At 39.2% G+C, this 72,089-nt stretch overlaps 1 protein-coding gene across 1 annotated transcript; it reads left to right on the top strand.

The window, feature by feature from the left end:
• The first annotated feature begins 44,869 nt into the window (after positions 1 to 44,869).
• LOC128746265 (uncharacterized) lies at positions 44,870 to 46,517 on the top strand. Its single transcript, XM_053843314.1, has 2 exons — positions 44,870 to 45,059; positions 45,120 to 46,517. Exons 1-2 carry the CDS (start codon positions 44,870 to 44,872, stop codon positions 46,226 to 46,228), a joined length of 1,299 nt encoding a protein of 432 aa, XP_053699289.1. The 3' UTR covers positions 46,229 to 46,517.
• Positions 46,518 to 72,089: the final 25,572 nt, after the last annotated feature.

Consider the following 72,089-nt stretch of genomic DNA (forward strand, 5'->3'; position numbering starts at 1 on the left):
TCACCCTTATTGGACTGTTCCAAGCAAGGCTTTGAGAAAACAAAAGTTAAAAACCTAATAATTTTGTGTAAAAAAGTCCGCAGAATCGAATAGGGCTTATCTCATTTAGTTTAGAGCACATTATTTTTCTTGGTTGAGCTCCCGTTATCAAACCGACATACCAAAGGGGAATTCAACCAAAAAATGAATGTGCTTTAAAATAAATGAGATAATCCTTATTCGATTCTGCAGACTTTTTGACACAAAATTAGTAGATTTTTGCGGTTTTTTCTCAAAACCTTGCTTGGAATAATCCAACAAGGGTGAAAAAAGTTAAATATAGGGGAAAATGGGGCACTTTCCGATGAGAAACAGGAAAGGGGTGGGGACCACACGATTCTCCGGAAAATTTTACATAAGATCACCTATATTTTATAAGCCGGCAGGCCGTATCTTAATTGCGTCCGTTTTTTCTCTCGTTTTTGCCCATAGTGCATCGTCTTGAGAATATCATAAAAATGAAGGAGCCTTCGAATAAATTTGTTTGAAAGAACCTAATAAAGGTAGTGTAACTCGAAAATGTTGATATTTTTCCTTAAGGTAGTCAGAAATGCTGATCATTGCTACTTGCAATTTATCAAGCGTACTCTGGAAAAAACTAAAAAATCTTGGGATTGGGAAGCAGAAACAACAAGATTGCCATTTTGATCCTAATGAAATCAATGTCACATTTGCCAAAAATTTCACATCAACCGAAGTTCCTTTTGTTACACAAGGACGTGAATCAGAAGACTTTTTTGCTTTCCACGAAGTACAGCCATTTGAAGTTGTCAACGCTATTTTTGAAGTGAAATCAAACGCTGCTGGTGCCGATGGAATATCAATGAAATTAGTAAAGCTAATCGCTCCACTTGTTCTTGATCACATTTCATTCTTGTTTAACAAGGCTATTTCTTCGTCGATTTTTCCAACTCTTTGGAAGGATGCCAAAATAATACCATTGCAAAAGAAAAAGAACGTCAATTCCATAGACAACCTCCGATTACCGATTAGTTTGTTGTGTGGGTTATCGAAAGCATTCGAAAAACTTTTGAGGGATCAAATATGTGTTTACCTAAAACGACGTAATCTACTAACAGATCGACAAGCAGGTTTTAGAGAGGGTCAAGAAGTTAGCACTGCTCTATTAAGAGTGTATGATGTGTGTCGATAGAAAGCAGAATGCGCTTCTTCCATTACTGGATTTTTCCAAAGCGTTCGACACGATTTCGCATCGGCGGTTGTGTATCAAATTGTCATCCCGTCTACAATTCCATTATTCAGCTACAGAACTCATTCGATCCTATCTCACAGGAAGGACTCAATCTGTGATTTGCGGTAATAGGCACTCGAGTAAACTGGCTGTGACATCAGGGGTGCCACAGGGGTCCGTTCTTGGTCCTCTACTTTTCTCTATTTACATTAACGATTTACCTAATGTCCTTCGGCACTGTAGTGTGCAAATGTTTGCAGGTGATGTCCAGCTGATTTGTATCAATCCCAACGTCACAATAGAAGAGTTGATCGGGCTTATCAATCATGATATTCAACATGTAGATGATTGGGCGAGAAACAACTCTTTGAAGCTGAATCCTGCTAAAACCAAAGTAATGCTGTTTGGACCAAGGCGCGTACCCATATCGACACTTCCAGGAGTTACAATTGAAGGTTACCAAATTGAGCTAAGTAGTGAGTCCAATAAGCTTAGGCTTGTATTTCAAGACAACCTTCAGTTGGATAAGCGGTTTCTGTACAATGTGGCAAAATTTATGCCTGTCTCCGTACACTGAGGGCAACATCGTACTATCTACCTCAAGGGACTAAGATGCAGCTGTTCAAGTCCTTGATTTTACCACATACGTTTTGTGACATTGTACACCTAAACATGAGTGCTGCCATGACTTCGAAATTGGAAATAGCTTTGAATGACTGCGCTAGATTCATCTTCAACATAGATCGGAGAACCTCAGTACGTCATCTGTAGAAACAGCTTTTGGGATGTCCTTTCCGGTGTTTTTATGCCTTAAGAAGCCTTGTTTCTGCGCAAGGTTTTAAAACAACGAGCTCCAAACTACATCTTCACTAAGCTGACGGCATCGTTTAGTCATAGAACTAACAACTTGGTGGTTCCCGTGCATTCTACATCGAAATATGGCGAAATTTTCTTCGTGAGGAGTGTGGTATACTGGAACATGTTACCTCCTGAATTGAAGCTACTTTATTCGGAAGTGCTGTTCAAGAAAGGCTGCTTGACATTTTTCAATCAGAGAGATTAAAGAAGAAGAGTTTGTGTAATGTTTATAGAAGGATTTGTGTTGTTAGTTTAGTTTAAATCATAATGCTCACGTAAATGACTTTCTAAAAGACTTTGTCTTATGTCGTGTATTTAAAGTAAATAAATAAATAAATAAATAAATAAATAAATAAATAAAATGGAATTTGAAAGAAATTTCATAAATTTTCGCACTTATTTTCTGCCGCACCATGTATAGGGCTCCATTAAGTGCACAACATAGCACAATGTAATTTTTTGTTAATAATTTATTTGTCTTAGTGAATAATTATTTAAATTTTCAACTGGATCGAAAAATTTGCGAGAAACGTGTCAAAATTGGATAGAATAAAATTAATTTTAGGCTTCAAACGACTCTAAAAATAACTTAGATTTGGACAATAACTACTATTAAAATTTAATAGAATTAAATACGAATTTTAAACAACCATATCTCTTAAATCAAATTATGTATTCTGCCAACCCAGTCGGAGTGAGAGCGATATGGAGCTTCACTAAACAACTGAAACCAATCTGTCAGAACAGCTGACCGGCCAACCCCAACACAAACGCACATCGTTGTTGTTGTTGTTGGAAAACGTGTTGGCCTCCCCCTTAGGTCCAGAAACTAAGCCACACGATGGATGGTCTACTGATGAGCCGAGCCGAGGCAAAGGCATCGCATCGGCAATTTCCACCGATCCACCGAGGTGCGGGCTGTAAAAGGGACAAAAGGCAACTGCCGTTAGCAGCAGCTCAGTTTAGCTAGCAGCTTGGCTCGTGTGCGAATGTTTTTAGTGTGTGCGAAATTCGCACCGAACACGTGGATCGCAAGGGACGCATGGTTCTGGCTTGTGGTAGGCCCGTTGGATCCGATCCACACCGTCGCGTCGCCGCGCCGATCGCCGGCCCGGCCGTCGACAGATAAATAATCAACCTCCGCCAGCTCCACTCCCGCTCCGACGCGGCGCTGTGCTGTGGTGTGCTGATTGCCACGTTCGTTAAAGACTGCGAAACACACACACACTTACACGCTTACGGAACGGAATGGAGACGATTTGCTTATCTTGTTCAGTCAGAGAGTTGGGTTAGAATTGGCGAACTCTGATGTAAAGCTACTACAGGTTAGGTAGTAGGCTGGTGCGTTTGTTTGAGATGTAATGAGAGAATTCGTAAGTCAGAGTAAAAGAGAGCCAAACACGTCTACGAAAGCACACGTGCGAAAAAGAAATATTCGGATAGCAACGAGAAGGAGGTTGGGTGGGGGCGATTGCCAAAAAAACAGATGGTCAGATGAGGAGGTAGGGGTAGGCCTGATAGGAGACCGGCAAAGAGTGCGTTACGCACATTGGAGTGGAGACTTTGAACGGAGTGTAGAGTAGAGGAATAAAAATGAAGGGAAAAAAGTAAGCTTACGATGAATGGTTACGGAGCTTCAGTGTGGACTAGAGGAATTGAAAGCTTTGCTGTTGAGCGTTACTAGGAGACCTGAATGCTGATCGATACAAAAATATTGTTGAAAAGTGTTTTAGGTTCACTAGGCCTAATTCCTTAAGAAGTTATAAAATTGATTACGTACATTACATAATAGTCAAAGAAAAGCGACGATCAATAGCTGCTGTTTTAAAACAAACATGTTGCTCTCGTCGTGCATCCAGAAAGGCTGTCTTAAATATCTATCTTAACCTTTTCATTCCGGCAGTTTTCATCACCTTAGCACAATTCTTTCGGCACGATTGCAACACCTTCAAAGTGAACCTTATTTATCTTCTCATCCGTTGGCACTCTCTCTCCCATCGTCTCAAGTGCCATCGTCGTGACACAAGTCCCGGTAGAGGACGAAGACGACGACGACGAGGACGATACAAACGTTAGTGTCCTGGGCGAGCAAAGTGCATCGGAAGAATCCGTGGCCAAACGACCGACATAACAACAACCAAAGTACGGTCGAAGGTACATAGTAAGGAGCAAGGAAAGCGGAACCGGTCCGTGTCTGGCACGGTAACTTTCTAACCTTGCCCTCGGCGACCGGCTCGCAGCTGAAGCGATTTTTTTCTGTCTTATTCTGGAGCCTTACAGCCATGCTAGTGCTGCAATTTTCATCGATGCACCACAGAGATATTGTTGCCAGAGACACACCATGGAAACCTATCCGTTCTGTTCTGTGCAATGCACATGTGGCAGAGTCGAAGGGGCGCACACTTCACACGTGTCTGCCTTCAATCATGAACGGGACTGGCTGGGCGCAAAATGCAGGCAGGCAGCAAACGGATCCACCACAATCAGACTACTGTAGTCAGGTGAGTGAAATTGAATGCCACTTTCAAGATTCAGCTGTAATTTGCCTATGCTGACGAGGGGGAGACCTCATAAACGTTTGCAATGTGCAACAGAAGTTGAGTGTGTCCGGCTGGCTGGCTGGTTTAATATATTTGAAACAAACTTCAAACGGTTTTTTGGTCCGCTGCACACATAAGACACCTTTCTTTGGCAGGATTTGGTCACACAGCCAGTAGGATGCTAATTTTGCTAATGCTACTTCCGGGGACACGAAAAATGCTGCTTATTCATTTGATGAGTAAAAATTTTCTACATTTCAACAAATTACGATAAGAGTATATACAAGCCTAGTAGGCGTTTGTTTTCAGGATGAGTTCATTTGTTTACATCATGGAGTCATCGGAAACGGAAGATGTTCCGGAAGTGGCAGAAATGAAAAGTGAGAAAAAGCTAACTTACTCTTCATCCTAAGTCGCTTGCATAAGTTGGTATGCAGTCACATTGATCATGATCCGGCTAATGTCTGTGTGAGCAAAACACCCTGCTTTTTGCAGCAAATCCATTTAAAATAAATAAAAATCAGACATGGCGCTACATTTGGGAATTTATCAATAGTGCGTACTCTCGAAAACCAGGTCCAAGCTCCCAAACATGTTCCATGTTGGTTTTAAGCAACACAAGATATTTAACTTCAAAAAAATATGCTTAACAATAAATTAGTTTACTCATACATGTTGTAAATTATGAACAGGAATACCCTCAGTATGCACTTGAAAAAAAGTTTGCAGTTATAGAATATTAGCTGACCCGACAAACTTCGTATTGCCACAAATTAAACTGTGTTGTACATAAATCCTGAATCTCGGATGACTTTTACCACAATCTCGAGTTTTGCAAGTTTTTGAGGAGTTCATGGATGGTTTAATATACAAATTTTCCTCACAGTAAAGTAGAAAACAAAACCCCCCCCCCCCCCATTGCTTAGCCTGATAAAATAAAGCGGATAGCATTTAAATATTCGCCATCATTACATACCATTTCGCCGAATACCATTTTGCGGAACACCACTTCTCGATTGACCATAACGCGGAATATAGAGTTTCGCGGAAAACCATTTTGCGAAAAACCTTACGCGGGATGTACCATTTCACGGAAAATCTTTTCGTAGAAAGTACCATTTCGCAGGGGTGACCCAACTGAAGGAAAGTAATAGAGGTCAGTAGATCTAAGAAAATAAGTAAACCTAGATAGTGATCTCTACGGGGGGCTGGCCCCCGCAGTGGAAGGTGCTTGCAACGGCAGGTCGGCTTTCACAATAACACAAAGTGTTTTTACATGGCTAAGAGAGTCAATGCTTCAAGAAAATGTAATTTTGTTAATGGTTATTTATGAAAAATCGCTGGTTTCTTTCTTCAAATGGCTATAACTCTGGATCGGCAAAGAACACCTCGTGGTTTCGAGCGATTCTTATGTAAAAAAAATCTGAGGAATACGATGGAATTAGAATTTTTGAAATCAAATTGTACTCATTGACAGAAAAATGCAAATTTAGTTACTAAATCAAATTTAAAAATATTTGACAGCACTGCTGCTAAAAACTAATATTTTTTTCGGATTCCCTGGACATTTTCCTTTGGAAACATGATAAAATAGTCTTTTTAAATCTAGCATTTCCAGAAATATAAGCAAAAGAAAATAAGAGGATTTGACAAAAATGGGTCTTTTCAATAAACATGGAGGTACTCCCAGTAATCGAGGGAACGTCCAATTGGCACCTAACTTAGGATTTTTTCTTGCTGACCTGAAACGAACAATCTTGCAAAATTTGGTTCAAATCCGAGAAGGTCGATTACATGGCACTCGGATACTTGACGTGGAATGACCCATGTAGAAAGAGAGAATCATAAGAACATAAAAGTGACGACAAATGGAGAATCGAGAGAGAATGATAGGAAGAGTTGAAGAATGAGTTAGAAAGATAGAAAAAAATCGAGTGAAAATCAGAAGAAAATCGAGAAAAATTCTGAAGAATATAATTTAGCGAATATCGAGAAAAAATCGAAAGCAAGTTGGTAAAATCGAGGAATAACCGGAAGAAAAACGAAAGAAAAAATAAATAAAAATTGAGACAAAATCGAGCGATAATTGAAGAAGAATTCGAAGAAATTGAGAGCAAATAGAGAAAAATCAAGAGAAAACAACGAAAAGTTGAACAAAGATTGAAGAAAATTATGAAAAAATCGAGAGAAAATTGAGCGAAACTCAAAAGATAATCAAGAAAAAGTTGCGACAAAATGTTGAAAGATTTGTAAGAAAAGCTAAACGAAGCTTAACTAATCGGAAAAAAATTTGGAAAATATCGGAAGAACATTTGGCGAAAATTGAGAAGAAATCGAAAGCAAATTGAGAAGAAAAAATTGCAAAATGATCGATAAGAACAGATTTTTGGAAAGAAAATAGTGAAAAATCTGGAAGAAAATTTTCCTGAATTTTCTTAAAAGAAAATCGAAAGAAAATTACGCAGAAAATGGAATAAAATCGAGAAAAACCTGGAGAATACCACGAATAAAGTAGTCGAAAGAAAAAGGAAAAAGGTCTAGAGGAAATTCATAAAAAAATGAGAGAAAATTGAGAAAAAATCGAGAAAAACGAGCGAGCTGGAGAATATCGCGAAAACACACACACACACACACACACACACACACACACACACACGCACACACACACACACATACACACACACACACACACACACACACACACACGCACACACACACACACATACACACACACACGCACACACACACACACACACACACACACACACACACACACACACACACACACACACACACACACACACACACACACACACACACACACACACACACAGAAAGAGACGAGAGAAAATCGAAAGAAAATTAAAATAAAACCAAGAGAGAATAGAGAATAATAAAGAAAGAATCGAGAAAAAATCTACAGAAAAACAAGATAAAATTGAAAACCAGAGAAATTCTAGAGAAAAAAGAGAATTTAAGGAGAATAGAAACAGAATTGATATAGAAATTAAATAGAGTCGAAAGAAAATCGAAAATGATTCAAATTTATAAATAATTGAAAGAAAATCGAAAGTAAATGCGAAGAGTCAAAAGACCGTTGAAATTCGAAACAAAATCGAGAGAAAGTCGAAAGAGAATCTGAGAGAAAATCGAGCGACAATTGAAGAAAAAAAAATGACTTTCGATTCCGAAAAAAAGTCGATCGAGAATCGAAAGACAGCCGATAGAAAATGGAACGAGAATCGTTAGACAATCGAAACAAAATTCAAACAGAATCGAAAGCAAATGAAAAGAGAATCGAAATAGAATTGAGAGAGAGAGAGAGAAAGAGAGAGAAAGAAAGAAAGAAAGAGAGAGAGAGAGAGAGAGAGAGAGAGAGAGAGAGAGAGAGAGAGAGAGAGAGAGAGAGAGAGAGAGAGAGAGAGAGAGACTATGAGCAGGTCCGAGATAGAACCGAAAGAGGTTCGAAACAGAGCCGGAAAAGATTCGAAATACAATCCAAAGATAATCTAATGAAAATCGAGAGAGAGTCGAAAGAGAATTGAGAGCGAATTGAAACAGAATCGATAGAATATTGAAAAAAAGAATCGAAAGAGAATCGAGGGAAAATCAAAACAGAACTGAAAGAGGCTCGAAAAAATCGAGGGAGAATGGAAAGACCATTGAACGAAAATCGAAATAGAATGCGTATAGAGAGAGTCGAATAGTCGGTAATAGAGAACCAGAAACAAAAGAGAATTGAGAAACATTCGAAAGACTCAAAAAAAAGAAAATCAAAAAGCGTAAAAAGACTAGCAGAACCGAAGTAGAATCAAAGAAAAATTTAAAGAATATTGAGAGAGTATCGAAACAGAACTGGATGAACATTGAAAGAGTCTCATAAGAGAACCGAAAGAGAATAAATCAATAGAGAATCGATCAATCTTCGATAGAATCGATAGTGAATCGCAACGGAAGGGAACGTATATCTAAAATCTAAAGATAACTGAAAGAGAAACGATAGATAATCGAATACGAATCAAAAGAGAGTTGAAAAAGAACCGAAAGAGAGTCGAAATAAAATCGAGAGAAAAATGACAGAAAATCTGAAAAAAATCGAGAGGGAATCGAAAAAAATAAAAAATTAACCAAAGATTCGAAAGAGAATCAAAAGAGCCGATAGAAAATCGAAAGGCAATTGAGAGAGAATCGAAACAGAACCGTTAGGGAGTCGAAACATAATCTAACGACAGTCGAAACAGAAACAAAAGCGAAAGAAAACGGGTAAAGGCAAAAAGCGAAAAAGATAGAAAGAATCAAAGCATAATCGAAGGAGAATTGAAGAAGAATCAAAAGAGATTTGAGAGAGAATCGAAACAGAACCGAAAGAGTGTCGAAAGAGTCGAATCGAATCGAGAGTCGAAAGATTTTCTTTTTAATTGAAGGGCAGTCAAAATAAAATCGATAGCTGATCAAAAAAGAAACAAAACAGAATCGAAAGAGTCGCAAACGAGCTGAAATTGAGTCAAAAGAGAGAGATTCGAAAGAACTTTTGCTTGTCTACATCTAACTGGAATATAAATAAATTAAAGGAGCTTAGAAAGAGAATTGAAAAAATACCAAAAGAGAGTCGAAACAGAATCGAGAAAGAGTCGAAACATTAGGAAACAGTTGAGAGAGAGTCGAAAGAGAATCTGAGAGAAAATCGATAGAGAATCGAAAAAAAATTGAAACGCTATCGAAAGTCAATGGAAGAACTATCGAAAATGGATTGAGAAAAAATCGAAACAGAATCGAGATAGAACCGGAAGAGAATCGAACAACAATTTTATGAGAATCGAAAAATAATCGAAAGACAATTGAGAGAGAATCGAAACAGAACCGTTAGAGAGTCCAAACATAATCTAAGGACAGTCGAAACAGAAACAAAAGCGAAAGAAAACCAAAGTGAGTGAAAATAAAAACGAAAAAGATAGGTAAAACCAAAGCATCATCGAAAGAGAATCGAAGAAGAATCAAAAGACATTTGAGTGAGTATCGAAACAGTATAGAAACAGAACCGAAAGAATGTCGAAAGAGTCGAATCGAATCGAGAATCGAAACATTTTCTTTTTAATTGAAAGATAATCAAAAGAAAATCGATAGATAATCAAAAAAGAAACGAAACAGAATCGAAAGAGTCGCAAACGAACTGAAATTGAATCAAACTGAAACTGAAACTGAAAAGAATCTAAACGGAATATAAAGATATTAAAAGATCATAGAAACAAAATTGAAAAAGTACCAAAAGAGAGTCGAAACAGAATCGAAAAATTGAGAGAAAATGAAAGAAAATTGAGAGAATGTGAAAGAAAATTGATAGAAAATCGAAAAAGAATTGAGAGATAATCAAAACAGAGTCGAGATAGAACCGAAAGAGAATCAAGAAATAGTCGAAATAAATTCGAAAGACAATTCAAAGAGAATCGATGGAGAATCGAATGAGAATCGAAAGATTGAGAGAGATTCGAAATAGAATCGATACAGAACCGAAAGCAAGTCGAAACAGAAATGAAAAAGAATGGGAAAGAATCGAGAGAGAATTGAAAAAGGATCAAAAGAGGTGGAAAGAAAATCGAAAAAGATTGAAAAAATCAAAGCAGAATCGAAAGAGAATCTAAGGAGAATCGAAAGAGAATTGGGAGAAAATCAAAACAGCATCAAAAGAATATTTTCATTCAAATCGATAGAGAATCAAAAGAGAATCGATATATAATCAACAAAGAATCAAAACCGAATCAAAAGAGAGTCGAAAAAAAACTGAAATAGAATCAAAAGAAAATCGAAACGGAATAGAAACAAAACTAAAAGAGCTTTGAAAAAGAATTGATCCCAATGTGAAGCATTATGCGCGCTTACGTTTTATGATTTAAATAACATAAATAAACGGTTCCTATTTATGACATTTGCGAAATGAAGAAATAAATACTAAAAGCGAGTATTTTTTTATTGATTGTGATGTTGACAGCATGAAAAACATAAGATAATATCGTGGATTCTCGTAAAAGTTAACTCTTAGCAAAGTTAATTGTTCGAAAAAATTAAGCGAATATCAGCTCTCATACAACGCTTTAAATAGTTAACTTTTTTTCGAACTTCCCTAAACTTTCGAACTCATTGTCTGTCCAAGCGCTCGTTCGTACACGTAGGTTTTCCTTTGGTGTTCATTTTTTATATTTTCGGTTCATTTCGACAGTTTCATAGAAAATCTCATCACAGAAGGAATTAAATTAAACTCTTGTATCAGACAGTTATCATATTACCGAGGATCAATTCTGTTGGTCTAAATTTATCGAACGATTTAAAAGCATACTAATTTTGCGCTCTTTCTCTTTCACACCTTGTCCTGTTCTTTTTGGATACTATCAACACTTTTGTTTCATTACTGTTTTCAACCGTTCCGATTATTCAATTCGATTGTTTGATTGGTAAAAACCTGCCGTTGAAAAAATTAATTATATGCCTGTCCATCCCAAGTAACAATTTGGGTTTTATCACACTCTTATGATGACATTTAAAACCAAAATTGGTCTTGAAGGCCACCATGAGAGTACAATAAAACTCACATTGCTGCTTGGGATATTAAAGGTCAACACCAAAATACGAGGTTAATCTAGGCATTTTATTAAACTTTGCAGAACAACGTTGAACCTAAACTCAAATATTTTTGTAATGGCAGAAATTTTATGAATATTTGTTAATCAAAGGTTTTTCCCTTAAATATACCTATTTTGCGATGTATGGAAGAATTGTAGGCCATATAACTATCTATCTTCAAAAAAAATTTCATCAATTTCTGACATGGCCTTTTTTGGAAAATCGATTTTTAATTTTTAAAATGCTTTTTTCTCAGTGTAGAAATTAATTTTCATTTTGTCCAGTATTTTTTAATGAAAATTCAGAATATTTTCAAAAAGTCGCCCATAGATCATTTTATTGTAGGTCCTATAATTTCCAAATTATATTTTTTATAATAAAAATGAGAAAAAAATTAAGCCTTTTCCGCAAGTTAGTCTAGATCAATTTTGGAAAAACAAAGTATGCAAAGTTGTTTAATTACATGAACTCTTTACACACAAAAAGTTTCATTGAAATCTGAGAGGGTGCTGCCAACCCCATGGACGAGTTGGCGTGAAATCCGTCAAATGTAAAGAGGCGAACTAGCCGTAGGCTAAAATTTTAAAAATTATGTCAAATCAACAGTTTATAATTTTTTGTTTTTACGACACAAATTACTATACAATGAAGACGTATGGTGCTTAGTTTTTACCTACAAGAAAGCGCATATTTCTTGCAAAGAGACGGATATTTATTTTTTAGTTCCTATTGACAAAAATATCCGTTTCCTTACAGGTAAAAATAAAACACCGTGCATCTCCATTGCATTATTGCGACTCAATTTCGTTAAAAAGCTTTGTAAAGCCCAAGCTTGACGTTATCCTACTGATATCTACTTTTACCCAATTGTAGTAATGCTATTTCGGAAAGAGTTTTGTTTTTCGGCTTTGCAGTCATGCAGTTGGCTGCAAAGCCGAAAAACAAAACTCTGCAAAGATACTCAGTCGAAAGCTACAATAAGAAGCTATTTCGGAAAAATACCAACATAATACATGCAACCAAACGCATTAAATCGCTTGTTCAATTCTTAAGTTTGAGTCAATTCTTGTAAGTTCGACTCTGTTTTGAATTGCTTAATTAATAAGCTCATTTTTTGCAATTATAGCCTTTCCTCCTACAGGAGAAAAGCAATCCCGAGACATCCAGATTTCGTTTCCGGGCTGCATTATATACCGAACTAGTAATCTGCTGCTAAATCATCAGCTTTAAATTAGTAACACATTTAAGCTCCCTGTTCCGGCGGTAGATAGCCGATACGATGTAAACAGCATTACCACAAGTTCGTGAAAAAGTTTGAGCGTGAAGAAGATAGTTTCAGTTGCCAGCCAGCAGCCAAGCCAGGTTTGTTTGGCTGCCGAGCTGGACATTCGCTCGGTTCGGTTAAGGAGCGGGCGGTCGACCGGTGTCGGTTGGCCGGCTGGCAGGACAGCGAGTGTCGTCCTCCTGTTTGCGTTTGCGAGTGTGGCAAGCGGCAGCAATGCAAAGAGAAAGGAACTCCGGCGACTCCGGAGGGAGTTTCCGAGCATGGGGATTGCGGTTTTTCCTCGACGGTCATTAGTTTCTGGTTTTAGCAGTGTTGTAACTCTCTGGCAAGCTTGCGCTTGCTCTACCAATTATGCGCCAATTGTGATGCATTGCTGCGGAAATCAGTGCGGACTGTTTGTGGGGTAAAAATTTGAAAAGCTCTTGGTTTTTCGTTTTTCAGCAGTGGGTTAGCAGAAAATATTCTTTTCCCAGATTGGTTTGTGTCTCGTTTTTTTTTTCATTCTTCAGAGGGAATGCTGCTTTTTTTAATTTCGGTCGAATGTGTTTTTGGCCATGCAATTTCCGGAATAGAAACAGAGTTCAGGATTGATGGATGTCGCCTGAAGAGATTGGTACTCTCCTGTTTGTTTTATTGCTTTCTGCAACTGCAGGGACGGATGACGAACGGACGTTGTTTTGCTGTGGCTTCCTTTCTCCGTACAATCGTTGTTGATGCTGTCGCTTGAATCCAGTCCGGACTGCTTGCTGTTCAAACTGATGCACTGAATGGAAAATTGTTTATCGAAAAGTTGTAGTACCGAGTTTATGTTAGATGTGAAACAAGCAGATCTATCAAATCGAGCAGAAAACAACTGTAAGAAGTTTCCTTTCTCTGTTACTGGAACTTACTACCACCATTTTGTTCAGTGTACTAAAGGCAGAGTAAAGCATACGTCTGTTTTACGGATTACAAGCCGAACTAGCTCAGGATATGTTCGAAAAAAAAACCACGCACGCACTTGAAATTCCAAAACAATCCCGGTCAATAGCATCGAGTCAAACTTGCCGAATGTTTTCACCGGTCCAATGTTGTCCAACGTCATCGATAAAATTGGCCATCCCTAAACCGCAGGATTGTACAACCGCAACACATGTGCATTGCCTGCCAGTGCAGTGGCCAGCGGCCAGCAGGCAACGTGAACGTCACCCCTCGGATTGAGTGAGTGACTTTGGTCTAATTACATGGCGAAGTGACCCGAATTAACAAAGCTCGCAGATTCTTTTTTTCCTTTTTTGCGCTCTTGATGCTGCGCTGCTTCCGCCTGTCCAGCTGTCCATTTGTGTTGTAGTGAATCGCCATCCGACAGTCAGCCAGCCAGCTCGCAGCCAGGACAGCCAGCGGAAGTCCATGGGCAAGAGAGATGAATGTGTTTTCGCTAAATTGACATGTAAATAGTGGTGTCACCCCAGGGAATGCTGCTGAGTGGTGGTGGTGGGCGGGGTAGGACAGCACGGATCGGATTAGAAAACGATATCGTTCGCCGGCACGAGCTCCGTGTGCCCGGATGCGGATGGGTTGTACGTAGTTCGCGTGCTGGGATTACATTTGTTTTGACGATAACATTGCATTCGCCCGCAGGTTCGATTGCAACACGTGAAGCCCCGCGTGGGCGAGTATGTGCATTTGCATTTGCCCCGGCAAGTGCGTAGGTACCTACCATCTACACATATCAGGGAAGAAGACACTGCCATGCCGGTGTGATTCGATAGGGTCGGTAGCGTCGAGAATTACTTCCCATCCGAACGCCAAACCTGATGGCGACGACGCCGACGACGACGACGATTGATGTCGAGTAAATTATCTGTCAATTAGGACTGTGAGTGGAAACTATCAACGCTTTTCGTGTCTAGCTTTTAATTATAGGTGCGCTTAGAACTGTTCGCGCCCACCTCGATTGAAAGCTGAAATTGAAAACAGCAGCGATAGCTGCGTGTGTAGCGTGACGCCATAAATTGAAATCATTCAGTCGTGCAATATTATTTAGTTGATATAAAATCAATTTCACAGGGTCCAATTTTAGTTCGCTGTCAATTATTTGAAATCGTGCAAATGCCAAACCTGACCCGATCACATTTACAGTAAGAACTTAAAGCTCTTAATTTATTTATGAAAGAAAGAATAGTCAATTATATTTAAAGTAATTTGCAGTTTAGAATATAATTTTATCTGCTGAAATACCTAATCGAGATTAGGTTTATTCAGGTACAGAAAATTGAACAGATTTTTGGTTAATTTTTATAGAAAAGATCCATTTTTTCAATTTTCTCAAGCTTTTGCTGTCCCTTTTGACGGATCAGTTGTATTTTCTTTCTTAAAAGGGATTCCTTTTTCAAAAATACACGGTTTTTGAAGAGTTTTGTGTTACCACTGTTAATGCATAATAAATGCATCTTGCTGAAGAACGTTATAAAACTTGACAAAGCTGTTGTACAGTTTTAGGGAAACTGTAAAATGTCATTTTTAATCGCCTTGATGTCCGATCTTTTAGAACCGGCTTGATGTTATTATAACTATTATAAAATCTGATAAATTCTGCAATGATCAGATACACTACAATGAAAGGTGAATAAATCCAATTTGCTATAGGATTTTTTAGCTGGATTCTCAGCGATTTGTTGCAATTTTTTATCGTCTTTTGTGCCGATTTGGTTTGCTATTGATGGCGGCGTCGGGCGATTGACCGTCATTCGTAATCCTATTGGCATCTCTTGTCACTGTCTTGCCGTCTCTTAATCGTCTCTTCATCGCCTTTTCTGCGTGTATTTGTAGTCATTTTGACGTATTTTGACTGTCTTTATTTGTCAATTTTGTCGACACATCGGTTTTTCGCTGTCTTTTCGTCGTCGAGCAAAATCGAGAAAAAATCGTAGGAAAATTGAGTCAAAATCAATCTAAAATCAGTAGAAAATCAAGGAAAACATGAACGATAATTGAGAGCAAGAACCGTGAGGAATCCAAAAAAAATGGTAAAAACTCGAAAAAAATCGAGAGAAAACCTAGAGAAAATTGAGAGGGCACCGCGGAAGAATCCAGATAGAATCGATAGTAAAATGGCAGGAAAACGACAAGGAATCGTGAGAAAAGGGAGAGAGAGAGAATCTGTACATCGAGACTAAATTGAGAGAAAATTGAAATAACATCGAGAGAGAATGGAGAGAAAATCGAGAGGAAATCTGGAAGAAATCTGGAACAAATCAAGAGAAAATTTACGGAAAATTGAGAAAGAATCGAGAGAGAATCCAGATTAAGAAAAAATCGAGAGAAATTGAGAAAATGGGAAGCAAATCGAGAGAGAATCGAGGGAGAATCGATGAGGAAACGGCAAGGGATCGAGAGAGAGATCGAGGAGAGAGAGCTGTTCTTCGTATTTCATTGCTATATTGCCATTTTTCCAGCGTATTTTCGTCGTCTGTTCGTTGTCCGTTTTGACCTGTGTTAGTGATAGTTTTTTCGCTTTTTCGGCGGCTCATTACCATTGTTAACGTCTTTTTTGTAGTAGTTTTATCGTCTTTTCATCGTCATTTTGTCGTATTTTCTGCGTTTTTTTGTCTTTCTCTCACCATTTTTTTATGTCGTCTCATCACTTTTTTTGACGTAGGACTACATCTTACGGCAAGTTTTGAGATAGGGTGTCATTCCCAAAAATCGAAAAATGCGAGCGTCACGAAAAATGAAAGGTTTTGAGCGCTAATAGCTCAACGGTTTTCCTATCGATTTTCGATATTCTTACACCGATCGATCGGAAAATCTTCTAAGAATTGACCCAAATGAAGAAAAGTATGGATTCTTGATGTTGAACTATTGAAAAATTGAAAATAATGAACCTATGTTTTACCAGAATTCTCGCTTCGTGATTGGTTGGAAGATTCTTTGCGATGATCTAAACCTATACCAATTTGATATCTGTGCTTGGGAACTAAGCCAAAACAAGTGACCAGGTTTCCTCATTTCAACTAGATTTCTTAACACCGCGGTTAAACCTAGACCATTTTGATGTCCTTGCTTGGGAAGTATGCCAGAAAGAGTGAAAAAGCCCCCTCGTGCCAACAGATTTCTTACGAACGCGATTAAACCTAGTCCAATTTGATGTCTGTGTTAGGGAAGTGTGCCAGAAAAAATGTCACAAGTTCGTTGTCCCAACAGATCGCAAATTCTTTACTGCGAGACGATTAAACCTCGGCGAATTGGATATCTGTGTTGGAAAAATGTGCTACAGCTGTAGTGTTCGGTTATAATACGACTCTGAATGAAGGTGAAATTAGTCATCATCGATTCTGCCAATTTCCAAAGCAGTTTTATTGTTTGAAACAAAAATTCGGTTTATGAAAATATATTCGCTGTGTTCAGATTGTCAAGAAGAATACAGTATATACATTTTTATAAACACAATTCCGCTTGTGGGCCGAAAAGCTGCTTCCGAAATTGGGCTTTCCGACGAAAAGTCAATGACTGCAAGTTTCCCGTGAATACGCATGCTTACCGTTTCATTAGAAGTGCATTGAAAAGATGTGCTGTTGATAAAATAGGATTGAATTGGTAAAATCCCTTCAACGTGGGGAACCATGGGCAATAAAAACAATCTTTAATTTCAGTAAGGTAGCAAAAAAGCAATCATTTATCATTTATCATTTATTTGATTCATTTGACCATCTGGTCTCCATGAATTTATGGTAGGATGGGGAAAAGCCACCTTGAGGTGAAGCCTCTTCAAGAGGGCGTAAAAACCCCATCATCTTTTGACTTTGGATTACAATCATAACATACAATAATTACATATAATAATAAATATCACTGCTTACACACTAATATTATTTACATACATTATCGGTCTTATAATCTAAGTAATTCTTATTCTTATGCGATTTTTAAAAACATCTATTGAAATAGTAAAGTCAAAAAGCACATAAAATCTATTAAAAGCGTTACACATCGCCCGGACGGGTTCGTTTTGGCCGTATTCAGTGCGCTGAAAGTCAAGCCTCATAAAGTCCCATGATCTCAAGCTTCTAGTAGGGGCATTAATATTGATTTGTGCAAGAAGATGAGGAGCATCAATTTTGCTAGTTAGAAGCTTTCCAATTAAAACGGCTCTGGAAATATCACGCCTTTGCGGTGTTTCCATGTTAAGTAGTCGACAACGCTGCTCGTATGGGGGTAATTGCATTGGGTCACGCCAAGGTAGAGATCTAAGAGCACTACGTAAAAATCTGGACTGTACAGCTTCAATTCTGCTTATCCAAACATCTGCATAGGGGCTCCAAATTACTGCTGAAGTTTCCAAAACAGGGCGAACAAGGGAGTAATACAGTGCCCTCAAACAATATGGATCAGTGAACTCTTTGCCAATTCTGGTGATAAAACCAAGGTTTCTATTTGCCTGTGCAATGATCGATGAGTAGTGATCTCTGAAGGGCATGCAAGAGTCCAACAGAACCCCAAGATCTTTAAAAGTTGACACTCTTACTAGCGGGTGACCAGAAATAGTGTAGTCCCATAGAATGGATGTTTTTTGCGTGTGAAGGAGATTATGTGGCATTTACTTATACTGAGGATCAGCTGATTATAAGAGCACCATCCAAATAATTCGTCGAGATATCCTTGCAGTTCAATACAGTCTCCTATGGATCGTATCGCAAGAAACAACTTGAGGTTGTCCGCATATAGTAGCCTGCATCCTTGCGGAATGACAAAACAGACATCGTTGAAAAATATAGAGAATAGCAGTGGCCCGAGATTGCTTCCTTAAGGTACCCCTGATGTGCTGACGAAGCTATACGATTCATTGTTTCCGATCTTTACAGTAAGTGAACGGCTAGTCAGGTATGATTTAAGCCATTCTACGAAGCAATAGTTTGTGTTATTGATTTTGTTAAATTATTTTCAAATGCACAATCTTTTGAGAATTGAACGTATGCAATGTTACTACTTTGATAAATGTTACATACAATGCATGTAGCATGTATATATGTTGCATATAGCATGTATACATGAAGAATCGAATGATTACAAGCATGAATACATGCTACTATCACTACAAAGAGACTTACGTAGTCCTGCGTCACCTATATATGCGGTCGTGTCTTGTACACAACCCCTCTGATTTTTGCAAATTTTTTCGACGTCCTGTTTGTTGTCAAGATGGCACAATTATGTCATCTTTGTTTTGCAAATTTTGTAGTCTTTATTAACGCTTTTTAAAAACCTTATTGATGTGCTTTTTTTCTTTTTCTTTATCCCTCTGCTGCCGTCTATTCTTCGCCTTTCCTGCGTCTATTTGCAGCCATTTCTTCAGTTTTTAATGGCCTTTTTCACATATCTTTTCGCTGTCTTTGCGACGTCCTTTTTAATTTTTTTTTATTTAGGCCATTACAAATATTTTAAAAAGTTTTTGTCCCTCCGGTGTTGGGCCACTGAAGGGGAAGGGGGGGGGGGGGGGCGAAAAAAAACAAAGAGAATTTTTTAATCGAATGAAAAAAAAATGGATTTTATGCATTTTTATTTTAAGTTTAAACGTGAAAACCAAATCTATTCTTACTTTTAATATATACGTTGTTAATTTCCATGCAAAAATCTACGAAAAAAGACAAAAACGAAAGAAAATTTTTTGGCCGATTTTCGGAAATTCCGGTGTTTGAACTTCCATTTCTATTTCATGCTAGAAGCGTTAACTCAACTCGTATACTCATTTTTCAAGTTTTTCAGGCTGTAGAGCCCACAGACAATTGATTTTATAAAAAAAATCAGAGGGGTTGTGCACAAGACACAACCGCATATATAGGTGACGCAGGACTACGTAAGTCTCTTTGTAGTGATAGTAGCATTCATGCTTGTAATCATTCGATTCTTCATGTATACATGCTATATGCAACATATATACATGCTACATGCGTTGTATGTAACATTTATCAGAGTAGTAACATTGCATACGTTCAATTCTAAAAGATTGTGCATTTGAAAACAATTTAACAAAATCAAGAACACAAACTATTGCTTTCCTGCTACCTTACTGAAATTAAAGATTGTTTTTATTACCTATGGTTCCCTACGTTGAAAGGATTTTACCAATTCAATCCTATTTTATCAACAGCACATCTTTTCACTACACTTCTAATGAAACGGCAAGCATGCGTATTCATACAGAGTCGTATTATAACCGAACACTACAGCTGTAGTTCATTTTTCCAACACAGATATCAAATTCGGCTAGGTTTAATCGTCTCGCAGTAAAGAATTTGCGATCTGTTGGGACGACGAACTTGAGTCATTTTTTCTGGCACACTTCCCTAACACAGACATCAAATTGGACTAGGTTTAATCGCGTTCGTAAGAAATCTGTTGGCACGAGAGGGCTTTGTCACTCTCTCTGGCGTACTTCCCAAGCAAGGACATCAAAATGGTCTAGGTTTAAACGCGGTGGTAAGAAATCTTGTTGAAATGAGGGAACTTTGTCACTTGTTTTGGCTTACTTCCCAAGCACAGATATCAAATTGGTATAGGTTTAGACCATCGTAAAGGATCTTACAACCAATCACGAAGCGAGAATTCTGGTAAAACATAGGTTCATTATTTTCAATTTTACAATAGTTCAACATCAAGAATCCATAATTTTCTTCATTTGGGTCAATTCTTAGAAGATTTTCCGATCGATTGGTGTAAGAATATTGAATATCGATCGGAAAACCGCTGAGCTATTAGCGCTCAAAACCTTTCATTTTTCGTGACGCTCGCATTTTTCGATTTTTTGGAATGACACCCTATCTCAAAACTTGCCGTAAGACGTAGTCCTACGTCAAAAATTTAACTCATATCCTACAAATAATTTTTTTGCCCCCCGATTTTTCAAGCCAATTTCCAAGAGGGGGGGGGGGGTGACAAAAACTTTTGAAATGATTTGCAATGACCTTATTTATTTATTCACTAGGAGAAGAAACCCCTGGGAGTGAAGCTACTTAGCCTCTTCTCCCAAAGGCACAAAACCTTCTTTTACGTATGACAAAGGATTGCACTTCCAGTTGGTTAGAAACTCTTTTATGGAAGTGCATGATTAACTTATATAACAAAATAACAAATCGAATTACGCAAACTAACAAATACGTTATTACAGCCAACTGGAGCTCTCATAGGGTCTTGTGTGCATCCAGGTTTTTCTATCAACTCATTATTGTGTTTTCGGCGTCTTTTCACCGTCTTTTATCATCTGTTTGTGATTTTTTCTTCGCCATTTTTCCAGCTTTACATCGTGCTTTCGTCGAATGTTCGTTGTCCTGTTTCTCCTGTATTTGTGGCAGTTTTGACACTTTTTTAGCAGTTTATTACCCTTTTTGTCGTTTTTTGCAGTAGTCGTTTGAGCGTCTTTTCATCGTTATTTTGTCGTATTTTCTGCGTTTTTTATTATCATATCATCTTATCCATCTCGTCGTTTCATCATTTTTTGTGTCTTGTTATCATTTTTCTTTGCTAATTTGTCAAGGCAACAACTATGTCATCTCTTTTTTGCAAGTTTTGTCGCGCTTTTTAAAAGCCTTTGTTTGGAATTTTATTTGTTATTGATATCGCCTATTTTTGTTGTCAGTGTTTGGCTGTCTCTTCATCGCCTTTCCTGCGTCTATTTGTAGTTATTTCGTTGGTTTTTGATGACCTTTTTTGACATATTTTGTCGATTTTGGTAGCCTCCGTGTAACATCTTTTCACCATCTCTTCGTCATTTTTTGTCGAAAAGACTCTGCCTTTTCGGGCGTACTTCTCTTATCTTTTTGCCAACTCATGGCAGTGTTTTCGACACCTTTTCACCGTCTTTTGTAATCTCTTTGTTGTTTTTTCTTCGTATTCATTGTCTCAATGTAATCTAGTTTTGTATTTTTTGTCGTTTTTTTAATGCCACGTTCCCATTTTTCCATAGTAATTTCGTCGTTGCCGTTTTTGGCTTCTTTTTTGTAGTCGTTTTAGTATCATTTTGTCGTATTTTCTGTGTGGTTTTTTGTCATCTTGTCATTTCGCCATGTCCTGACATCGCTTTTTTGGTATTTTTACGACATCGTGTTTGATATCAAGACAACACTAGTATCATCTTTTTTCAGTTTTGACGTCTTTTTAACGGTTGAACTTTAAAATTCATTTTGTCGTGTATTTTTATTTTTTTATCGCTATCGCTTTTCTTTTTTATGGCACTGTCTTTCCGTCTCTTCATCGCCTTTTCTGCGTCTATTTACAGTTATTTCGTTGGTTTTTGCTTGTCTTTTTTGGTATATTAGGTCGTATGATATGAATAAAACAGTTTGCTTTGCTTTTCCCGTGTAAATCTTATGGGAGAGTTTGCTCTAACTCTTTTATTCATACGGCCTTTTCCGTCGACATTCGCCGTCTCCGTGTATCGTTTTCGCTGTCATTTTGCCGTCTCTCCGTCATTTTTCTATCGTCTTTTTGCTACCTTTTCGTCGTTCTTTCATTATTTTTCGCCAACTCATTGTTATGTTTTCGACGCTTTGTCATCGTCTATTGTCATCTCTGTGTTGTTTTTTCTTCGTATTTAATTGCCATTTTGCCATCTTTTTATCGTATTTTCTTCGTCTGTTCGTTTTCTAGTTTAACCTGCGTTAGAGTCATTTTTTGACGTATTTTTGTAGTCGTTATAGCGTCTTGTTATCGTCGTTTTGTCATATTTTCTTCGTTTTTTTAGCATCATGTCATCGTTTTTCTCTAATCATTTTTTGATATCTTCCAATCACTTTTTAGCTACTTTTAACGACGCCCTGTTTGTTGTCAAGACAACAATCATGTCATCTCTTTTTTGCAAGTCTGTTCGTCTTTTTTAAAAGCTTTATAAAAATTATTTTGTCGTGTTTTTTTGTCGCTATCGTTTTTCTTTTTATTGTGGTGACTGTCTTGCCGTCTCTGCATCGCCTTTTTTGCGACTATTTTTAGTCAGTTCGTCGTTTTTTGACATATTTTGACGACTTTCGCAGTCTCTGTGTACCGTCTTTTCGCCGTCTCATGCTCATTTTTCTGTCGTATTTTTACTGCCTGTCTCTAAGTCGTTCTTTTTGACGTAGAATTACGTCTTCGTTTACTATACTGGGACTGGGTAGCACTTTGGGAAAACGAAAGTAGAAGTGTATCGTTAGAATGAAAGATTTCAAATGGTAACTACTAAACTACTCAACAAAACTGAACAATTTACCGGTGGTTGGATAGATAAAAAGACCAGCAATTTAATAGAGAGGGTAAGAGAGCAATTTTATGGAGGGCGTAAGAGGGGGGGCTCCCCTATAAATGAAATACAAATTGCCTCATAACTCGACAACTAATCAAGCAAATGGGGCTAAATTTGGCATGTGGGGGTTTTTGGAGACATTAATTTGTGTTATAATGGTTTGAGACCCCTTACCCCTGTGGTAGGAGAACATGAACTCTCATACAAATGAAACAGAAATTTTTGCGTATGTGACATATTTTCTGCTATGTAACTAGCGGTAAGCTGTGAATGTAAGCTAGTAAAACCTTCTCGGAGCAAGAGACAGTGAATCGACGCTAACTTACGTGCCTACTTCCATAAATGTCAAAAGAGAAGGACATTCGAGAGGTACGTCATATTTGCGATGACGATGAACGATTTAAAGACCGCAAGCGAGTTAATGTAAGATTATTGAAACATGTGAAGCTATGCATAATCGTAATAATCTGTGGGCTGGTCATTCATTACTATTTCATTTAATCTTTATGACACAAGTGATTTTAAAAAGAAATTTTTATGTCTCAATGGTTGCAGGCGTTGTACCTATGAACCCCCGTCTACGCATTTTCAAAGCCACCATTGCAGTCAATGAAGAGTTGAATCTAAATATCTCGCTCTTCTATTTTAAACATTCACTTAAACAATGGCATCCACAGATTCTCATAAGCATACATATGCCAGAAATACAGTTTACATTAATCTTTCATCTAATGATCTGATATAGTCCTACGTCACCCTTTCGTACAACCCTTAGGGTTGTATATCTTGTAGTTTTTCATCTTTTTGCCCATGTACTGCTGCGTTTTCGACGTTTTTTAACCGTCTTTTGTCATCTCTTCATACCGTGAAAGCACCTAATTCCGATCACCTAAGGCATGATTCATCTTTGAGTCCCTACTGATAAATATAGCTTTGATATTTATTTACACGGTATGTGTCTTTAGCAAGTATTTTCAATTATGTTTCATGGAAAAATACTAAAATGCCTGAATTATTTACCGGAAGTAAAAAAAAATGCATCATAGTATGATGCATCAGTGCACCTAATTCCGATCATCAATTATAAGGGGTGATTCTAATTCCGATCACGTCATGATGAGCTGTTAAAGCAAAAGACTTTTGTCAACTCGTACCAAATAGATCTGAAATGTATTGCTTTTATGTAATTTGACGATAATCCCCCTACCAGTCATCTTCTGCTTGCGTTAATGGTCATTATTATCATTAGCTTAATATTCATAAAATTTGTGTACTCAAAAGATCGACAAGCGGATTATAACACTTTCCTCTTCTTTTATCTTTGTTCAACTGTTACAATTACAATAAAATTGGGTCACATCGACGTTTTCATAAAGCTTTGATCATAAATAATAGTAAAAATCAAATTAGAGAGGTTGTGTTCCAGACATGACCGCGTAGTTGGCGTAGAACTACGTGAGGCTGGTTTTCGCGAAGAAACCTCGAATATTAAAGAAAACTTTTTACACCATATTGGTATATGTGTAGCGTAAAATAGCGTAAAGTGAGAACAAAACAAACAATATAATAGTAATATTATCTTGCTGTACCGTATTTATGGTAGGTGAGCTATTTTGTGATATCAAAAACGAATATTTTTACCAGTGCCAAAGTCGAAGTATTTCATATAGAAATTTGCCTCACGCATCCAGCTATTAACAAAGTTCTAGGAGAAATCTTAAGGCCTCAAAATAATATGTTATTGTTATATTAAAAGAACACGCATTAATTAGATAGTTCATAACTGCGCTGTCGCTGTCGCTTGTTTGCAGTGTTAGAAAAGCAAAACGTCTGAGCCTTTCAGTGGGCTTGGAGGTACGGCACTGGTTTAATAACCCGATCAAATGAATATATCAAATTTATAACAGGATGAGTTCTAGATAATAAGTATTTTATAACAAAGTCTCCTTTGCGTTTTGTTAGAAACTTGGTCTCGTTAGCAGTTGAAATAACTAAAATTGTAACAAAATTTGCTCAAGGCATATCACAAATATATCAAATTATGATATAATTTTATCTAGTTTATATCCATATGAGTAACAAAAATCAGTATTCTGTCTTGCTGTGTAACCAAATTGCGTACAAAGCGATTTATAAGTAACAGAACGAGATAGAATCTTGGTAGAAACATTTATAACAAAGTTTGATAGACTGAAGTTTTTGGAGCGTCTTAGTAGAATACTTAGTTCGAAAACAGACACTGAGGAAGCCTGCAAGTCGTAGGCGAAATACGTATCTGTCATTGAATAAAATACACATAGTAGAATTAAATTGGATAAGTTTTCTTATTTTTTATTTTTAGGTTATTTTTATTTATAAAACAGTGGCAACTATATTGCCACCAACAAAAAATTTGTATCTTGCTTCTATAATTATATTGATGTAAACGCAAAACAAATATTTTTCGTTGGTGGCAACATAATTGCCACGGCCTTATAAAGGGTTAAAGGGGATATTCATACGAACAAAAGTGCTGATGACCATAGATGATAAATTGAAAGCAAAAGACACTAGGAAAAAAGTGCCGCTTTTCACCCTTTCCGACCACTGTGCTATATGGAAGCCTATGAACAGTTCCACGTGAAGTAGATAAATGTCAAAATTTGAATTTTTCTGATTTGGATGAAACTTTGCCTACGTGTTTGATAGAAAGACACCATTTTGATTCAAGACCCATCTTTAAAACAAGCATATTTATTTTCATGGGTAATATGTTTGAAAAATCTTATTTCGAAAACTATCGATTGCTCAAGAATTATGTCTAAGGAAGAGTTGTAGAAAATTGATTTTTAAACATAAAAAATTTGCACTAAAACACATTTTTACTGGTTTTTCAAAAATTTGAAACTTAAAACTTAAAATCAAGATGTCAAAATTATACCATTTTTGATTTGTATTTTTCTGGAAAAAATATTTTTTTGTTTCATGTTTTGGTGAAATATGGGGGCAAATGGATATCAAATTACAGGATTTCTCACGATAATTTTTTGAAAGGAAATTTAGTAGCATTTGGAAATAAATAATCTGGACACTTTTCAATTTTTTCCACAAATATGGCACATGGGATAAATGAAAACAAGGCATTTTTCCTGGTGAATGTTTTGCACTAGAATTTACAGAGGAGGACGAAGTGGCATCTGTTTGTTTTACTTTTCACCGGCTGAGGGTCAGCTGATTCGTTACCATTGTCCAAGTCTCTAAGTCCCTAAGAATCGGTGCTTCTGGGTTCGAATTGTTTCAATTGTTAAATGTTTCACTAGAACATGAGTACTGCTTTTTTCAAATATTCTTATAACCGCCATTCCGCTCCACTCCTCTTCTGCTGTATCATAAAGCTAATTGCAAACCTGATTGTTCCAGGGGCTAGTGGTACAAACAAGCACGATTTTCCGGTAAAGTCAGTGGCAAGAGTGAGGCCTCACGGAACCAGTATTTTCCAGAATCTAAAGTGATTTTAGGCTCTGAGACGTAGCCAAGGAGCAGACACAAGACAAGTAAAAGAAACACGGCCTGCAACCAGTATGGCAGGATAAACAAAAAATAGCAATATTTCAATTGCCGTGTAAGATCATTTCAAACCAGCCGAAACTCTTCCGGTAATTAACGCGTTTTGACTCGAAGACGTCTTGAACAGTTTCCAATTTCCACAAATTTAGAACAACTTTCAAAAATGTTATGCATGGTTCATTTAAAAACACTTTATCTAGAAAAACCACTGCATACTTACTTAACTTTATTCTAAATTTTAAATTCACTAGTTTTACACTAGATTTTATTAATTTGACGCTCCATAATTTGACGACACGATTCCCTAGCGGGATGAAATGTAACTGCATTGTATTGCCTCCTGCCCGTCAGGGTTATAGCTTTCAATGGTACGCTCGAATTGGCTCGCCTACGATGATTTTTGATCCTCGAGAAGCCACGATCTCTCAGATTTTGAATGCGAATGCATTCCTGGTGGTGATTGTGGTGGTTGTGGTGGATGATAATGACAATGTTGACGATAATAACGATGACAATGGGCTCTCTTGAGATGCGGCTGGTCGGTCGGACGGTCGGTCGCTTCGTCCGTTCGCGCGTTCGGTTTCGGATGAAGGGTTTTGTAATGTTAAGTGGATCTGCTACTTGCCAACTTGTGCTGACCAGCAAGTTGTAGCTCTAGAAGAGTGGGTGCTTGTCCTTCTCCGGAACAAGGGTGATTCACAGGATTAAAAAATAGTTTGACTGCAGAATTTATTAACGTTTTGCTTTTCGCTTTCCGTGCTTTTGAACGGAAATGCTTGGTTTTAGCAAAGAAAATCAGTTGTCAGCAAATAAATATTTTGATTAATTCGTTTGATTCCCATGCATGTGATCAACTCAGGGTTCATCGTTCCTTATCTGAAGAGGATTTCAAGGATTTCTATTGAAATTCCAACGGGAAGGATTGAAGGTGGCAGACATTTTCAAGCATATGAAACTGTCGATGTTCGCTAAGAAATATATGGTTTGACATGCTTCGTTTATGGATGCATAAAATGTAAATATATAAATGTAAATTCAATTAAATCACCATTCTGTGCTCGTAGCTTTCTTTAATTAATGTTACTGGCTTGCAAACGATACGCTTTGAATCCTGTGAACAAAATCAATAGCGATATTGAAATTGACATTGAATTCTCATCGTCTTCCGCGCGCTCGGATGGATGCAGAATCGAATTGCAACACCATTTGACAACTCAGACTCAGATAGAATTTTTTTTCTAGTAGAAAGTTCGTTACCTAAAATGTCTTTTAGGCCAAATTTTATTCCTTCCATATTACTCTCGTTAACTCTTTCACCGAAAGTATTACCATAGAAAACACCCGAAACTCATTTAGGTGTAGTTCACTTTTTGTTCTCAACCATTGCATTGCATTGACTGCATGGTAGCATCCCAACAAAATGCCGCTGCCGCTGCTTCCAACAGCCGGTCGTCAAAGCCCGTCGAGCAGGGCCGGTGTAAAAGAAACGACGAATGCGAAAAGTGGAAAACTATTTTCAATTTTGTTTATTATTCCACGGCATCGACACTGCCACTGACTGACTGACTGTCGAGCCGCCGACAGTCGGTACCGGCAGGTGGTCGGTTGCGTCGGATCGCGTCGGTGTTGGAAGTGCAAAAGGTTGAACGAAGCATGCAGCCCTTTTCGCAAATTTATTTACCTGCCGCCATTGACATCCTTTCAATGAATGGAGTGCGGACGGAAACAGGAAATTGATTAAAATAGTTAAGCCCTTTTTTCCCTATTCATTAGAGCGGTAAACGATCGGACGCGCTGTTTGCAGCGCTCTGTTGCCGGTCCCGGTGGTGTGTGCATTCGGATTATTTGTCTTTCTGCTGTTCAACAGGACGAATTCATTCCAGCACAGCATTCCAAGTTTCACAAAACTTTTATAAAAGGCGAAATGTCACTGTTCTTCGCCGCTAACAAGGCAGGCAGTCAGACGGTGCAGTAATGCCGGTTGGCCCTGTGAAAGTTCACACGACGGTGCGGCACCCGCGTTAGTTCCAACTGGGTTAGCCCAGTTTTGGTTTTCACACACAGCAAGGCAAAGGGAACAACGGACCGGAATTGGTATATTACCACGCTTTTCCACCCAGTTGGTACTACCCGACATGCCCATCGCACTCGTGCATGGTGTGGCTTCATTTGTGGTTACCTATTTTCAACAACACGACGCACTACTGGGTGGACAGGACACGGACGAGCCCATCGATCCGCAGGCCAAAGTCAGGATCCGGTCTGTGATTAAGGCAAATATACCCACATTTTTCCAACCGAGTGAACTTATCAGTTTTCGATTAACTGCGAGCTGGCGTCGTCCATGCGTGTGTGTGCGTGCTCATTTGTTTTTGTACAAATTGTCTGTGTCTGGCGAAATATGCGTGGCGGCATATTCGAGCACCTAATCAACCTGGGATGGGTGACATCCAGGATATGGTCATGGATCGACTCGCAGTTTCGGACGAAATAATCCGAATCTGGTCTGGTTTTGTATTGCAATGGAGGTCAATTTGCAGCATGACAAATTATGGAAATTTTATGCTTCCTGATTCAGTGGGAAGCTGTAGTTATCAAAAAATGACAAAACTATAGCTGGGTTAGTTTTACTGCCAAACAAATGGCTGCGCTACCCGGGCAGTGCATTTTTCGCACTTATGGTTGCAGAAACTTAGTTTTGACTGAAATTAGTCGGTTGTCACAACTGGCTTGTAACAACTGTGCTAGTAGGGCACCCAGACTGTGCTAGAAGATGGGACACTAAACTTTCGCAACTCGCAGTAAGTACCCAGCTAGCACCAACTCGTATATCAATATATGAAAACTATCGTAAATATCTCCTAACAAACTCGAAATCGTAACTAAAGCTGGATAAAGTGGGATCAAGTTGATTTTTCGTCGTATATAATGATAATGACTGACATACATACGATTTTCAGCACAAAATCGTAGAGTAGTACGGAGCGACTCGCGCTTAATCGGATATTATCGTATATAAATACTTATATAGTCGTAACGCTCAAAATTATTCGTAATCACGTATATCGCCTCCAAAATAGTACGGATATGCCAATTTTGCGCATGAAATACGATTTATTTATCATGTATATCTGTACATAATGCTGATTTTTACCTTTTTTATACATATGAAAATGCTAGCTGGGTAAACCCGTTTTGCATCAATTGCTGTATTTTTGATTTGGTTTTATTTTCAATGCACTTAAACATATGCTTAAGTCGAACTTGGGTTCGAATCCGGTGGTAATTTACACCCGTTATAGCTTGGTTCGATCCGCGGATCCTCCAACTTGGGCAAAGAGAAACATTATACAAACTTAATAAGCGCTGGTTCAATGGCCCTCCCTTACCTAAGTATCCGCTCTTCCGCTTCACATCTTATCTCGCCCTGGAGATACTATCAACACTTTTGTTTCAATGCTTTCTTTTACCATCCCCTCCGTTAATTCTCAATTGTTTTGCTTGCTTAAACTTTTGCTGGAGAATTTGATGTTAAACAAACTTTGTCTTGAATTAAGATTTATTGACTATTATGTCTGATATACCTCAATGTTTGTTTTCTCTTTCTCATCAATATTTTGTTGGTTTTTATCGCAATTTTCTCCAATATCAGGTTTATTTCGCTTATTGGTTCAATTCTGCTTAATTTGGTTTGAGTTTTATTAGGCCGTTTGAATAGCTTTTTTTTTGTATGCCAGAGGGGCATTGGGTTAAAAGGCCACTGCAATAGCTTTGAAAACTTGAATAGCTTTACTTTTCCCCGGTGATATTTATGGTATAAGTAGAGCAAACTCTTTTATTCATATGGCTTATTCATTCTTATTCGAATATAGGATACCGGAGGGTATTTCCAGCACGCTACTAAATTCGGCATACACTCCCTTCTTTTTATGCTGCGATAAATAAAAACTTTACCGCTAAAAAAACTTTACTTATATATAACAATACTGAAACGAATGTAGCACTCATAGGCTTTAATGTGTTATAACTATTTTCATAAAAATGTAAGTAATTTGCTCATTTTTATTCAATAAACATCAAAACCACTGTTTCTCCACTAGCACGTAGTTAGGCTGAAAAAATAGAAGCAATCGCTTACGCGTATCCGATCTTGATGATGGTTTGGAAAACACACAACTATGATCACGTTTACTTATTCAAGAAATTAAACAGCTGTGGATACGACGTAGGGGTCCTAATTCATCATTGCCAAATGCCCCCACATGCCAAATTTGGTTCCATTTGCTTAATTAGTTCTCGAGTTTTGAGGAAATTTGTAATTCATTTGTATGGGAGCCCCCCCCCCCCCCTTTCAACGAGGAAGAGGTCTCTAACCATCATAAGAACCTTCTTCCGCTACAAAAACCCCTACATGAAAATTTTCACGCCGATCGGTTCAGTAGTTTTCGATTCTATAAGGAACATACAGACAGACAGACAGAAATCCATTTTTATAGGTATAGATTGCGCAACTATAAGAAATTATGGTGGTACTACCTATTGAGTTATTCGGTGGATTGCTTTATTACTGTTATGGTTTGTACCATGCAGGCTTTTTCGTCCTGCCGAATATAGAAAACAACACAGACACCACTATAGAAAATGGGCCCCAAATAGCCGCAGCAGCTTCATCATTTCTCGCAACTATAACTCAAATTCAATAGCATTTCATTAAGACAGTAAAAGAAGACAGAAAAAGACGACAAAAAGGATAAAAAGTTGCCGAAAAAACGATAATGATGATGATAATGACCATGACAAAAATACAACAAATATATGGCGAGAAAACGACGAATAGGAAGGAAATGCAACAAAGAGAAAAAGCATTAAAAAATAACAAAAAGACAGACGATAAAAATACGACGAAGAAGAGCGGTTAAAAAATAACGAAAAAATGATGGAGAAGTTGACGACCAGACGATGAAAAAGAACAAAAGACGACAAAAATGCGATGAAAAGACATTGAAAAAATGCCAAAGAAGCGCAAAACAATGCAATAACAAGGAAGAAAAGACTATTTTTTTATTTTAATGTGGGTTTGAACCAGTTGGTCATTCACCAAAGAAAAGACTAAATAGACGCAAAAGAGTCGACGAATAGACGATGAAACAGCGTCAAAAAATGCCAGAAAACGGCTGCAAATGACGACAAGAAGGCTTCGTCAGGAGCAACTAAAACGCCATAAAAGTCGATAAAAATGGCAACAAACGTGAAATAAAAGTGCTCGAAAGTCTTACATCTGGCCAAGAAAGAAAGAAAGAAAAATGATCAACAGTCGTTAAAAGACAACAAAAAACGACAGGAAGATGACTAAAAAATTGAAAGATGCAGGACGAAAAAAAAAAGATGAAAGAAATGATGCCCACTCACAGGCGAAAGCGAATGAGAAGCATAACAACCAATGCTTACGGCTCTCACACAAGCGTAAGACAAATAACCACCGTTGCTTTATGCAGACATTCTGCTACCTACACACTCCGTAATGCTCAGCTTCATATTGTCTTTCTGCATAGCTTATCCGCGAGTCGAATAACTCGTGAGCAATCAGCTGGCCGTAAGAGCCAGTGGCAGATTTTGTATTACTTTTTCTTTTAATAAAGCTTTTGTGCTTCCGATGTTGGGCAGCTGAAGGGAAGGCGAAATAAAAATATCGACATTTTCTTAATCGAGAAAAAAATTAAGCGATCTAAGCATTTTTACCCAAAGTTTATACGTAAAAACCAAATCTATTCATGCTTCTCATATGTACGTTATAATTTTCCATGGAAAAATTTACAAAAAGGAAGACAAAACCGAAAAAAAAAATTATTGACAATTTTCCACTGTTCGACAGTTTAGAATTCTGCTTCTGTTTCGTGCAAGAAGCATTAACTGAGCATAGTACTTTTCCAAATTCCAAAAAAATCGATTTTTTTATTAATTTACTCGAAAAATTATCATTTTGAGCAAATGTGGTTGAAACCCTTTGGATGAATTTCGAAAATTGACTAAGTTATAGCTATTTGTACCGCGCATGTCTGGAACGATTGCACAGCGAATAAAAACTTCAAAGCCGTTTTTCTCGACACCAGGTTTTCAAAGTTAGTCGGTACCGTCAGAGTCGTACCGTAACATTGTAGCGCTCTTTGCGGAAATTCAATTTGGCGCCCCCTCATTTCTTAAATCAGTGCTCGTTCCAACCCGGAAAAAATAACCACAACACGACGATAAAAGTTATGGTAACAGTCGGATGCAAAATACAGTAAAAACAATAAAATTTATCATCCGAAAAGATAACCAAACAATCAAACTTATTGTTGTCGACCATAACTTTTATAGTTTTCAGAGGTTCTAGCATATAAATGACGGGTTGATAAGTATCTTAACAATAAAAAAAATCTAGTTTTTCGCGAACAAAAATTATCATTTACAGTAAACGTTATCGTCCTTTTATGGTAATTTCTTTAGGCGAAAAAACAAAATATAACTAAAAAAGGCAGTAAATGGCCAATTCTATAGCATAAAATAAGAAATAAAAATATTAATAAAATTTGGATTTGAGGTACTTTCACAATAAATTTACCATAAGTTTCAATGTTCACAATAAAAATTGTTGTAGATGCATTGTTTCTACTACAAAATTGAATGTAAATTTTTTTTCGGGAAGTTTATCACTTTTTCGTATTCGCCCCTTATCCAATACTTAGGGTCATGTATTAAGCCATCCATAAAAATGCTTCGACACTCTGCCAGATGGCTTTACAGCTGTTTACCAGAATCTTCGCTATGACCGATCAAAAGATAGACGTCGCCATATTATTCAACTTTTTAGTGACCTTGGCGATCAGGTCCTCGTCCGATTTGGGCTCAAAATTCTTGAAGTAAATGCTTCGTTTGAGCTTCACCCTAAAATTTACTATTGATCGCAATTGGGGGACATTAGGAGAGTTGGTGATCGTCGGTGCAAGCTTGATCTTCAGCCGGTTCATCTCCTCTAGTGATCTCTTGGCTTAATGTCCCGCCATCTCTTGGCCCGCCATCTCTTGGCCAAGTCCCGCCAAAACACCACATTCTTTGCGCGATACTTTTGATTGAAGGCGGCAATTTCCGGTAGGTACTTCAAACTGTATCTTCGTATCTCCTCGTTCACCGTAAACCCTGAACGAAATAACAGCGGCTTGAACATTCTCTTTTCTCTGAACGTCAGCCACAGAAGGATCTTCTTCGGGAACTTGGGGCGGAAGATATACTCGACGTCATCACTTACCTTTCTGGTGGGGGACGTAAAGTACTCGGTCCTTTGGCAATCGTTGCGTCCAGCTTCAAATAGTTTTCGTCGCCTATTATGACCACGACATCGTGCTTCGTCGGAAAGATGTTTTTTACCAGCACCTGCGGTCGTTCTCTGGCCTATTAGCTGCCACTCAGGCACGGCCAGTTTCGACTGACGCTTCCGCATAAAAATGTCCATTTTGGTCAAGTACTTCTTCACCGTTTAGCCAGTTTCTCTGACCTCTCGGCCCAAGGCGCGGAACGATGAGGCCACCTTGCTTTCGATCTTCATTTTTAGCTTCCGCGCAGCACTGTCCGGCGGCCGAAATTAGGCTTCCTTACAGCACTTTCGCGAAAGAAGATGTTTCGAATGCTAAATGGCTCTATTCGACGGATACGACGTGCTTCATCATATACCAACTTCTTCGCTGGAAGTACGAACAAAGCATCGAACGTAGTTGTTTGACGGTTTTCACCATGGCTGCTGCATGCAAATCAACTGATAAAGTGGCATGGAAAATCGCTAAAATCAGTATAGTTTTTAATACATACGTTATTCCTAACGCTTTAGTGAAATATACTCCCTTCCCAAGTAACAAATAAGCTTTTGATCAATCTTTTGACTGCATAACTGCTGTAAATTGGCATCCACAATTCTGTTTAAATTCTTCTTGTTGGTAATTAGCTGCAAATAAGCATTGTCAGCACTATAAGAGGGCTAGCACTAAAGTAGCCGCATATTTTGCCAAAATAGCATTTAAGTAGCATTTAAAGCAACTTAAATGCTTATTGGCTTGCTTTTAAATTGCATTGGAAATGCTTATGCTTACCTGGATTTTTGACGCCTTGGCACATATCCCACCAATTTCGAAGGGGAATAGTCAACAGCGCAAGATACAGCCTATTTAAGAATATTACATATACACTAGCGCCACTTAGTGGTAAAATTCCGAAATACTACAATCCAACATAATGCCCTCAACTTTGTAGAAGACACCAACGTTCTCCACGATAAGGATCATGAGTTATTTCCATGTTGAAACCAATTAAATCAACCAATAAATCCCACATGCTACATAAACTCCATTAAAAACGTTTCCATTAAGGCGGTCCCTATTAGGCGGTTCTTATTGAGGGGATTGCTGTACATCATTTTTGTGTTCTGTTTGTTTTTATCTTTGGTTGAATAATTACTTTTGATTCAGTAACTTTATTCTCGGATGCGGATCCAATTTCATCGACTTGCTTCTAGTTCGCACCTATTATCTGTTTTCCATATTCTGTAAAAAAAACTACCACTTTGCCTGCACATTCTTTATAATATAAAGTTTACATTGCGGTGAATCTGTTCTTAAAGTTTGTAAGCCACAAAAGCAAAGAGTGCCAAACGAATACCATCCCGCGCCTTTTTCTGTTGTAAGAGTTAATCCTCAAGGGACAGGCATGATATGATCAGTGAATTGTGTAAATGTAAAGGGAACTGTCAAGGTAAAGCGGTATGGTTTCGAGCCAAAAAACGATGTTATTTTCCGTGCTATGTACTATCACACAATATGCTCGAGCGATGTTATCGTTCGGTACAAATAGCCAAGCGTCTCCATTACTTCACCCCGACTAGCGGAAAACGGTGGAGCCAACCTGGTCGGGCGCTTTTGCTCGCCTATAATTCGAAGGTGCATAAAGGTGGACCCCCGTAACTCGTGCCAAATTGAAATATATTCCAAATATATAACCATTCGATTTTCTTGTAAGATTCTACTGCTGTACGATGCACCGGAACTGCACTTGAATTATACCCCTTGTTTGGTGGCGAATGCGCGAGTGCGAGTGCGGACAGGAGGCACCTTCTATCTCTCTCTCCTTCCACAACTCGACTCTGCGACAGCAGAACTACTGTAGTAAAGCCGCAGTCGAGCAAAAACTTTTCCATTTTACCGTTACTATAAAACTGCTGAACCATTCAATGAAACCGGCTCCGACTTGGCAATTGCAACTGCTATCTGCTCTTTCGGAACGTGAAATGCTTACCCAATGGATCGACAAGTCGCGCGGGGAGTGAGTCAGGTTGAGGCCAGGACGCTGCCGAACGAAAACGGGGCGAGTTACACTGGCTTTTATATGAAGGAAAATTTCATAGCCTACAATAAAGAGGCGGAAAGTTTCCGTTATGAATAGTAAAAACTGCAGGGTGCGCTCTATTGATTTTACTTATGAAGATTATGAAGGTCCAACTGGATTGTCAGTAAGTGCCGCGCTCACTCACTCACTCACACAGTTGACCCTAATTTGGACCGAGCGACGACGACGACGACGACGCCGACGGGTAAGATGGTAAGTAAGCGATAATTGTGCTCAATTGCCGGTGCGGAGAGTGAAGCTGTTTTGGGAAATTAAAAGAAAAACGGATATCTATTTTGAACGGTTTATGAGCCCAACGAGGGGTTGTTTTGAAATGAGACGGGAATTTTTAGGTTTTGTCAGCTGTTTACACTGCTTTAGGATGGCACCATATCGTTAAGCAGCTTTTCGAGTGATCAATTTTGTTGCTACCCTGCCAACAATGGGGGAAGATCATAATCGCAGCAGAGTCGACATGTGTTACCAACATAAAATAGCAGAAAGTTGTACCAATCCGTAGATATGTATGCGTTGCGAATGTTTCTCTGTTGACGGGGATTGGCATAATAGGGAAAAAAAGTTCTCCATGACTCTGCTTTCCATTTACTGGAGTTTTTGTTCTCATTTGCTATTGAAACATCTGTATATTCATAATTATCCTGTCGGTAGCCGTTTCAAAACGGACTCTCCGATAATTACTGACGAGCTAGTTAAAAGTAGAGAATACTTATTGATCAGTAAAAATCCTTTGAATGAAAGGTAATTTATTATCTTGTTGAATTTATAGAAAAATACCGTTCAAAATACTAAAAATTTAGCAACGTAAAAATTAATACTAAAAAGGTGGAAGTCAACCACAGCAGCAAACCCATACGAAGTTGCTATAAATTTATTTTTTGGAGTTTAAAAATATCTGTCCGTCACGTCTTATTTAATATTGAAACGCGGAACGAGTTGGAGACGAGTAGGTCAGGACCGAGTACAGTGGAGAGGAATTCTTGATACGGTAAGAGGCACTCCGGCTCTCCGCTGGTAGAAGTAAGTAAGTACGACACAAAATTTGACATAAAAATAATACGGTGGTTTTACAATTGATGAAGTTCTGTCTCCCCGGGACGGTTTTTTTGGAAAATGGAGGGGAAAGGGTGGAAAGGTAAGGTAAGGGGGGAGGCGGTAATAGGTAGCTACGCTTAACAAGTTGTCGATGTGACTCCTACCTTTTGTTCAATGCTGAAAGGTGCATGGGTCAAACCAAGCTATAATCTAAGATAATAACCGGATTCGAACCCACAACACCCGCCAAGGCATGTAGCTCGCTGGTACTTGTACCTTTGAACCATAGAGGCGCTGGACAAAAGGACACTGCAAAAGCCACTTATTAAGATAGCGTCTGGTTGGGTTTTAGACACAATTTGTGCCTCTTCCTTCGTCTACTGTAGATAACCACCGACCGAGAAGTTTAAATCTAACTTGTTTTTACTGGCAGGACGGCGACACCATGCAGGCCCTTTCGACTTGCAAGGTACTACACGTGACGTTGTTCGTCTGTCAGCGTGTTAGCCGCGACTCTCAGCGCGGGTTTTCGGGGTAAGGCCCTGTTCCTATGAAATAGATTAATCTCATGTTTTAGTCTCGATCTTGAAATGCGGTGAGACATATAAATTAATAAGCTAATTTCCAAGGGGCGGGGCGGATAAAACCTGGTAGAAATATTTTTCAAATAGAGCACAAAAAATTACTCGTAAAATGAACTAAAAAGCAAAGTCGTGGGCTTAAACTGTCATTAGACATTACCCTTCTTTATCGACAGACTTGGCAGCCGGCTGTTAGATTACAGGAAAATTACGGGGCCAGTGTAAGGATCCTACTGACTCTATCTATCAAGCACCGCCTTGCCGAGACTCGAACATACGACGACTGGCTTGTTAGACTAGCATCGAAGCTAACTGGACGGTGATCTAAACACAAATAAATGGTTCAAGAATCTAAGAAAAACAATCTCGTTGAGTATCAAAATTCTCCCAAAGTAGCACCGATAAAACGTAAATAGTGAAAAAATAGACATTAAATCACAAAAGTACCACAAATGGCAAGCTGATACAGAATTAAATTTTTATTTGAAAATGGAATAAAAATCGAAATTGTCCTTAAAATCGGTGATTAAATTAGACTTGAACTTGAACTTTTACTTCAAACTTAAGCTATGGACACGAAATTAGACAGGAAGTTTTACTCGAAATAAAAATTGTCATTTTTCCTCTTATTCTCTCGCACATTTTACCTCTTTTCTCTTCCACTTTATCTCTTTTCCAATCCTGTTTTTTCACATTTTGTTCCAATTTTCTCCTTTTCTGTGTCGTTTGCTTGAGTTTTGCACACACGTTTCATCCGTTTTGCATATGTTTCTCTCGTTTTCCTTTTTCTGTCTCGTTTTTTTTTGTTTTCTGTTCCATTGTTTTTATTTTTAGCCCAGTTTTTCTCGTTTTTTATAATCATCCTTCTCTTTTTCAGTCTTTTACCATTTTCCCTTTGCATCCCTCTTTCCCGTGTTCGGTTTCGGTATTTTTCGAACTACATATTTTTATATCCCTTCCTTTTTGCAATTGTCTGTTCTGTTTTCTTCTTTTGGATGTCCCGTTTTTTTACCTTTTTACTGTGTTTTTGGCTTCCCTATTTCTTCGGTTTTCCTTTTTTAACTTCCCTTCTTTCGTCTTTTTCTTTTCCGTTTTACCTTTTCTTTAGTCTGTTTTCCTTGTTTTTATTTTAGCCTTTTTCTATCCCATTTGTCCGTTTTTTGTCCCATATTCTTCCGTTTATATTCCGTTTGACACATATTTTCCCATTTTTCTCGTTTCTTCTTTCGGTGTTTTTCTCTGTCCGGTGGTTCGATCACTTTGACTTAATTTTGATTCATTTGACAGTACCGTTTTAACGGGGCCAAGCATGACAGAGTTATATATAGGACAATTGTTGAACAGGTTATTATCTATAATTTTGCTGAATAAAGTTTTGCCGTGTCTTCCCAGATAACACAAGATCGTAATAGATAGTTCACATTAAATCGTTTTCAAGTCAATTTTACATTGTAATTGTATAACGATTAGAGTGTGTCAAAACAAAGTGAACAATAAGTTGTTTTTCAGTCGGGCGTGTCCTCATATACAACTCATGACTGTGAATTATAAAGCTGTATAGATGATTGAAATATTTAGTTATATCTCAATCATATATTCAGGAGTATTAAGTTGTGTGTTATAAAAACCACTGTATAAAATGCAAGATAGAATTAAAAATAATCGTCAAAATTTTCGCACGTATATTGCCTCCACATTGGTACATATATGCTCTTATCTGACGTGAAATATAACTTTTTCGTTCAGATATGCTGTCGTATTTCTCAGTTGCAATCGAGATATACAAACCAAATGGTTTACTGGGTTTTGTAGTTACGGCGCTACAATGCTAGTATCTTATTAGTGACTAACTGAACGTTCATTTAGTCACTGATGAATTACTAGCATTGTAGCACCGTAACTACAAAAGGTACAGCAAAACTTTGTTCAGTAAAATTGTAGATTAGAATTAGTTCTACAAATGTCCCATATACAACATTGTCATATTTGGTTCGGCTGAGACGGTACTGTAAAATGAATCAAAATTGAGTCAAAGTGATCGAACCATCCCTGTCTCTGTCGTTAATTTTCTTTCCCCGTTTGGTTTCCCTTGTTTTCTGTTTCGAATTCTCTTGCTTGTCTCATTTTCCTTCTTTTTATTTGGTTTTTCTTGTTTTCTGTCCACCGTTTACTCTTTCTCTTGTTTGGCTGTGACGTTTATCGTCATTTTCCTAAAACCTAGATTTCCTCGTACTAGCCATACTAGAGATGTGCCACATATACAACAGTCCAAACGCAATCAACAAACGAACAGACGTAGAAGGATTAAATAGTATATATGCCGGAATACTATTTTCTGTACAAAATAAAACCAAGAACACCCCCACAACCCTAGTGCCTAACCAAACATATCCACACACATAAACAGTAATTGTAGAACCAGGTGACTCTTAGACCGATAGTGCAGAAACAGAACAAAACTCAAAAATGATAGTGACGAAAGATACTAAAAATCCACAACAAATGACAAACTACAGGTTAGCAATAGACGACTAAAACAACAAAATCTACAATCAAATTCATCATATACAGGAACCTAAGATAGAAACATAAGACAGCAGCGACAATTTTAGACATTTTCAGACAAAATCATTCAGACAACGGACAGACTAGTTAGTGAGTAACAAACAAATACTAAAAATTGTCATATAGTTAAAATACCAATGTTTATAGCGATTCCTTGAAAAAGCTTTAAAAATAAAAGCGAAACGTCGGAGAGTAACTAAAAATTTGTTACGATTTTGGTTTGACTACATACGCCATTTCCCAAAAAAAGCTAGATTTCCTCCGTTCCGTTTTTTCGACTTTCTATTTCTGTTTTCCCCGTATTCAGCCACCCGTTTCTCCTCTTTTTCTGTCTCGTTCTTTGTCATTTGCTGTCCTGTTTTGATTTTTTTTCTCTATTTTTTCGCTTTTTAACTTTGTTTTTTTTTATCCCGTTTTTTGTTCGTTCTTTTCTTTCGTCTGTTTCGCTCTTCCTCTTATTATGTCCTGTCTGTTCTGTTGTATTTATTTTTTTCTGCCCATTTAATGTTATTTTCAGTCTTGTTTTTCGAGTTTTTCAATTCTTGTTTCCATACTCCTGCTCCCGTATTTTTTCCTATTCTTTTTCAACCTTTCCATCTCGTTTTTTCTCCTTTTTTGTTCCGTTTTTTCTCTTTTTCTTCCGAGTTCATTCTCATTTTCTTCGTTTCCTTAATGGTTCTTTCGAATTTTATTTCTTTTTCTTCTTTTTTCTTCAGTTCTTCATCTTTTTACGTTTGTTATACTATAACAAAGGTTTAAAAATTGGTCGAAAAACCAATACCAATCGATAAGGTTCGACGAATTGAGCAATGTCTGTGTGTGTGTGTGTGTGTGTGTGTGTGTGTGTGTGTGTGTGTGTGTGTGTGTGTGTGTGTGTGTGTGTGTGTGTGTGTGTGTGTGTGTGTGTGTGTGTGTGTGTGTGTGTGTGTGTGGATGTGTGTATGTGACGCTTGACTTTAGTCGTCTGTTTCTCGGAGATGGCTGAACCGATTCGTTTGCTATTACGCTTATTTGAAAGGTGTTATCACCTTGTAGATCACTATTGAATTGTTTTGCGGTCCGACATTTTGTTTGAAAGTTATAAGCAAAAATGTAAAAATTACGTGACATGATTTTCTCCGGAACCGCTCAACCGATTTCAACAACTTTAGTATCAAATCAAAGCTCTTGCTACTGCAAATTTTTTGGGAGAGTTTTGTCGAAAACAATCACGCGGTTTAAAAGTTATGTTTAAAAATGTGCTTTTTTAAGGTGTCAATTAGTCGAACGTTTCTCAGAGATGGTCAACCAGATTTGTGCGCTATTAGTCTCATTTGGTAGGTAATATAGCCTCATAGATCACTATTGATTTGTTTTTTGATTGGATGTTTAATTTGAAAGTTGTGAGCAGTCGTGTACAACAGAATGAAATTTACAATTCTTTATAACGATTTTAACCTGATAATTAGGCAGATTTCAATTATCTTAGTATCAAACGAGGGGCATTAATGCTGTGAACATGTTTGCTGAATTTTATTAGAATCGGCCTTAGCAGTCAAAAGTTATTTGATATAACATTGATAAAATTATTTAAGCAAATTTTACTGATATGAACCGAATAGAAAAAAACAAGATCTTGTGCTCTAGCCTAGCGTAAAAATGCTTAATTTTTCAGGTGGTGTGTCTTTGGAAAAGTTTATTAAAAAAATATGGCGCAACTTTTTACACTATTAGGGTGACTGTAAATCTACCTATTAGGGTGTTACAAATTTTTGTTTTTTTTAAATGCGTCCAAAAAAGTACAGTGTCTCTACAAAAGTTGTAAAACACAGTAAAATAAGCAACTTTGCTGTACATAGTAACTATCTATCTCTTACTGGTTGCGAAGTGTAACGATTTTTTAAAAACGGGCAATAAAAATTGAAAAATTGAGATACCGAAAAGCGGCCACGTCACAATTTAGATAATTCATTTTTACACGTCAAAAAAAAATCAGCCAAATCGGTCCTCTAGATACTGAGATACATGTACCGTCCCTGAAAACATATGGTTTCGAGGAGAGCGCGTTTAAACTATTGTACAGCACTGCACTTCCCTTCAAGCCATCCCACAATTCGGCTGTCAATTCGAGACCACGTACCGAAAAATACTTTGGGCTCAACATTTCTGAAGGTAAAAGGCTCATGAAAATGCAAAACAAACAAGTTTTTCGACTTTCCAGTGAGGGCCCCCTCTTGAATATCAATCCTGCCCAAGAACTTTGTACACGATTTTTTATTGATATCAAATATTCTACAAATTTATTGGTATATTACATACACATGCATGTGTATTGATGATAACTACCATTGTGTTATCAAAAAGTTGAGTTATGTTTCGAAGGCGCGTCGAATTCTAACTCAAATGACAAATGAGACGGTATAACAAAGGTTCCTTTTACCAATAGGTGGATTAAATCGGGTTTTCTACCCAGTCTCCACGTTTTTTGCCTCATTTTTTCTCTCCCGTTTTCTTCTTTTCCGCTTTTTTCCCTTTTTATGTCCCGTTTCCTTGCCATTCTGTCACGTTTTTTCTTTCGTTTTTCTTTTTTATACCAGTTTTTATTTTGTTTTTTCTTACCCTTTTTTACTGACCAGTTTATCCAATTTTTGTCACGTATTTCTACGAGCTTTTTTCCATTTTTTCTCCTTCTGTCTTATTTTTCCTTTTTTCTCTATTTTTTGGAGAGCAATTTTGCTACGCGACCGAACATAATTTTTCGACTTTCCTTTAGAGTTGTCCGCCATCATCACTTATTTTAAAATTGGACTTCCAGATGGAAATGAATTGGTTTTAATTGGATTGAATTGCACTAAAAATTGTGACTGGAATTATAGGGTATTGTCGTTATCGTCGGGCCACTGTTATGGTCGGGCCATCACGATTTTACAGTTTTAGTAACTCATGATATCTATGATACAACCATTGTAAAACCTCTTACTGTGATAGCTAACTTTTCACAATATTGTGATTTTCAATCGTGTATTCAAAACACCCGTACTGAATTCAGTGACTAAATCTTACAAAAAAAGTTTTCCATGCGCAATGAACTTTTCTTCAAGAAATGATTCATGAAATGCAATTATCGAGATTCATTTTGAAAATGTATGAAGTGAGTTGTGCTGCACACGAAGACTATAGAAAAATCCCCTCCAGTAAGGTGTTTGGGAAGGCTAAGGTGAAATATTAGAAAAGCGCTATATGTAAAGTTCGGGCCACTTGAGAAGTCATGGTTGGGCCACCATAATTTTAAGCACAAAAACGCAATAATCGCTCGGGAATGTTAGCCACGTAAAATGGGATGAAATAAAGCAGAATTAATACGATAAAAACCTATATTTTAGTTGTTTTTTTTTTTCATTGTAGTTGTACACTTCGGAAAAGGCGATTTTGACTTTACAAGATCGCCAAAATTTCACAAAAATGTAATGAAAAATAGGGTATTTGTACCTGTATAAGCCGTTGTTCACGGAATTCATTCTTTTCATGTCTCTATATAGAATTTCAATACGTAGGTCTTAGATTTTCTGCGGTGGCCCAACCTGTACAACATGGCCCGACTATAACAACATTTTTTGTCTTCACGTAAATACCCATAACTTTTTTATTTCTTAAGCAATCAATTCAAAACTTTCTTGGAATATACCTTATTCTTAGACCTTTGCAATGATGTATTTTGATTTCCACAATTTCTTTTGAAACGAAAGTTATGGGCGAATTCCAAAACGTGGCCCAACCACGACGACACTCCCCTACTTGAAACTATAGACTTAAAGTTGAACTTACAATCATTGTTGAAATTTGGCATAAAATTGAAATTAAATTTGAGCTTAAATTAGGCTTGAAACTATCTGAAATTTAGTTTATAACTGGACTTTAAATTGAAACTGCAAATATTTTTAAACAATTTAACTTACTTACCGCTATTATAGTAGCCTAATTAAATAAAAACTGCGGGCTTCTGGGTTATCGAAATTATTTAATTCCACAGAGAAGGCACGCCAGTGCTCGTTGCCTTGGTTACGTGTCAACAAACGACAGCCGTGGACTCGCGATTACCATCGTAACGAATTGAGATTTTTCCTACACTCAACACTTTAGGCAAAATCATTAGAACATCTTTCGAAATAGCTACTCGGGTGGTAAGTAAAAGTAATACAACCAAAAACCGAATGCAATGTTTAGTGCTTTGAGTTTCATGTTGGTAATCGGAAAAAAAGAAACGGGGTGCCATGCTGACTACCATAAATATGCTCTGACGACCTTGTTGTTAATTTGAAGAAAGCGATAAAACGTGTGGGTTCAATGTCTCAAGGATGGTGACTTCAGTAGTTCGGATGAACCCTGACACCGGACAGCCAAAACCCGAACAGCCAGAAAAAAATCTATTATTTCTCCCTAGCGCCCACCAACACATATCATAATCGACACGGTGTCACATGCTACCAGTCTTCGCATTATTGAACAGTTTCGTTACAATGGCCGTCAGCTGGATGCACCGATTATCATGTCTGCTTAAATTACCTAACGCGGAGGAGACTTCCCAAATTGTGCGCTGGCTCTGGGTGACTGTCTGGCACTGCTACACGGAAAGCCGGTCCTGCTATTGATTTTCTATCCACCCCGGTGCGGCGCGGCGCGGCGGAATTGACCCGACGCGACACGACCCAGACAGTCGCGAATCAATCTGGTTGTCATACCTACCTACCAATCAGCAGTACTGGAACAGCTGGCCCCGTTAGATCGGCCACACAGTAATCCAACGTGTCAAATATTTACCATAGAAATCGATCCGCAAACAGTGTGACATCCATCAGCGGACGGAGTGCACACCCGCAAGCGATGGGAATAGGGTCGGCCCTACCAGTCAGTCGGCTTGCAAGCGCTAATTAGTTTTCCACCGACACTGGACCGGCAATGGACGTACACGGGCGACACTTTTTAATTCCGTCGTTTTCCATCAGTGTTATCATCTGCGTCGGTTCGAAGTTGGTGCATCTTCCGGCGGACCGCGAACCGCTCGGCAGCTACTTTCGAGTGATTAGCGATGGTGCCGTTCTGCTGCTGCATTTCATTTATTTAGGCAGTTCCATCGATTCCTTCTTGGGTTAGTATTGTAACCTGTACCGGGGTTGAAAAAGGTCTATTATTTTGCCTGCTTTAACAGCTCGACCGAACGACGCCTACCAGCTTCTGCTGGATACACTTGGATTCCCGTTGGCATGCGTTTACGCCTACATCCAGTTCTGGTCCTCCGTGGTGGGCAACCACTACATGTCGGTGTGTGCTGCGGATATCGTCCTTGAATACGCGACGGTGCTACTAACGGCGCAGCAGTACGGCTCGCCCTTCCTCGCCTGGAGACGCTGGACCGCTTTGTTGGCGACGGTTTTGCTAACTCTACTGAACTGTTACAGCATCCGTTGGACGACCACCACCTTCGCAATCTACATGAAGTCACTGTTTATGAGTTTTTGGATGGCAAAAATTTGGATTAATCTCACCTCTATTCAGGCTGCCGTTGTCAGTGCGGGGCAGGACTTCGTCCTGATTATGTGTTTGACGTTTGCCGTTATAGCACTGCTGGTGGCCGTTAAGGAATTTGATTGTTTTCCACGAGACGTAGTTTCGGCAAATCAGACGGTGCTGCTTCCCTTGTACGAACAGCTGGTCGGAGTTTCCATTCCGGAGTTGCCGGTGATCGCCGCCTGCTACTATTCTGGCTCGCTGAATAGTTTCTTTCTTACGCCGGAGCCCTTCATCAAAGCAGCCCAGAACGGGCAGCTCCCGTTTGCTGTTTCCTTGTGTCAGGAAAAGACAAACTCTCCGATCGTTTTGCTGCTGTTGAAAAGTGTGATTACTGCAATCGCCGTTGGTTATTTGAGTGATGATCTGCTGCTGCTGGGGTCCACCTGGAATTGTTTGCTCATTGCGGCTGCTGTTTTGTTTGACATTGCAACGTTACGGGCCAATTATGTTCAACTAAAGTGTGGCGGAAATAGTAGACTACAAACGGTTGCCATGTGTGTGCTGCATGCCGGATTTCAACTGGCCAACTTTGGCTGGATCTATCATCGCGTAACGGGATTCGGGGATATTGCCCGGATGCTACTGTTCATCGCTTCGGTTACGATTGTGGCATTTAAGATGGTACAAAGTGATACTTTTGTCGAGATCTGTTGTAGCAGGTTAAAGTTGACGTGCTACCCAAAGATGGGATTAATGACCGATGACGTGAAAAAACCTAACGATGCGTGTGTTGACAGTTTGGCTTAGTTAAAATGCTAACCAAAGTTAACAAGCAGAGGTTTTCTAATTTTCAAATTTGTTATTAATTCATACTGGCAGTTACCATTGACGATCACCGAGCTTGCTAATGAACAAAGTAGAAACACTTCGGTTTTTTCGTTGCTCACATTCATATTCAGTTTTTTTCCGTGAAATTGCTGTACATGATTTACTTGACGTTCTTCTTCGCATAGAATCCATTTTACTACACTTTTACCACATAAAACTTTGTAATCCTATCCTTCGGAAATGAAATTTCATTGTTAATTGTGTTATGTATACTGTTAATTATAAATAAACAAAATCGACGGTTCCTAACTATTCGCTCCTCGCACTGTTGTTCTATAGCACTTTTCTTTTTATTTTTATAAAAAACTAGCTGACTTGACAAACTTCGTATTGCCACAAAATAACCTGTGTTGTACATAAATAATGAATCTCGGGTGATCTTTGAAACAATCTCGAGTTTTGCAAGTTTCTGAAGAGTTCAACCTTAGATGATTCGTTTTGGCAGTTACGTAACTATGAAAGCATTCCAGGTAACCAATAAGCATCACTAGCGCTATTCAAATGTAGACCAATAAGCATTTAAGTCGCCTTAAATGCTACTTAAATGCTATGTTGGCAAAATATACAGCTACTTTACTGATAACCTTTTTATAGTGCTGACAATGCTAATTTACAGCTAATTACCGACACGAAGAATTTGAATGCAATTTTAGGTTCCAATTTACAACACCTATGCAGTCAAAAAGCTAATATACAACAACGTGCAGTACAAAATGCCAGATACGCTGATTTGCTGTTTATGTTAATGCTTATTAGTAACCAGGAATGAGTAGTTTAATATACAAATTTGCAATTTTTCCTCACAGTAAAGTAGAAAACAACTCCCCTGTCCCCTCATTGCATAGCCAGAAAGCGGATAGTAATATTCGCCATGATTGTACAACGTTTCACCGAATATCATTCTGCGAAAAACCTTAAGCGGAATGTACCATTTCACGGAAAACTTTTATGTGGAAAGTACCATTTCGCGATCCTCTCCTTACTCGCTGTCGCTCGTTCCAGAAAACCCAGGTAGACCTAGGAAAACAAATAAACCTAGACAGTAGTGATTTCTGCGGGGAGTTGCCTCCCCCCAGTGGGCGGCGCTTCCGACGGCGGGTCACCGGCAACATTCGCGGCCGTCTCGTCTTGAATGATCTAGTGTTACTATAGATAGCTTTTGTGGTCTTGTTATTGACTAATGTTTTATGGAAGAGTCCCGTATTTCTCGAATTCGATTAGTTTTCGAGTTTCGCAAAAAATTCTGCTTTATTTGTATGAGAGTCCATATCCCCCTACCACAGGGGTGAGAGGTCTCTAACTATCATAAAATAAATTCAAGACTCCAAAATCTCTCACATGCCAAATTTGGTTCCATTTGCTTGATTAGTTCTCGAATTATGAGGAAATTTGTATTTCGTTTGTATGGTAGCCCCCCTCCTAAAAAGGTAAGAGGTCCTAATTCATCATAGAAACAATAGTTGCCTCCAAAAACACCCACATGCCAAATATGCTTCCATTTGCTTGATTAGTTCTCAAGTTATGAGGAAATTTGTATGAAAGCCCCCCCCCCCTCTTAAAGGGGAGAGGAGTTATAATTCCCCTTATAAAGAGGGGAGGGGTCTCAATTTACCATAGAATAAATTCTTGGCACCGAAAACACCCACATACCAAATTTTGTTCTATTTGCTTGATTGGTTCTCGAGTTATGCAGAAATGTGTGTTTCATTTTTATGGGAGCCCCCCACTTAGTGGGGGGAGGGGTCTCTAACCATCACTAAAACCTTTCCTGGCCCCAAAAACCTCTATATGCAAATTTTCACGCCGATTGGTTCAGTAGTTTATTCTACAGTCGATTCTACAAAGAACATACGGACAGACAGACAGACAGAAATCCTTTTTTATAGGTATAGATATGAAAATTATAGCACCTACATAAAGTGATCATTAGGTGACTTTTAGAAATTATTCGGAGTTCTCATAAAAAAATACTGTAAAAAATAAAAATAATTGATAATTATGTGGCCACTAGTATTCCATACATCGCAAAATGTGCATATTTAAGGAAAAAAAATTTTGTCGTAGGAATACGTCTCTCAGGAAAGTAGTATTTCCAAAAAATCAAAATATGCGACCGTCACGAAAAAATGAAAGTTTTTGAATGCCAATAGCTCAGTTAATTATGAATGTATTTTGATGATTTGAATACCGATCGATTGAAAATAGATGTAGCAATTATGTGGTTTTTATCAAAATTTTCATTTTCAATCACTAAATAGTGAAAATTAACGAAGAGTCACAAGATCAAAGTTCCCCATACATTTTCTTCGTGATTACCTTGCTTCACAGGGACAACGGTTAAACACACCATCTGTTTAGTGTGGTTTCTTTTAACAAAAAAAGTAACAAAAAAAAGGTCGAAGATTCATTACGACGTTTTAACCTATACCAATTTGATAACTGTGCTTGGAACACACGCCAGAGTACAAAACCACCCCTGTTCTTCATCCAATTTTATCGTTTGAACATTTAACCTAGACTAAGAACCAGGACATCAAGTCCTGAAAGTAAAACGTCACAGAAAAGTGAGCGGTAATCCTTCCCTTTTGCCATATTCTGTAAAAAATTGTTCCAAACTGTTGTCTTGCACGGAAACGGGGCTAAAGGGATATTTGTACATGTGACGTGACGCAGCAATTCTCAAAGCGAGGAAAATCAGCGACTGTCTTATCTTATCCGAGAATAGTTTTTGTGCGTTTCAATTGATGCTTTGCATCAGTTGTTTGCTTCTGCAGTTTGCAAATAGTTGCAAATAGTCTCATTTGTTTTTCTGTCTTTAAGCGGTTAGTGAAGCTGTTCGAGGACTGGTGTTGTTGGCAGCGCGCGCCGTTGTGTGTAGTTGGCCAGACTGGCCCATGCCAAGGGCGCCAAGGACAGCCTTTAACCTTCGAAGGAACACTGATTCTGAAGAAACTGAAGAAACAAGGAGACGCCAAATCGTGTCTTCGCCAATGCCACCACAATGTCAGGCGGCGATGCTTTGGAACCAGGTCTAGAATCTGATCCAAAACTAGATAAAAAAAAGTGGTCCAAATATGGCCCACAATGTAGTCAAAATCTGTTCCAAAATCTGATACAAAATTTGATAAAAAATGTGATCCACGATATAGTCCAGGTCCAAAATATGGTCCAGGTTCAGAATCTAATTTGATTAAAAATCTGATAAAAATGCGCCTCAGAACCTGATCCAGGCTCAAAATCTAGTCTTGGTCCGGTATGTGGCTCAAAATCTGGTCATCTGATTCACAATCTGAACAAAAATGTGGTCCATAATATTATCCAAAACCTGGTCCAAATTTGATAAAACTGTGGTCAAATATCGACCCAGAATCTGATGAAGGTCCAACATTTGTTTCAGGTCTAGAATCTGGCCTAAAATATGACCAAAATCTAACTGAAATTGTAGTCCTAAATCTGGTCCAGAATCTAGTCTAAATCTGTTTAAAAATTTGTCACAAAATCCGGAAAAAATTGATAAAAACGTAAGCTATCTAGTCAAAATCCAAAATACGGTCCACGTTTAGAATCTGGTTCAAAACCAGATTTAAAATCTGGTTGGTGTCCCGAAATCTGATAAAAAAACGTGGTTCTGAATCGCGGCAACGTCCACAATCTGGTCCAGGTCTAGAATCTCGTCAAAATTTGATTGAAAATGTGGTCCAAAATATTATCCAAAATCTGGCCCAAATCTGGTAAAAATGTGGTCCAAAATCTGATCTAGAATCTGATGTAGCTCCAAGATCTTGTTCAGGTTCAGAATCTGATCTAAATGGTCCAGACTTTGATGCAGGCCCAGAATGTGGACCAGGTCAGGACTAGAAGCTAGGTCCGAAATCTAACCCAAAGTCTGATTTAAAACCTGATGAACAATTTGATCAAAAACGTGTTTCAAAATTTGGTCCAGTATCTAGTGCAAATCTGATTAAAAATCTGAAACAAGAGTTGATAAAAAAATGCGGCTTGCAATCCAATCCGGTTCCAAAATGTGGTCCAGGTCTTGAATCTGGCTCAAAACCTGATCCTGACCTGAACCTGAAATCTGGTTTGGTGGTTTAAAAACTGATAAAAAAAAACTGTTGCCCAAAATCTGGTCCAGAATCTAATCTAAATCTGTTCCAAAATTTGGAACAAAATTTGATAAAACAATGCGGCCCAGAATTTAGCGCAGGTTCAGAATCTAGTTGGTGGCTTAAAATCTTATCAAAAATAATAAATTTGGAAAGAATACGAATTTTAGAAATGAGAATGCGCTGAATTGGGTCTTCGCCAAGGGCGCATCAATCTTACGCTACGGCTCTGGTGGTTCCCAACCTTTTTTACGTTCGTGAACTCCCTGTCGGAATTTCGTATACTATTTTGCTGCGAGTTAAGTTTTTGGGAAACGCTGTCTGACAGTATAGCTGGTCATAACCATCCATAATCACGGGAAGGTGAAGAGTACAGTTGAATTAAGCAGATGATCCGAGTTCGACTAAGACATTTCTGATGAATTCTATCATTGATTTTTCGCAACACAACGTTTTCAAGGATCTACTAATCCAACCAGCTCGGTTATGACCCTAGTGGCGCAGTACGATTCTGCCATAGCAACGAAAAAAGCAGCATTTTGGGTTTTAACGCCACGCTCGTTTTGATAATGCATCTATAGTATGGTCTCGTTCCATAGTTGAAACCAGCTGAATTAGCTGTAACTTTAATGAGGCTTCTTCCGGGTAGAACAATTAGGCATGTGCCCAGGAATAAATTGTTACTACTGGATTGTGGTAAACAGGAGGTTCAAAAATAAAATTGTTTGTTAGAGTTTATCTATTTATATAAAGGGCAATTATATGTAAGTTTGCAGCGTCGTAGCGTGCGGTTGGCCAAGGGCGCTAGCTCTTAGGGGGCTAAATGGGGCATAAACTTGTTGTTAGCCAACCCAACCGCAACCTCAAACAACAAACAATGGCCAGAATCTAGGCTCGTAAGCTATCCGAGCAGGTGCAATTTGGTTTATTTTTAATAAGATTACCGTTTTATGGTGAAAGCCAAACAAGTTACATACTATTTATTAGTTATATCAGTTCAATTGCACAACTTTCCCATCGCCCAACCAGGGAGAAACCCTGGAAATCCCAATCGAATCAACGGGGAACGTCACGCATGATACCGTGCCTTACCGATTGTGTGTCTGCACCGGAAAACTGCCATTCCACCATCCAGAACAGAGTGGCCCGCTGAAGTGTGAACAATCCCATCAGTCAGCCGGGCTTCACTAACGGCGCTTTGCCACGGCAAGGCAAGGTTTGTCTGCTGCTTGCCTGCCAGTCTGGTTGAGCTGTCAGAGGCTAAGGACCTGTTGGGAGCAACGATGATACGTGATTGCTTTCAAATACGGAGCAAATACCGGGTACCGGCTTTTTCTTTCCCCGAGGGCAAAAATTTTCGTCCAACTTGCGGTCGACAGTGGATTGAGTGAATGTTGATAGACAACCAGAAATTAGGTATGCTTTAAACCCTCTCTGGTGCTCCCTAGGTGCTAGGGGCGTGGAAGGTGAACAGCGATCGCCTTCGGAAGGGTTAGTTATTGGTTCTTTTTCCACCCACCAAGGACATTGCTGCTGCCTGCTGGAGCAGTGAATGGTTAGATGATGACGTTGCTCATAGGCTGAACGCATCGCTATGACAGGACACCTCTGACTGACAATGGCAGGTTATTATTATTCGCTTATTTCATCGGCCTATTTTTTCTTCTTCCGCTTCCGAAGCCCGGCCAGCTCGACGGTTCCAATCGGTTTAGTAGTAGCAGTAGTAGCAGCTACATTCGGGCGCGGAAAATCAACAACGGAATTCATTGGTTTTTGTTTTGTTTAATCAATATTGTTTTACAGGAATGAATTTTTTCAACGACCGCCGCCGCTGGCGGCCAGCAGTCTCAGTGTGCAGCGCGAAAAACCTGAAAATGGCCAACACCCAGCACCCGAGTTTTCGTTCGATCGTGAACTAAAGTCACAGTGAATGAATGAATGAAGGTTGGCTGAGTGGTCGGAAGGGCTGGGCTGGGCTGCAGGGGGTGAATTTTGCAGCGGGGCTGAAAGGTGTCGGTAAATATCACTCCAATAGGTTATTTAAGCCTACAATTGCATGTTTATTACGGTTAAACAGATGGCACACCGAATGGATTGTGGGTTGATTCCACCCGGACGAACCGGGGGTGGCCCGGGACGATTGCAAACCATAATATATAGCGCAGTCACTCTGTAGTGCACTACTGCGAGTGCATGTTTGTGTGCTGGTGTTACTAAATAAACAGCGCTTGTTTGTCCGTTTTGTACTCTTGAATAGGTGGAAATTGAATGATCAGTTGGAAATTGCCGTTCGCAATAGATGTGTAATGAATATTATGAATGCATTCTAGCGTTTTTGAATGGTGCTCTGGAATTCATTTACTGCACGGCCATTTGTCGCCGCTGACTGAGATCAAATTGCACTGTTGTTTAGGTATAAATTTAAAGATATAAATTTATCTAGAATCTTAAATTAACATTGTAGGCCTAACCTAACCTAACTCGATCGAACCTAACTTTTCTGTTTTTCAGGAATAAGAAACGACCAATATTTTCAGAAGCTAATCCATTTTTGCATTCTCCTCAGTAGTTGTTTAACAAATCAATTTTTCACAGTTGTTGTTATTTCCCATAATGTTGTTTGGATTCTCCATAACCAATGGTGGGTCTTGGACTCGAATGGCCCACACTGGGGTACGTTTATGCCTTTATGATTTAAAAATCTTATGACACTTAGCATGGCCATAGTTTATGAACAGTATTTAACAAATTCAAGGTTAACCAAATTTCCCAGAAAATTTAACTTTTCTCAAGCAGAATTTACTTTTGTAACATTTAGGGGAATTGTGTATAATGTGCGGGGGGGGCCCTAAGAATAAATGGATATATCTCTGTTATGCTTCCCCAAATTAACGTGACAACTACGAGTATATGTTGGTATTTAAGCTGACAACCAATTGCAATTGTTTACTTCATTTAGTATTGTGGAATAAACATGCTAGGAATTATTTAATAAAAGCACCTAAATGTTGTGTTTCTCGTCTGCGCGGGGTAAAATGTCCCACCTGTGGTATAATATGCCCAATGCGGTAATTTGAGTTTTTCTACCAGTGACAGACCAACTCTATTTTGTAGAAAGTAAAACTATTTCCTATGTTTTGCAAAATATCGCTATTTTATATAAAACAAACCTAGTTTCGGCCTTCTGATGCACTTTTTCTTTTCTGCATGGGGCACATTATACTGCAGCTGTGGCATTTTGTACCGGGTAGTTGAATTACCTAGAATTTGGACGTTGTGGGGCACATTGGCCTGCTTTTACTTATTTGAAAAAATATTAAATGCCAAAGCAAATCAAGCGATTCATACCGTCATTTTTGGCAGGGATGTCTTTTTGAAGTTCACTTTACGTAATCGAATCGCAACAACCGCTTATTTACAGATTTTGACAAGAAAATAGCTTATGGAAATGACGCCAAAAGTTACATCGGAAGCTGCTCAAAAACAAATTTATTTTTGTTTTATTTTTACAGCATGTGACAACTGTTATACTTGCATAGTAGCCTAGTTCCATCAAATACTATGGTTTCTGGGTGGTTTTGCATTTTGATTTCGCTTGTTTAACGAAAAACGAAGGGAGGCACATTGGTCAGGGGGGGCATGTTATACACAATTCCCCTATAATCTTTGAATTAATTTTGTTGAAAAACAATTTTTATTAAAATTTTTCTATTAGAATTTCTCAGTGATCAATAAAACATATTAAGATAGGGCACGGGAGGGTATTTTCGGCCCATTAAGCGATGGCATCTGTTTTTTCGGCCTATGGCCTAGTTCTAGTGGAAGAACAGGTGGTTTTAACGTTCTTTAAATAAAAAATAGTAGATTACTTACAGTTTTGAGAAATTAGTTATAACATATTAAAATTGTATGCCGGCAAAGTGTTTTTGTTGGCGAAAGAATAGGCAAATAGGCTGAATTTAGAAACCTGCTGAAAATACCCTCCCGTGCCCTAATTATTCAGCTTTTTTTTCAAAAATACCGAAAAAATGCGGAAATTTTTATCAAGAGAAGTAGGTACTTGTTTTAAGCTGGTCGAAGCAAGTTGGAGACGTAATACATGGCTGTCACGAATAACGAATAAAAATTACAGCAATGACAAGAACAGCCTCAAAATAATACAAACATAACAGAGAAATTACTAAACATGCTACAAGAATGTCAGAAAAATTCAACCATAAAATAAGAATGAAGCAGAAAAATAAACACAGTAAGGCACAAAAAGAAAAGTAAAATTTTCACATACTTAAAAGTGATCCAAAAATTTGCCTAAAAATACAAAAATAAGCGAGGAATGATACAAAACTGCCATAAAATTATACAAAACATTATAGGAAAATCGTAATATAATAAACTATAAAAAAGAAAAGAAAAACATAAAAAGATGAATGCGAAAAATAGAAACACAATGTGGACAAATGTTACAGAATTGATACTATAATGACCCTAAAATGATACAAAAATAATAGAAAATTGTTGGAAAATTGTACATAAATGATACATAATGAAATAAAAAACGAAATAAAAGGACACAAAAAGGATCGTGAATAAGGAATTAAAAAATAATACAGAAACAAACACTAAAGACGACAAATATGCAATGACAAGATGCAGAAAAACGCCAGAAAATCAACACAAAAAAGCGACAGACTATCAATCAGGTGTAGAAAAGGCGATGAAGAGACAATAAATGGAAGGCAAAACAGGCTGAAGCGATCTTTTTATCGTATTTTTGTCGTCGTTTTTATTACTGTTTTAGCGGCTTTGTGACTTCCTCTTCATATTTTTGTCATCTGTTTTCCGTCCTTTGCCATTGTTTCTTTTATAAGTCTCTGCGTCCCTTTTGCCATTTTTACGCTACCCTCTGTTGCCTCTGCTGAAATGTTTTTTTTTTTTAAATATTTTTCTTCGTTTTTCTGTCGCATTTCGTCTTTTTTGCATGTTCTGACAACGCTTAGCGCTTTTTGAACATCTTTTTTGTGGATTTTTATAGCCTTCTTGTTTGTTTTGTTGGTTGGTAAACGGCTAGATAATGCGGAATATAGACCCCATAGTGGTCGTTAGCCTCTTATCCAGCAACTCCGATCCCGACCTCCTCGTGGTACCAGCCGGAATACGAGCAACCTTAGCGGAGATCGGGTAACCAACCCCGGTGGAAACTAAGGTCGTATACTAACCGGGAAGGAGGTATAGTGCGTCTCGGCACTATGAGATGGCAGCCCCATCGCGAGACTCGGTAGTGTTGCCCCAGTACGGCTACACACCTAAACTAAACTTAACTAACAACATTCAAGCATATTCGGAGCGGAATATTCGGCATCGACCTAGGCGACGAAATAAGGACGACGAATGGAGACTCGGGACTTGGAACTGCAGATCGCTAAATTTCGCACGTTGCGAGCGGGTGCTGATTGAACAGCTGGAACCCCGCAAACTCGGCATCGTAGCTCTGCAGGAAATCTGTCGCAAAGGAGAGAAGGTATGGAAGATCCGTGGCGGAAAGGCCCAGTTTTACCAGAGCGGTGGCGCTACCAACGAACTGGGAACGGGCTTTGTAGTGCTGGGCGGAATGCAGGATCGCGTGATAGATTGGAAGGCGATCAACGAGAGAATGTGTGTATTGAGGATAAAGGGCCGTTTCTTCAATTATAGCATCATTAACGTGCACTGCCCGCACGAAGGTAGACCCGACGATGAGAAAGAAGCGTTCTACGCGAGGCTGGAGGCTACGTACGACAGCTGCTCGTCACGGGACATCAAGATCGTCATCGGTGATATGAACGCCCAGGTCGGTAGGGAAGAAATGTATAGACCGGTGGTAGGACCCCATAGCCTGCACACCGACAAGAACGATAACGGCCAACGATGTATAAACTTCGCAGCTTCTCGAGGCCTGGTGATCCGAAGCACCTTTTTCCCGCGCAAGGATATCCACAAAGCCACCTGGAGATCACCTGACCAACGTACAATGAACCAAATTGACCACGTTCTCATTGAGGGCCGGTTCTTCTATAACATCACGAACGTACGCTCCCGTCGGGGTGCGGATATTGATTCTGACCATTACCTAGTAGCAGTACATGTGCGCTCAAAGCTGTCCACCGTATACCGGACACGTCAAAGCCGCCCTCCTCGGCTGAACATCAGGCAGCTAGATAACCCACAAGCTGCCGAGAACTACGCGCGAGTACTGAATGAGGCACTGCCCTCTTCCGAGGAGTTAGGTGCTTCAAACCTCGAAGACGGTTGGGGCAGAATACGCTCGGCCATCGGAGAGGCCGCTACCGCGGCACTAGGTATTGAGCCTCGGAGTACACAAAATGATTGGTTTGATGGGGAATGCCAACAAGCGGTGGAGGAGAAAAAAAACGCTTGGAAAAATTATCTAAGTATTGCCACTAGAGAGAACCTGGCCAAGTACCGACGAGCTAGGAACCAGTTGACCACGATCCTGAGGAGAAAAAAGCGCCAAAAGGAGGACAGAGATCGTGAAGAATTAGAACAACTATTCCGAGCTAATGACACGCGCAAGTTTTATGAGAAGGTGAACCAAACTCGGAAGGGCTACACACCGAAACCTGACATGTGTAGGGACGAGGGAGGGAATCTAATTACAAACGAGCGCGAGGTGGTCGACAGGTGGAAGCAGTTCTTCGATGAACACCTCAATGGCGAAGTCGCAGAAGGAGGCGGAACGGAAATTAACCTAGGAGCGCCCATGGAAGATAGTGATGTCCTAGCACCTGATCTCCAAGAAGTCAAACGAGAAATCAGGTTGCTGAAGACCAATAAAACCGCTGGGAAGGACCGCCTACCGGCAGAGCTTTATAAACATGGCGGGGAAACGCTAGCAAAGGCTCTACACTGGGTTATTTCGAGGATTTGGGAGGAGGAAAAGCTACCGGAGGAATGGATGGAAGGAGTGGTTTGTCCCATCTACAAAAAGGGTGATCGGCTAGACTGCTGCAACTATCGTGCTATTACGCTGGTAAACGCCGCCTACAAGGTACTCTCCCAGATCATGTTACGCCGGCTGTCACCGATAGCACAAGGTTTCGTAGGGAATTATCAGGCGGGTTTCATGGGGGCTCGCGCAACTACGGACCAAATGTTTACTATCCGACAGATCTTGCAGAAATGTCGGGAGTACAACGTGCCCACGCATCACATCTTTATCGATTTCAAAGCAGCATACGATACAGTCGATCGAGACAAGCTATGGCAGATAATGCACGAAAACGGTTTTCCGGACAAACTGACGCGAGTGATCAGAGCTACATTGGAGCGAGTGATGTGTTTCGTACGCATCTCTGGGACACTCTCGAGTCCCTTCGAGACGCGACGAGGGTTGAGACAAGGTGACGGTCTATCCTGCATGCTGTTCAACATCGCTCTTGAAGGGGTGATCCGACGAGCGGGCATTGAAACGAGAGGCACGATTTTTACCAAGAGTAGCCAACTTCTAGGCTTTGCAGATGACTTTGATATCATAGCCAGGAACTTTGCGACGGCGGAGGCAATCTACGCCAGACTGAAAGCGGAGTCTAGGAGAATTGGGCTAAAAATAAATGCGTCGAAGACCAAATACATGAAAGGAAGAGGCTCAAAGGAAACAAATGCGCGCCTCTCACGGACGGTAACCGTTGACGGCGACGAACTAGAAGTGGTAGAAGAGTTCGTGTATTTGGGATCGCTGGTGACCGCGGACAACAACACTAGTAAGGAGATCCAGCGGCGCATTCAAGCGGGAAATCGGGCCTACTTTGCCCTTCGTAAAACGCTACGATCAGGAAGCATACGCCGCCGCACGAAGCTAACAATGTACAAAACCATTATTAGACCGGTAGTTCTTTATGGACTTGAAGCCGTGACGCTGCTTACGGAGGACATACGCGCCCTTGCCGTGTTTGAGCGGAAAGTGCTGCGGACGATATTTGGCGGAGTACAAACTGAAAGCGGAGAGTGGCGGAGGCGTATGAATCACGAGCTACAGGCACTGCTTGGGGAGACTCCCATCGTACATCTAGCGAAAGTTAGCAGGCTACGGTGGGCCGGACACGTCGTAAGGATGCCGGACGACAGTGCGACGAAAACGGTCCTCTTCAACAACCCCACCGGCACCAGGAACAGGGGGGGCCAACGTGCACGATGGCTCGACCAGGTCGAAAGCGATTTGCGGCTTCTGAGACGACTAGGAAATTGGCGACGAGTGACCCAAGACCGAGTTGAATGGAGACGAGTGCTTGAAACAGCACGAGCCACCTCGGCTCTATGCTGCTGAAGAAGAAGAAGTTTGTTTTGTCCCTGTTATGGCATATTTTTGTTGTGTTTTCATGTTCTTCTCATCGCAGTTCGTCATTTTTCTATCAACTTTTTATCGTATTTGACGAATTTCACGCCAACTTGTCTATGGGTTTGGCAACACCCTCTCAGAATTCAATGAAACTTTGTGTGTGTAAAGGGTTGATGCAAGGTAAGCAACTTTGCATACTTAGTTTTTCCAAAATTGGTCCAGGCTAACTTGTGGAAAGGGCTTAGTTTTTTGTCTTTTTGCCTTTCTACTATATAAATATATAGTATAAAGATATTTAATTAAAAATTTAACTCGAAAATTATAGCTCCTACAAAAGCGTTCACACGAAAAAAGAGTTATTAATGGTATATAAATGGTTGGTTGGCCTCATTTGCCAAATTTTCAAAAAGCGGCATAGACTCGAGTATAAAGACTATCGAGGAATTACATTGCTCAATTGTGCCTACAAGGTGCTCTCCCGTATCCTGTTCTGCAGACTGAGACCGTTAGTGGAGTCCTTCGTCGGCGAGTACCAAGCTAGTTTTCGTGAAGGTCATTCCACCCTGCCCTGTTTACCCTGCGTCAGTTACTAGACAAGTTTCGGGAGTACATCTTGCAGACGCACCATCTGTTTGTGGACTTTAAGGCGGCGTACGATTCAGTCAAACGAAATGAGCTGTGGCAGATAATGCTAGAACATGGTTTTCCGACGAAACAAGTTACGCTGTTTCATACGACGCTGAATGGGTCCAAATCATGCTTTAGAATAGCGGCTGAGACCTCAGCCGCTTTCGTGACGTTGGATGAATTGAAGCAAGGGGTTGCACTCTCTAACCTGCTCTTCAACATCGCCTTGGAAGGTGCAATGCGAAGAACAAACGTGGAAAGGAATGGAACAATCATACGAAATCTTACATGCTTCTTGGCATTGCGGATGACGTCGATATCGTCGAAATCAACCGTAGAGCAGTAAAAGAGGGCCTTTTAAAAGGGAAGCGGCGAGATTGGAGCTTACCATTAACACCGCCAAAACGCAGTACATGGTTGCTGGTAGGGAACGTGGAAGACCAAGTGGTGTTGTGGTGGAGTTAGATGGGGAACGATAAGAAGTAGTGGAGGAACTCATATACCTTGGTACACTCGTGATATGTGACAACAATGCAGTCGCGAATCGAGCTTTCTACGGATTACGTAGCCAGCTGAAGTTCCGTAGTTTGCAAATTCGTACAAAACAGGCGGTCTACAGAACACTAATCCTCCCGGTGGCCCTTTATGGGCATGAATCATGGACGCTAAGGGAAGCTGATCGACGAGTTCTTGGGGTTTTTTGAGCGTAAAATTTTGCGATCCATACTTGGTGGCAAAATGGAAAATGAAGTGTGGCGCAGACGCATGAATCACGAGCTGTATCAAGTATATAAATATGTATGCTGATATAATGAAGGAAGTACAATGTGACAGGCTGCAGTGGGCTGGGCACGTGGCCAGAATTTCCGACGAAAGAGTAGCCAAAACTATTTTCGGCAGAGAACCAGTAAGAGGCCGTAGAGTCCGAGGCAGACCCCGCACCCGGTGGGTGTGTGCTGTCGAAGACGATGTTCGTGGGGATTGGAGAACGGCAGCCCAGGACCGACGGTACTGGAGGACCATAATTCGTTCGGCGCAGGATCGGTAACGGACCGTTGCCACTAAAGTAAAGTAAAATAAAGTAAGTAAGTACATAATTTTTACAGTAAAAAATGAAAACGTTGCTAACATTTTTGTAAACATTTTTTGTCCCACAAGGAAGCAATCTTGGACCGCTTCTTTTCTCATTGTACATACACATGCATCGTGTTCAGCACTTCCTCCCGGATATAAAATTATGTATGCAGATGATCTTAAGCTGTTTAAGGTTGTCCGTTCTGCTGCTGACTGTGAAGACCTGCTAAAGCTCATAAATCTTTTTTCGCAGAAACTTTCAAAACTCCAGATCGAGACAAAGGTCGTCTGAGATTTACAACTCCAGATAACCGGTGGCCTACCAGTATTTACAGAAAACCCTGACGTGGCCGAAAAATAAAGTGATGGCTCTTTTCAAAAGGAATCGGAGTGGTCATCAATGGACGCATCGAAGATATCATGAGTTTCGCAATCCTATGTCCAGCAACCAACGAAATGGGTTGGTTTGAGAAGTTTCAAGGGACAAACTACCAGACCGTAAGGCGAAGCAATATCTGGAAGAAAAGAAATATTCAGGGAAGCTATACGAGGATCTCCTGAAGAAATACTATTGCGTCGCTATAGGTGTTGAACCGTCCTCCAAGCCTGTTTTTGGGAAAATTTATGGACCAGTATTTTATTACTCCATATCTAAATTTTAAGATATGATAGGTATTATCCTCTTATAAAATAGAATAAACTATTCAATTCATTCAACATACCTCTTGGCAGATAAACCAAACTATTTAAGGTCCCGCTGATTCGACAAAGCTTTCCACACACATCCAATTGTGGCAAGGTTAGTACCTAAATAAGTTTGGAATTCCGTGTCTGTTCGACTTACAAAAAGGAGAGCTTAGAAATCAACCAGAAAAATCGCACATAAAGCACCGAGAAAAAGCAACCGAAAATCAAACAAGAATTGAACCACTTATCTTTTCGCTGCTCTTTGCACCGTGATGTTCTCGGTGCATCGATGATATCCATCCCCCTGTCGAATCAATCACACAACCGGATGGAGTGACGGAACTGTTTACTCGCAAACGTCTCGAAGTTGAAATGTGTGGATGCAACCCCGGATGCGGTGGGTAAATATGCTCCCCCGCCCCCACAAGCCAAGCCAGAACATTACACATCGTGATGGATGCGAACTCGAGTTTGGGATAAAATTGAAAAGTAATTTCGTCAATCGAACCGGATTTGATCTATCCTCTTTCGGTACCATACATACTCCGTGTCGATCCGTGTCGATGTCAATTCACAGTGGGTAAAAGAGAGTGTGAAATCGTCCCCTAAAGAGCTATCACACTTCGGAAGGAAAGAAACAGGTTAAAAAAGCGGTATGCTTTCACACCAAATGCTCTCGCCGGCTGACGGGGAAATCACAACAATCGAACCCGATCGTAGTCGTAGTCGGTGTCTGAATAGAATAATAAATATTTGCCGTGCACCTTACGAGCTGCTCTGCTCCGGCTGGCTGGCTGGCTGGCAGGTCGGTCGACCGCTCTCGAGTGCAGTTGGAAGCTCGCTTCCGGGAAAGTGGAGGCCAGGCTTCAAGCTGTGAATCGAGTCAATTTCGGAAGCATACGTTTTCGATTCCCGCCGCAGCAGCAACTGGAAGAGTCTGTCTGTCTCTCCTTTGCAGGCAGCAGCTTCCAGCTTGAAGTTGATTATGTATTCCCAGTGATGTTAAACAGACGGTTCTTTTCTTTTTACATCGACGACTTCGAGAGGAGGCAGCTCCCAGTAGTAGCACCGGTGGGTGGCGAGTGGTTCTTCCATTCTTCCGGAAGTACCACACAGCAAGCAGTTGGATTGTTTGGATCAGTTGCCAAAGTACAAACACACAATCCTTTCCTGCACATCGCCGATTTCAATTGACAGCTACCTAGCTATCTACCAAGTGCGGTGCGGTGTGCGATGTTGGTTGATTTGTGTGCACTTCTTCTGCTGATCCCCCGTTAGAGCCCCGGGGCGTCGCGGCTTTCCCGTTTCGAAATGCTGCATCTTTTCTCCTGACAGTGCGAGTGCGAATAATACAAAGTGCAGCTCCGGAAAATCTTTCGCCGGTCTGTCCGATTTGTCCGCGATATGTTTGTGCGGCGATTTGGACTTGACTTGATGGGCACTAACTCATATTTTCACCCATGAAACCAATGAATTGTTCCATGAACCAGAAAGTGATGACTCTAATTTGAAAATGATGTCGAAAATTTAAAAACATATTTGAAACTATTAGGAATGACGCCTGATAGTCCTCCGAATAACACCTTTGATGTATGGAAGATGGTGCAGAAGTGGCCAATTATTGGTGTAATTCTGATCTCTGGCTCGTTCGCTCAGTTGGAGAGTCATTCGATTGTTCACATATTTTTCATAGATATGTGGGTTCATTTCAATAATTTACAACTATGGATCGTCCCTTTCTACATTCATATTCTAGCCGGTAGACACTTGTTCGAAAGTATCATTTCTGGTGACAATCATCATCAGTGTCCTCTTACCAGTAAAAGGCAGTCAATGCAATGCTGCCCAAGCCGGCCACCAATATCGACTTGAAATTAACCTGTCGCCAAAGTGTCGAAAATTAAATTCCATTTCTTACTTCCGTCCATCAACGACTTATTTGGTCTCGTAATATATTTCTGACAAACTACTTCAATTCAATACCGTTTTTTTTTCTCTTTCGTACACAGCAGCAGCAGTAGCAGCCAGTGGTGCCATTTGACGAATTTTCTATGAATAATTCTTTCGTGTGTTTTTTTGCTGCTCTCAACCTATTTTTGTGTGTTTTTTTTTCGGTGACACAGATGGCACTTCCGACGTGGGGTTCTTTACATTCGGAGCCAAATCGGAACTGGCGAAAATCGGAAGGCACTTTGCAGCACAAAATTGAAATCAATAGCATCTTCAATCAGCAGAAAGCAGCTTTCGGGCTGGTGCACAGTGCGGTGGTTGTTGCTTGCTACTATTTTTTCCGCCCTCCCGGGATTCAAATCTGGACGGACACAGAGCATTCCAATCTTTGAAAGCCCTTTTCAGCTACCAGTCAGTCCAATCCAGTCGAGAGTAAAATGATGTACTACCACGACGACGGTATAGAAGGCTGCAGGAAGCTTTGGAAAGGCTGCCGCACGCCGTGAAGGAGCAGTCTTCTTTTACTGAATGGAGTTTTACTTTTTTGCTAATGAAGTTCAATCGACGCTCTGCTTCCGGTAAAAAGGCTTCCAGTAGTGTTTTCATAAACAGAGCTGACCTAGAGCAGCATGCTTGGCGATTTTCCATGTTTGTGCTTGCCAAGCAATTCGTCTCAATGAAGGGTTGAATTGAATTTTTTCCGGAGAGAAAACGTCATTCGCACAATAAATGGTTTTAATTCACCATTCGAATCTTAGCTGTGCAAATATCTTGAAGCTTGTGTTCGTTTCATTAGACATCACATATCGTTTCCCAAGTCACCATGTAGGTTAAATTATATACCTAAATATAACCGTTTTTATGACCAGAATTGGTTAGAAAGAACCACAATAATAAAACTCACGTCGTTTTTAGGGTTGAGTTGCGACAACTCTATTTTATCAACAGCATATCTAATCTAATATATAAGAGCCTTGTCTAAAACTAAAACCAGGCCCCTGTCAGGGCGCCGTGGTAAGAATCACTTTCGCTTTATTGCTTATCCCTAATACGCTTTATTGCTGCATTGAAAGTTGGATTTTGAACACACTTGTTCAGTCAAACATTTTGTAGGTGAGAAAAGTTGCCAAAATTTCGTGGGAAAAAACATGAATCTTGGTTGATTCCTATTTGAATTCTAATGCTTACGTAGAGTTGTTATCGACACTAAGAATAATATAAAAATAGTTTCTAAATACATAATTCCATGCATAATTCATAACTTGAACAAATATGCAGCATATATGAAATAAATGAAAAATTAAGTACTATTTGCTTTTCCTACAACTGGTACTGGCGCCACTGCTAAATCAAATGTCAGCTCAGATGGGAGAGTTATAATGATGGGAAATGCCGATCAAAATCTATAACAATTATTGATAAAGTTTTCTTATCGTTAATATTTAATAACGATAATATGACAGTATAAGCAAAAATACCCAAGAAATAGAACAAAAATGGTTAAATAATAACAAGCCAAGAAGAAGATTTCACCCTCTAATTTTCGATATTCTTCCGTGACGATTAAGTTTGATGGTATTATCGATATAAGATTACTAGCGATATTATCAGTAGCACACTTTTCATCACAGTTTTGAAGGTTGCACTTTATAACTGTGCAGTCCAATTGAGAGCGAAGAGCGCAATACACAAAGTTAACTAATACAGGTGCTACCTTAACTACAACTGGTGGGAGTATCTCATAAAAACTCTGTCATCCGGGGTAGGATTTGTTGTGGGCCCCATAAAGAAGGGCTCCAAAATCGGTGTTAAAAATTCGTGGTACAATTATGTACAAAAGTCACCGATCTGGTTTTAACTCCAGCTCGTCAGTCTTTCTTTATGATCTAAAATAAATGACAGGGTGCACATCATTCGATGTTTATACGCAAGCGCTCTCTGCTGATTTTTTTGTATGTCAAGTTTATCTGCGAGATCTGCATATACAACCGCATATTATATTTTTACACTTCAATATAATTTTAAGTCACAAAGATACCTGAAGCATCAACAGCACAGTGGGAATACCACCCAGAGCTGGCGCTAGCCAATTCGTCGCTCCACGCAAATTCTCAAAATGGCGCCCCCAGAACAAATGAAAAACAGCCGGCGTTTCTGTGTACTACATTTGACTACTTACACACTCGCAAACGCACAGTCTCGTAGCGTCTTTCTGCATAACCACTCACGAGGCAAACAATTCATGAGCAGCCAGCTGCCCGCGGGGGCTAATGGCACACTAGGATACAGATTTTGCATTACTTTTTGTTTTCTTCTTCGTCTTACGCCCTCGATTATACACGCAGGTAGGAGTGCGAGTCCTCGCGAGTGATCGGTACCAGTTGCTCAGACGTGCGAGAGTGAAGACCATGGCTGTTAGCTAAATGCACACTCGCAAAAGTCGTTACAGTGCATGAATAACCAAGAGCGGGAGTCCGAAAGGAATGCTTATGCCGGCGTGTTTATTGGAACGAGTAGAGCTTCGCAACACTGGTCAGTCAACCACCATTTCTTTTGAATAATTGTCGGTTTTTTGAAACCCATTATTTGAAATGATAAACCTTTAAAAGTGAAAAAGTTCGGTATTTCCTGTTACTTCAGAAACTTCGTCCTCATACCTTGCTGCTTCATCGAAGATGAATCTGCTGATTGCGGATTCTGAAGAGATTCTCTCCCGGAAAATTTCTAAATTGATGATATTAAAATCAATGCCACTTTCGCACCACGTTTATCTGAGTGTTTTGATTGTTGTGTTTTGTTGCGAATAGATTTTCATCATGAGGAAGTGGAGCGCAAAACGGAAAGCGAAGAATGGCGTAGCTGTATGAACCAGGTCTATGGTCTATGGTCAACGGTGAAAACAGTTAGTGTGCGAAGTTTGAAAAGTAGGTTCAACTATGATAGTAGCGAAGTTCTTGGAAAGACGACAGATATGCACAAAAAAACTAAAGAAAACATTTACATTCTTAAAATTAAAGATTTTTAACGACGAACTGAGACAACTCTATCCTTGAAAAAGACTAAAATAAATAGTCGAAACGTCGGAGTGAATTAAAAAAGCCAGTTCTAATTTCCGTAAAAGACTGAAAAGGCCAAAAAAGTACGATAAAAATCACATTGCCATATACCATCATTATCGTAAAGGGAAAGGAGCATCAGGGTATCGAATGAATCGAAGACTGATGAGGGATGTGGTAACCAGCCCAAGTCATATAAGGTCGGAGAGGATTTTGACGTGCCGTTCTAGCATACACATCATCACGCAAGTCTATGCCGGAAGGAGTGTCTTATATGCCAGTGGAATCAAATAAGCGACATTGCTTATAGATCCACCCAATCCCTTTTGGTCCTTCACGAACAGCATTGATATGAAAGTTACTGGGTACTTAGATAAATTCGAATCTACAGTAATTCTACTTGCATACAATGGGAAACCCTTTTGAGGTGATGGTGGCTTACTCCCCCCCCCCCCCCCCCACCAACATACATTTCCAGCGATTTGTTGTTATTTTTTTATTTTCTTTAATTGCGCTCTTGGTTGCGCTTAATTGCTTCTTTTTGTCCTCATTTGTAGTCTGCCTTTTGCATTTCTTGTTGCTGCTTGGCTGTCGTTTAATCGTTCTTCATCGCCTTTTATGCATCTTCTTGTAGTCTTTTCGTCGTTTGTGGCATTTTTTGTCTCTTCTCTGACGTCTTTTCGGTGTCCTTAATCGTATTTTTGTCGTCTTTCGTCTTTAGTTTTTATCAGCTTTTCACTTATTTGTCTATTTTCTATTATTTCGTTATCTTCGTAACTTTTTTGTCGTCTATTTGCTGTCTTGTCGTCGTTCTTCTGTTGCCTTTCCGTTATTTTTTGTTGTTATTTCGACGCGCTTCGGCGTCTTTTTTGTCATTTTCCTATCAGTACGCTTTTGTCTGTGCCTTTCCACATTTCCATTGCCACGTTACATTTCCGTCGTCTGATCGTCATTCTGTGACTCCGTTTTTCCATTTTTCGTCACTTTTTCCAACGTTTTTTACCGTCGTTGGCATCTTCTTTGTTGCAATATCATTTTGGCAATTTTTTTTGGATTTTTCATCTTTCCATCATTTTTTGTTGTCTTTTCATCACCTTTCACGCAGTCCTGTATGTTTTGAAGACAATTAAAACTGCCACAAAAGACGATCATTAAGACTGTTATAGTGCCTTTCTGGAAAATAAAAAAAGCAACCAAGCAAATGCTGTTTTCTTTACTGTCTTTTCTTCTTTCTTTATCACCTTATTCACGCTTTCTTAATGATTTTTTTGTCGTTTTCTGTTTTTGTGGTGGTTTTTTGCCATTTATGTCACTGTTTTGGCTTCTTTTCGTCGCTATAGTAACTGGTTTCTGCCGTATATTAGTCATTTTTTCAACGTTTTTTGGCACGTTTTGTGGTATGTTTCTGACGTTCTTTAAACGTCTTTTTATCGTGTTTTGTTTTGTTTTTTTTTTTGCCGCTGTTTTGGCATCTTTTCGTCGTCTTCATTATAATATCATGTTATTTTTGTCATCTATTCATCCCTTGTTTTTTCAAGTTTCTGTTTTTGGCATTTTTCGTTAATTTTTTCGGCGTTTTTGTCAGTATTTTTATTGCTGGCATTCGCTTGCTTTGGCATCTCTTTTCTACGTTTTTTTATTGTAATCTCTCCGTTGTCCATTGTCGCCGTTTTTTTTTGTTGCTGTCTTTTCGTCGTTCTATTTGCCGTCATCGTTTTATCGTCATTCTATTTGCCGTCAAAACAACAAAAAGCTATCTTTTAACTTTCTCTTTTGCGTGATTTGTCGCCTTTTTGAAATAGTTTAGTTGCTTTTGTCATGTTGCCTTTTGACCCTGTTTTAACGTCTTTTAACATCTGTTCATCGACTTTTCTACAACTATTAATACGAAAACGTTATGTATTGGACATTTTAAGGGTCAATTATTATCCACAAGATTGCTGAGCTAAGTATTGTTCTATCTTAAGTATATACGGCACACTCCCAGTTCACACTGAGTGCAGCACAGCCCCGATTTATAGTCATTAAGTCATCTTATTGCTGTCTTTTCGATGCATTTTCGCCTTGTTTTTGGCATCTCTTTGTTTTCTTCTATGTGTATGCTATTTGTCAAATCTCTGCCATATTTTTGTGGTCTTTTCAAGATCTTGTTGCTGCCATTTTAATGCATTTTAGTTGTCTATTCATCATTTTTCTACGTCTGCTTTTGGCATTTTTGTCGCTTTTTGATCGGATTTTCATTCGTCAATTTTTATTTTGACGCTTTTATACGTCATTTTGGCATGTTTTTTGTTTGCCTAGTCGTATTTAGTCATGGTTTTTTGTCGCTGTTTTGGCATCTTTTCGTCATCGTATTGTTTTCTCGACGCCTTTTCCTCATATTGTTGCTATCTTTTTGTTTTGTTTGTTTTTCGTGTCCGTCGTCTTGTTGTCATCTAGCTGTCGTATTTTTGTTCTTTTTTAGGGCCATTTTTGTTGACTTTTTTGTTGCTGTTGTGGCGTCTTTTCGTCGTCTTTCAATAGTCTTTTCTTCGTTTTTTGTCATTTTTTTAACGTCTTTTGTCGTCGGTTCGTCGTTGTTTTTTATTAGCGATACTTTACACTTGTTAGTCCATTTGTATCGGATGATTTGATAATTTGGAACTTACATTTGCTTTTTCTGGTTACAGTGTCTTGTGTTGTCATTGACTTTGACTTTTTTGTCTTGTTCTTGTCGTTAGATTTTAATTTTAGTTTTTCTTCTCCTTTACTTTGTACCTCTAGTTTCGATTCTTCATTATTTGGGTTCACTTGAAGATCTGTTGATTTTCACCTATTATCACTTTTTCCAGTAGTTTTTTACAATCATTACCTTTTTGTTTTTTCATTGTTCTTCGTAGCTTTTTGTTATTTGTTATCTTCTGCGATTTCACTTCATCTTCTTGTTTTCAGTCGGTTCGTCCTGTTTTTGTTGTTATTTTTTATTACTTTTTTGTCAATTTTTCGTCATTCTGTTGGTTGTCAAAAAAAAAGTTACCTTTTTACTATATTTTCATCGTTCTTTCATGGTCGTTTTAAGCATGTTTTATCGCCCTTTTGACGCTTTTTAAACCACTTTTTTTAGGTTTTCATTCTTTTTGTAGCTTTTTGTTTTTGACGTGTTTGCAATGCATTTTCATATTGTTTCTGTCGTATTTTTGTCGTTTTTCGTTGTCACTTTTCATCGTGTTTTCGCTACTTTTTCAACACTTTTTTATTTTTTATCGCATTTTCGTCGTCTTTACGGCGTCGTTGTCTTTTCTTCGCATTTCAAATTTTTTTTTCGTCGCCTTATTGTTGTATTGTATTATTAAGGGTTAAATGTTCAACAGTTTTCGATTGCGGCGTAGATAGACCAAAGCTAATAATGCCTGCACGTCGGCCATGTCCAGCTCAAGCTGAGACTTGCCTCAACTTTTCACCCCTTTTACACAGATTCCCGCAAGCTGAGCATTCATCGCACTCTGATACCAAGGGGATCTCCGTTGTAAATTTGAACCGATAACGCTTAGAATTTAACTTAAGGCTTAAAGAAAAGTTAATGCAGACCAACTAATAGCTCTCGAAAGTTGTTACTAACGCCAATATAAAGTGGGTTTGTAATGCGCTCTCTGCGCCACATATCGGTGGACCGTGGGAGAGGTTAGTTCGTTCAATCAAAACCTCTTTTCTGGGCAGCGCAGACGGCGAATAATTCCGACGAAAAAACCCTGGTGACGCATCCGATAACAGAATGCATAAGTCATTAATTTCTAACGCTTTTTCTTGCTTAACTCGACTTTCTCCATAGCCTACGATAGAAGAAGGAGTTGAAGTGGTAAGGTGCAAATGGAGGCTAAAGTGTATCTTCCTTCCATTATTGCAAGCAAATGGTTAGAGTACTCAAAGAAGCTGAAAACAGGCCTAAGAAAAATTTTGAAAACGGTTTATTTAGGCGTTTAAGGGTTCCTAATCGTGGTCATCACCAGAAATTTCATATTTCTATATTTGGTTATATCTTATGGTTAAATAGATGCTATTTTTTGGCTTTCAACAAAGCAAGAACTCGGCAAAACTTTCGAATCGTCCCATAACACTTTTTTCTGCTTCCATTACTACATAAATTTCTATCATACTATCATTTTCTCTTCTTTTTTTTGCAATCCTTTGGATCGTGCATTTCTTTGACCGGAAAGAAATATAGCAGCTGGTAGGCGATGTTCAAGGGCGACGAAGCGGTGTTCAAGTAAAGAGCAGAGCACATAATCGTTTTTGCACATAATTTTACCGTCGCTATCGTCGAAAAGTACTAACTATTAATCTTCCCGTTGGAGAAAATAAATGGTACACCTGAAATTGAATGCTTAATTCAATGGAGACAATGCGCCTCCATTTGTCCGGTTTTGCGCCAAACAAATTACAATGCGCTTCTAAGGAAATTGCTTAAATCAACTTTGATTTACATCATAATAAACTAGGCACAATATACTAATGACTAAACTATTTATACCTTAATCTACAAATAGAGATTTTCATGCTGAACAAAATGAATCCATGTTTATAATCTTTCAGAGATTCCTAAAAAAAACTTCATATTTTTTTTAACAATGTGTTCTGGCTTTTCAGCTTTTTTCAAAGAGTAAAAAACGAAAACGTGCACCTGTTTGCTAACAACACAAATAAACACATTGGCAAACTGGAATATCTTTCAATTAGACGATCCATCGGGGAGACCTCACACTGACCGGGGCACGGACACGGGGATGTGTTGCAGTTATTTTTTCTTCTCAAAAAAAAACCCCGTTGGTGGTCTGGTGCCAATGATGTGGATGAAGGTCCCTTAAACAAGCAGCTAGCAGTCAAAGCATGGGCACTTAGCAGTGAGCACGTTTTTTCTCGGTCGCTTCCGACATTCTATAACTCACGGTACGCCTCCCACAACCACCACCAGGACAAGCAATTCAAACCGTTTCGTTCGTCGGTGTCCTCGACGTCGTCGTCGTCGTCGTCGTTGCCGTCGTCGCCGCGGCCTCGAATGCATGCATGCATGCAGCCATGCATCCATACGTTCACAGTGCACGTTCCATCGAATGAATATGTGAATACGCTTTATTCTTTTGCCACATTTTTTTTCTCTCTCTCTCTCCGCCACTGCTCATCACTCTTCGTGTAGCTCAATTAAGAATGCAAAATATTTTTCCAAATGTGTTTAGCTAATGTTGTCGCCCGACCATTCAGCAGCGGTACGGCAAATCCGCCGCCGGACCAGAATTGCCCCGGCGGAAGGAGGTGTAAGTGCGCAAAATTGCTAGTTGGTTGGTTCGTTACGAAAATTTATTCTGCTAACTTTATTTCATACTGGAATCGTGCTGCGTTTTGCCAGGGTTTGGCTGGTGGTTGGGACTTTTTTTCTCCCTCTATTGCAAACTACATATACATACAGTCGCTGACGGCGCGCAAACTTGATGCTAACATTTTTATAAGAGAAATATGCACTTGCAGCTATAAAAGCACAGCTCCGTGCGAATTTTTGTAAATTTAATTTATGCCTTTTATCCGAAACGGGAAACGGCAATTGTAGTCCGTTAACTTTTAAACCATCCTTCTATGCTGGAATTGCACGTTCGGGCTTTGTTTTTTACTCAGCATTGCCGAATTCATCAAATTCGATTGCGACGGAGTTTTTCCTGTTGAATTTACAGTTTGTTGGGTGAGATTTTCAACGTGGATGATGGTAAGTTTCGGAATATCCATTCTTCACAGTTTTAATGCCGCGGGCTTAAATATTTTTGCAACAACAAAAAATAAACATGCGGGTGATAATCACTGTGCAACACCAACAACCCATCAACGACGCCCACGCAGATCTCAATTTCTAAACACCCGGAGGAAAAGTGTTTTTCTAACCATCGAACAGAAAATAATAAAACTGCGCGTCGATAGGACGCGCC

This window comes from Sabethes cyaneus, chromosome 1 (assembly GCF_943734655.1).
Source record: "Sabethes cyaneus chromosome 1, idSabCyanKW18_F2, whole genome shotgun sequence".
Taxonomy (NCBI): domain Eukaryota; kingdom Metazoa; phylum Arthropoda; class Insecta; order Diptera; family Culicidae; genus Sabethes; species Sabethes cyaneus.

Coding starts and splice junctions, on each gene's coding strand:
- LOC128746265 (XM_053843314.1), top strand. CDS start 44,870: ATGGACGTACACGGGCGACACTTTTTAATTCCGTCGTTTTCCATCAGT. Junction 45,060..45,119: donor TTCCATCGATTCCTTCTTGG/GTTAGTATTGTA, acceptor CTGCTTTAACAG/CTCGACCGAACGACGCCTAC.